The sequence below is a fragment of the Phyllobates terribilis genome, unplaced genomic scaffold, assembly GCF_046119375.1.
Source record: "Phyllobates terribilis strain yellow unplaced genomic scaffold, ASM4611937v1 Scaffold_2__4_contigs__length_985480577, whole genome shotgun sequence".
Classification (NCBI taxonomy): Eukaryota; Metazoa; Chordata; class Amphibia; order Anura; family Dendrobatidae; genus Phyllobates; species Phyllobates terribilis.
This window is the reverse complement of record NW_027362762.1, coordinates 357,101,380-357,173,468: the sequence shown is the minus strand read 5'-3', so window position 1 is coordinate 357,173,468 and position 72,089 is coordinate 357,101,380.

Below are 72,089 nucleotides of genomic sequence, written 5' to 3'. Positions count from 1 at the left end.
GTCATAATACATTAGTTTTGCCAAACACTAGCCACATGCTAATTCAAGATATAAAAGAAACCATTACCCATAAAAGGGGTTTTCCACTACTTTTAAAGTAATTGTCAATTGACAAAGGAGGGTTAATAAAAATAATTTTCTTTATGGCTAAGAAAGAAAAGTTTAAATTGGGCAGCCCAGTGGCTCAATGGTTAGCACTGCAGCCTTGCAGCACTGGGGTCCTGGGTTCAAATTCCACCAAGGACAACATATGCAAGGAGTTTGTATGTTCTCCCTATTTTTGCGTGGGTTTCCTCTCAGATTCCAAAGACATAACAGATGAGAAGGAGAGGTTAACTGTTTTAGTTAGGTGAGTGGCGACAGCCAGGGAAAAGAACTGAAGGAGATGTGAAGGAACTGGTGAAGGTAGTAGTGTGAGAAGATGCAAGGAGTCTGGTTACTTCTTTTTCTGTGACTGGTTCAAAGAGAGAAAGTGAGCTAGATGAAGTGCAGTAGAGAAGAGAATGCATGATATTAGGGAATTGGGAGAACATTTTCTGTCAGAGATGGTCAATTTTTTCTTTGAAATAATTGGCCAGATCATCAGCACTGAGGTTGATGGTTGTGGCCTGCACTCTTGGACTGAGGACAGAATGAAAAGTGAGTCATTAGGATTGTTGGATAGTGAGATGATGAGAGCGGTGAAGTAGGCTTCTTGGACAGGTGAGGGGCAGAATTGTATGTTTTAATCATAAACTTTTAATGGATGAAATCTTTGGTCAGATTGGATTTTCTTCACAGACATTCAGTGCACCAGAAGCACCGCTAGAGAAAATGTGTTTGCAGCATGTGCCACGGTTGCTGCCATCTGTGCCCAATGTGTAGGAGGTGCAGCTTCATTCAGGGCATTTTGCAGGGTTTCATTATAATGTTTCAGAGCAAAGTCAAGACATGAGAGGGAGGAGATAGGAGCCAATGATGACTGCAAATTCTTCATAGGTTTCTGGGTATTGTCACTTTTATTCCTATAAGTGTGATAAGTGGGGCTGTCCTGAGTAGGGTGACAGTTTTTGATTGAGAATGAAAGCAGGTTGTGGAAAGAAAGCGAGAAAAGTAAGTAAAATCATGCACTGAGCAGAGTCTGGAGAAGATCAGATCTAGCTAATTCCCATCTTCATGTGTACGAGAGTTAGTAAGTTATTAAAGGCAGAGAGAGGAGGTTAGAGACAAAACTGAGGAACTGATGGAAGGAGCCCAGAGGGTGATACACAAGCACCACTTACAGGGAGAAGGGGTGAAAAAGTCTGATGGTGTAGACCTCAAAAGATGGGTAGATAAGTGAGGGTCCTGGGTGGATGACCTGAAAAACAAATTTTGTTTAAGTGAGCACACCAACATCTCCACCTGGTCTGTTGTCAGGTCTGTGGGTGTGTGAAAATGTAGGAAAATGTAGGACACCATATTAGAGAGCAGCTGCCGCAGTGTTGTCTGACTTCTGGATCCAGGTTTCAGTAAGAACCAGAAGGTTAAGGGAGTTTGAAAAGAAAAAGTCATGGATGTAGGACAGTTTGCTACATGCTAGCTGTAAGTCCAGAGGGCACAGCTAAAGGAGACAGAAGTCATACAAAGAATATTAATGAAATATCTACTGCAACTAGGAGAAGGAAAATAGCGAATGAGCAAATGGTTAACCCCTTTGCGACCTTGGGATTTTCAGTTTTTGCATTTTCGTTTTTTGCTCCCCTTGTGCCCAGAGCTATAGCGTTTTTATTTTTTGGGCAATATGGCCATTTGAGGGCTTATTTTTTGCGGGACGAGTTGTACTTTTAAACGACATTACTAGATTTACCATATCGTGTACTGGAAAACAGGAAAAAAATTCCAAGTGCGGTGAAATTGCAAAAAAATGCAATGCCACAGTTGTTTTTTTTTTTCTGACCAGCCATTATTATTCTCCAGGTCATTGCGAGTTCATAGACACCAAACATGTATAGGTTCTTTTTTATTTAAGTGGTGGAAAAAAAATCCAAAGTTTGCTAAAAAAATTTTTTTAAAAATGGTGCCATTTTCCGAGACCCGTAGCGTCTCCATTTTTCGGGATCTGGGGCCGGGTGAGGGTTTATTTTTTGCGCCCCGGGCTGACGTTTTTATTGATACCATTTTGGGGTAGATACAATGTTTTGATCGCCCATTATTGCATTTTATTGCAATGTTGTGGTGACCAAAAAAACGTAATTCTGGCGTATATATTGGGCGATTCTGAACACGGTGATACCAAATATGTGTATGTGGGGTTCATTTTTTATTATTTTATTTTGAATGGGGCAAAAAGGGGGTGATTTAAACTTTTATATTGTTTTATTTTTTTTAATATTTTTAAAAACATTTTTTTTAACTTTTTGCTTGCTTCTATAGTCTCCATAGGAGACTAGAAGCAGCAACTGTCCGATCACCTCTACTACATAGAGCATCACCTCTATGTAGCAGAAATGCTCCTGCGCTATGAGCATCGACCACTAGGTGACGCTCATAGTAATCTTTACATGACAACCACTGGAGTCTGCTGCAGACCCAGGGTTGTCATGCCCACCCATGAGTGACCCGCGATCACGTGATGGGGTCACCGATGGGCAGGGCTAATGCCGCGCTTCCGGCGTGGCTATGTTAAATGCCGCTGTCAGAGATTGACAGCGGCATTTAACATGTTAACAGCCGCGGGTGGATCGTGAATCCACCCGCGGCTGTTGCGGGCACATGTCAGCTGTAACAATCAGCTGACATGTTCCCGGTTCAGTGCGGGCTCACCGCCGGAGCCCTCACTGAACCGGGGGTGATGGCCTGGGGCGTACTAATACGCCCTGGGCCAGTAAGAGGTTAAGTGATTTGTGAGAGCATCTCTTGTGTTACATGGTGGGAGTAAATGGATCTGTGCAGTTTAAGATTGTGGAAAAAGTGTGGGAGTACATAGAAGAGGAAAAAGGGGCAAATATGGATGGAGTGCACAGAGTGTGTGAAAGGGCGGTAGATTTGAGTGACTGTGGCAGCTAGCACATAAATGATAGAAATACAAAGGGTGAATACATTTTAAAGTACAATTGAACTGGGAACAAATTAGCTTGAATGTTTTGCATAGCTCACCTGTCTCATGCCCTGTCCAACTGCCCTGGCACTTTGAAACATATGGCACTTTGATAAAGTCTGCACAAGTGCCTTCCCCTTAGCTCTGTCTAAATATATAGTAAGGTTTGTGCTTAGATCCAGCACTAAGTGAACTCGTTAACAATCAACTAACTTAAGACGGCAGGAGGCAATAAGATGCACAGACAAACAAACAAATTTGCAGGCCCACATGGATCATAATCTCTTTGAACAAGTGAGATCGTGAGATGACCTTATTGCATCAGAGAACAAACTCAGTAAGATGAATGAAATATATAACATTAATAAAGGCTTGCAAAGATGGGAGTGAAGATGCAAGCTTTAAGCTGTTAAATACAGCAGATGAATGAAATATACTGTATACCTGTATGAAGAGAAGAGAGATGAGTGTTAAATTCATGCCATGTTTAACTGCCCGGACACTTTGAAAAATATGGCACTGCGATAAAATCTCCTCAAGTGTAGTGGGGCACATACATTTATTTATATACATTACTATATATATATACACATAAATATACACTGCTCAAAAAAATAAAGGAAACACTCAAATAACACATCCTAGATCTGAATGAATGAAATATTCTCATTGAATACTTTGTTCTGCACAAATTTGAATGTGCTGACAACAAAATCACACAAAAATCATCAATGGAAATCAAATTTATTAACCAATGGAGGCCTGGATTTGGAGTCACCCCCAAAATTAAAGTGGAAAAACACACTACAGGCTGATCCAACTTTGATGTAATGTCCTTAAAACAAGTCAAAATGAGGCTCAGTATTGTGTGTGGCCTCCACGTGCCCGTATGACCTCCCTACAATGCCTGGGCATTCTCCTGATGAGGTTGCCGATAGTCTCCTGTGGGATCTCCTCCCAGACCTGGAGTAAAGAATCTGCCAACTCCTGGACAGTCTGTGGTGCAACGAGACATGTGGAGCGAGACAGGATGTCCCAGATGTGCTCAATCGGATTCAGGTCTGGGGAACAGGCGGGCCAGTCCATAGCTTCAATGCCTTCATCTTGCAGAAACTGCTGACACACTCCAGCCACATGAAGTCTGGTATTGTCCTGCATTAGGGGGAACCCGGAGCCAACCGCACCAGCATATGGTCTCACAAGGGGTCTGAGGATCTCATCTCGGTACCTAATGGCAGTCAGGCTACCTCTGGCGAGCACATGGAGGGCTGTGCGGCCCTCCAAAGAAATGCCACCCCACACCATTACTGACCCACTGCCAAACCGGTCATGCTGAAGAATGTTGCAGGCGGCAGATCACTCTCCACGGCGTCTCTAGACTCTGTCACATCTGTCACATGTGATCAGTGTGAACCTTCTTTCATCTGTGAAGAGCACAGGGCGCCAGTGGCAACTTTACCAATCCTGGTGTTCTGTGGCAAATGCAAAGCGTCCTGCACGGTGTTGGGCTGTGAGCACAACCCCCATCTGTGGAAGTCGGGCCCTCATACCACCCTCATGGAGTCAGTTTCTAACCGTTTGTGCAGACACATGCACATTTGTGGCCTGCTGAAGGTCATTTTGCAGGGCTCTGGGAGTGCTCCTCCTGTTCCTCCTTGCACAAAGGCAGAGGTAGCGGTCCTGCTGCTGGGTTGTTGCCCTCCTACAGCCCCCTCCACGTCTCCTGGTGTACTGGCCTGTCTCCTGGTAGCGCCTCCAGCCTCTGGACACTACGCCGACAGACAGAGCAAACCTTCTTGCCACAGCTCGCATTGATGTGCCATCCTGGATGAGCAGCACTACTTGAGCAACTTCTGTGGGTTGTAGAGTCCGTCTCATGCTACCACGAGTGTGAAAGCACAACGAAAATTCAAAAGTCACCAAAACATCAGCCTGAAAGCATTGGTACTGAGATGTAGTCTGTGGTCCCCACCTGCAGAACCACTCCTTTATTGAGGGTGTCTTGATAATTGCCAATAATTTCCATCTATTTTCTATTCAATTTGCACAACAGCATGTGAAATTGATTGTCAATCAGTGTTGCTTCCTATGTTTGATTTCCAGTTTGATTTCACAGAAGTTTGATTTACTTGGAGTTATATTCTGTTGTTTAAGTGTTCCCTTTATTTTTTTTGAGCAGTGTATATACATACTGTATTCATGTTTCTCAGTCACTTCTATTTATATATATTTCTGAATGGCCATGTCTTGAGAGAAGCTCCATAGAAAGTGCTGAAAAGTATCTGGTGTGGGTATGGGTGATTAAAAGATCTCTTCACTCTTTTTTTACTGATTTAGGTGTGCTTCCTCACTTTTCTATCATTTTTTTTATATAGAATATAGGATACTGATCCGGTACTTTCACACATTAGAATGATGCTTTGACCGAGATCATTCAGCTGACACCCATGTCATGCAACTCTCCCTTGCTCAGCCAAGCGCTTCTGTCTTCTATATGAGAAAGTTGACACATTGGCTGGCAGCTTATCTCCGAGAGAACGATGTGATCAGCAGTTCGAAATTGAACAAGCGCATCTCTCCCATCCATCAGTCTGCCTTTACAGGAGTTTTGCACCCAATTAGGCTGTGCTGGTTTTTGTATTGGGCTGGCTTTCTCTATTTTCTCAGGTATGTTCACATTTCTGTGGATTTCACACCAAAATATGTGTTAATTCAGGATTCTAATGATTTCAATAAAAAAATATGCACTGTTTGGCTAAATGCATGCCTTCAATATTTACTGCACATTTTCATGAATGCACTATAACATATTGTGAAATAGGTACGATTTTCAAATTTTCCACACAGATATTGACATGCAGTATGATTTTTTTAATTTGAAACTTGTCACTTCTTTCCGACCAGCAAGAAAAAACTGTCAGGGAAATTATTGAGGTAGCTTCTGTGTGAGACAGCTTGTCAATTCTACAATTTAGCCACATTGAATGAGACTCCACATCAAACAGCAGATCTGCAGCATAAATTCAAGAGTTAACTAGAGATTTCTGCTATGGACTCACTGGCAAAGCTGCACAAGATTTTTCTAGCTCCCTTACCAATGTGTAGACATATATCTTTTAGGCCTCATTCAGTCGTCCATTTTTCACTTACTTGTCCTATCCATGTATTTCATGGATAGAACACATACCAATAACATCTACAGTAAGTGCCAGTTCACATGGGCAGGGTGTGTGTTCTGAAAAAAATGAGGCATGTCCATTTTTCATGCTGGTCGCAGATCAAAATTGCCCCTTCAAGTCTATGAATTTATGAAAAATCACTGACTGCACACACTGTATTGTCATCCATGTGCAATCCGTGTGTCGTCTGTTTTTAGTATTATAATTAGTAGAAGCTTTGCAGTGTATTCTTTTAGAGAATAAAAAGATGAAACACTGAAGGCCAAAAACTGAAACACCAACTGAGCTGAAAAATCCAAAACACTGATAAGTATCATATCCTTTTATATACCAAAAAAATCACTGATGTCTGAATGAGACCTAAATCCCCATTCAAACATCAGGATTTTCATACCTATCTCCGCTTTTTGCAGCCTAATGGTCCACAAAAAATGGAAATGTGACCATTTTGTTTAAGCATGTCCATAGTCTATAATTGGTACATATTCTATCTATGAAAGAATGCATATGAGAATACAAGCCATGTGAAAAGGACCCAAGGGTGGTTATAGGCTCTGACAACACACACTACTTTATAAGGGAGCCCCTCAATGCACCTTTATACTCATAAGGCCCTCCAATCAAAATGTGTAGGGGTCCAGTCTGGATGATAAGGCCAAATTCACAAGTCTGTCTTTTAAACTGACAGCCTGCAGATGCAACATGGATGCCATCCATGTGATCTGTTTAAATCACTGACCCATGATTCAAATGTGACTTTGATACGGCACAACTTGATTCCATAACTTTTTGCATACCACCTGTGACGCTAGTCACTACTCACATACAAGTCGTGAGACTGGGAAGTTAAGAGGTTGGGGGTAAGATACCAAGAGGGCTCGTCAAAAACAAAGGGGTATGGCAAAGGTGTAGCCAGGTCACAAACTGAGGTCAGAATTCCAGGAACGTAGCAGATTAAGACAAAAGGGCAAGGCAAACGGATGGTCAAAGGCAAGGTCCATGATTGGGCAATAAAGATAAAATACAGGAACAGAGAAAGTGCACATCACTTGAGCTAAGCTACAACTGGCACTAATTGTATGCAGAGAGCCAGCTAAATAGCCAGGTAATAACCCAAGTAGCAGACACACGGAGGAAGCCCTGGCAATGCACCATTACTAATTAGACGGATGAACTGTCATTCAACACACTGACAACTCAGTACACCCCAGCCTCCGATTGGACGGCTGAGCTGTCCATCACCATAATAACAGCACAGCACGCCCCTGTCCTAGATTAAATGGCTGAACTGTCACTACTTCCAGACACACCAATAGATGGAATCGTGACAGTACCCCCTCTTCTAGGGGGGGCACCGGACCCCCAGGTTACACTATGATGGAAGGCCCTGACCAGGCGATCAGTCTTCATGGAATGAGCTGGAACCCAAGAACTCTGTTCGGGTCCATATCCCTTCCAATAAACGAGATATTGTAAAATTCTGGAATTTCTGAGAATCCATGATCCTCTGCACCTCCTACTCTAAACCTCCATAGACAGAAACAGGAGGAGGAGGAGACGAGGCAGACAACAGCTACGGGACAAACTCTTACAGCAAGGATCTGTGGAACACATTTGGGAATCAAAGAGTCGGAGGAAGTCTTAATTTAAAGACCACCGGATTAATTGCCTCCAGAATCTCATACATATAGTTACATATAATCACATAGGTTGAAAACAGGCATAGGTCCATCAAGTACAACCTTTCTCCATCAATTATACATTTTTTTCACTAAATAATCTATAACCCACAATGTTATAAGTACTGAGGAAATCATCCAGCCCTTTTTTAAAAGCTGTTATAGTGTCTGCCATTACTACATCTTGTGGTAGAGCATTCCACAGTCTAACTGCTTTAACTGTAAGGAACCCTTTCCTATTTAGCTGCCAGAATCGCCTTTCTTCCACCCATTCTTCCCCTGGTCTATAGTATGGTATTTGGAAAAAATAAGTCATGTGCCAGTCCTTTATATAGACCACACATGTATTTATACATACAGTGTGAAATGCAGAAGTAGTGCTGTTGCAGAGTGTGACAAGCAGAAGTAGTGCTGTTGCAGAGTGTGACATACAGAAGTAGTGCTGTTGCTTTAAAAGCATTCAGCAACTATTAGAAGTAACACAAGCACAGGAGACAGGAAGTGTTGTGCTCCAGAAGCATCCAGCAACTAGAGGGGTTAACACAGTCACAGGAAAAGGGGAGTGTTTTAGCAGAGCCCCAGGGGGATTGTGGGGAAGTTGTTTACTGTCTGGCCGGAGCCAAAGAGAAAGGTGGCTTACGATCTGTATCTCACAGAAGGCAAGGGAACAGAATTAAAGTCAGGAGGGAAGCTATACAAAGGTCAGTTAGACTCCCTGAGGTAACAGTGTGGAGTATTATCAGCCAGGAAGATAAGGACTAGAAGGAAGCCTGTCATAGAGATTATCTCCCTCATCAGACCCTTTCCCCCCTCCATCTCCATGCAGGATAAAGAATGCTGTGTATTATTGAGTCCTTGTGAAGGAAAAGCCTGTGGTTGTGTATGCATTAAAACTGTGCTGTACTGTGCTACCAGATAATAGACTGTGTACTGCTGTGCTGCAAAGGAGACTGTACTGTTATTACTGGAGCCTGTTGCTCAAAGAGACATTTGCATTGCACTGGCTGTGCCTCATTAAATGTTACTGTTCTACCTTTTATGAAGACTCTTGTCAGATGTGTCTAGTCAGCAACTGAATCTATCGTGTGCCTGAGAGAAGCTGCAGCCTATGGTCGCCCTGAGTAACGGTTCCCTCAGGATTCCAACGAATTCATATAACCGGTCTTGTCCCTATCTGAACTTAGGCGGCGTGCATGTAACAACAGTTATTCCCGACAGTGTTGGCACCCTTAAAATTGTTCCAGAAAATAAGGTATTTCTCCCAGAAAATTATTGCAGTTACACATGTTTTATTATACACATGTTTATTCCGTTTGTGTGTATTGGAACAACACATAAAAATAGAGGAAAAAAAGGCAAATTGGACATAATTTCACACAAAACCCCAAAAATGGGCCGGACAAAATTGTTGATACCCTCAACTTAATATTTGGTTGCAAACCCTTTGGAGTAAATAACTGCAAACAATCGCTTTCTATAACCATCAACAATCTTCTTACACTTCCCAACTGGAATTTTGGACCATTCTTCTTTTGCAAACTGCTCCAGGTCTCTCATATTTGATGGGTGCCTTCTCCCAACTGCAATTTTAAGATCTCTCCACTGGTGTTCAATGGGATTTAGATCTGGACTCATTGCTGGTGCTAGCACCACGCCGGATCCCTGCTCTGACAGGCAGGGTCTCCGGCATGTCACCTCATTCACCTGCACTGGGGTCGGTGCTCTGCCTGCTTCCAGCAGGTCCTCCAGCCAAGTTCTGAGGGCACGCGTGCATGCATTCCCGCTCTCTTAAAGGGTCAGCGTGTGCACTTGCTATTACCTCCCCAGCCAATGGCTGCGGGACATTACGTATATATTGATTAGTGTTGAGCCACCCCCGTAGTGTTCGGGTTCGGTTCGGTTCGTCGAACACCGGGATGTTCGAGGAACTGTTCGTCGAACTGTTCGTCGAACACCTTAGAACACCGTCGAACACCGTTAAAACCAATGGCAGGCAAACAAAAACACATAGGAACACATAGAAAACACCTTCAAAGGTGTCCAAAAGCTCACAAACTGCTCAGAAGACGCTTTCTTTAAAAAAGCCGGCCGGCAATTCAGCAGCGGCATACACCGGTACCCGACAATTTAGACATGAAGGAATAGAGCATCACACATAGATTAGATAGATAGAAACATGTCAGTCACATATATATGAAGTACAGTGACAGTGTTGCTTACTGTACTTGTCATTTAGTGTAAAGGATTTATTAAAAAATATAATAGTGTTTTCGTGCACCGTCTCTTTAAAAAAGCCGGCCGCAATTCAGCAGCGGTACCCGACAATTTATAACAGACAGAATAGAGCTTCACACATAGATTAGATAGATAGAAACATGTCAGTCACATATATATGAAGTACTGTGACAGTGTTGCTTACTGTACTTGTCATTTACTGCAAAGGATTTATTAAAAAAAATAATAGTGTTTTCATGCACCGTCTCTTTAAAAAAGTCGGCTGGCAATTCAGCATCTGTACCCGACAATTTAGAATAGAAGGAATAGAGAATCACACATAGATTAGATAGATAGAAACATGTCAGCCACATATATACGAAGTACAGTGACAGTGTTGCTTACTGTAATTGTCATTTAGTGTAAAGGATTTATCAAAAAAAATAATAGTGTTTTCATGCACCGTCTCTTTAAAAAAGCCGACCGGCAATTCAGCATCTGTACCCGACAATTTATAACAGACAGAATAGAGCTTCACACATAGATTAGATAGATAGAAACATGTCAGTCACATATATAATAAGTACAGTGATAGTGTTGGTTACTGTACTTGTCATTTATAATTAAAATAAAGGATTTATTATTAAAAAAAATTGGCGTGGGGTTCCCCGTAATTTTAGTCTCTAGCGGAGGTTAAGCAGACAGCTGGGGCAGATGTTTGAGGCATGGGAAGGGGGTAATACCCACGGAGCTTCCCAGGCTACTAATATCAGCCCCCAGCTGAATACCTAGCCTTTACTAGCTATTAAAATGGAGGACCCCCCCAAAAAAAATGACGTGGGGTCCCCCCTAATTTAATAGCTAGCAAAGGCTAGGCAGACAGCTGGGGGCTGATATTAATAGCCCAGGAAGGGAGCCATGAATATTGGCCCCGTCCCAGGCTAGAAACACCAGCCGTCAGCCGCCCCAGAAATGGCGCATCCATAGGATGCGCCAATTCTGGCACTTAGCCTCGCTCTTCCACGCTGCCCTGGTGCGGTGGCAGGGGGTAATAGGGTTGGGGTTGATGTCAGCTTATAATGCCAGCTGACATCAAGCCCAGGTTAGTAATGGAGAGGCGTCTATAAGACACCCCCATTACTAACCCCATAGTCAAAGTTAAAAAAAAAACACAAACACCCAGAATAAAGTCCTTTAATTGAAATAAAGACACAATTCTTTATTGTTCTAAATTAAACCATACTTACCATCACGCCCATTCCAGCTGAAGCCAACGATCCCCTGCAATAAAAGAAAAATAATAAAGCAACATCATCCTTACCTTTCCATGGTTCCCAGGACAGCTTCAGCTCTGCTACATCGAGATGACAGGCTGGACCTGCAGAACGCTGCCATCCAGCCTGTCATCCCGCAGACACTGAGAAGCGCAGGCATGCTTGCGCTCCTCAGTGTCTGACTGTGACGGCATCCAGATGAGCCGACAATGAACTCGGCTCACCTCATGTACGTCACTGACAGCGTGGGAAAATTCTCCTGCACTCAGCGCTTCAGCGTGAGAATTTTCCCACGCTGTCAGTGACGTGCATGAGGTGAACCGAGTTCATTGGACATGACCTCGGCTCATCTGGATGCCGTCACAGCCAGACACTGAGTAGCGCAAGCATGCCTGCGCTTCTCAGTGTCTGCGGGATGACAGGCTGGATGGCAGCGTTCTGCTGCGGTCCAGCCTGTCATCTCGATGTAGCAGAGCTGAAGCTGTCGTGGGAGCCATGGAAAGGTAAGGATGATGTTGCTTTATTATTTTACTTTTATTGCAGGAGATCATTGGCTTCAGCTGGAATGGGCGTGGCGGTAAGTATGGTTTAATTTAGAACAATAAAGAATTGTGTGTTTATTTCAATTAAAGGACTTTTTTCTGGGTGTTTGTGTTTTTTTTAAATACTTTACTAGAAATTCATGGTGGTCATGTCTAATATTGGCGTGACCCCATGAATTTCGGGCTTAGGGCCAGCTGATAATGCCAAGCTGGCCTTAACCCCTTTATTACCCAGTGAGCCACCGCACCAGGGCCCTGGATGAGTTGGGTACAGCGCCAGAAGATGGCGCTTCTATGAACGCGCCATTTTCCGGGGCGGCTGCGGACTGCAATTTGCAGCGGGTGGGGCCCAGAAAGCTTGGGCCTCTCTGCGCTGCAGATTCCAGCCCCCAGCTGCCTAGTTGTACCTGGCTGGACACAAAAATAGGGCGAAGCTCCATGTATTTTTTTTTTTAATTCATGAAATTCATGGAATAATTAAGAAAAAAAGGGCTTCCCTATATTGTTGTGTCCGGCTAGGTACAAATAGGCAGCTGGTGGTTGGGAGCAGCCCGTTCCTGCCTGCTGTACTTGACTGGACACAAATATAGGGCGAAGCCCCACATCAATTTTTTTTTCATTATTTCATGAATTTCCTGAAATAATTAAAAAAAAATTGACGTGGGGCTTCGTCCTATATTTGTGTCCAGTCAGGTACAGCAGGCAGGAACGGGCTGCCCCCAACCACCAGCTGCCTATTTGTACCTGGCCAGACACAACAATATAGGGAAGCCCTTTTTTAAAAAAATTATTTCATGAAATAATTAAAAAAAAATTGACGTGGGGCTTCGCACTATATTTGTGTCCAGCCAGGTACAGCAGGCAGGGACGGGCTGCCCCCAACCACCAGCTGCCTATTTGTACCTGGTTGGACACAACAATATAGGGAAGCCCTTTTTTTCTTAATTATTCCATGAATTTCATGAAATAATTTTAAAAAAAAATGCGTGGGGCTTCGCCCTATTTTTGTGCCCAGCCAGGTACAACTAGGCAGCTGGGAGCTGGAATCCGCAGCGCAGGGAGGCCCAAGCTTTCTGGGCCCCACCCGCTGCAAATTGCAGTCCGCAGCCGCCCCAGAAAATGGCGCGTTCATAGAAGCGCCATCTTCTGGCGCTGTACCCAACTCATCCAGGGCCCTGGTGCGGTGGCTCACTGGGTAATAAAGGGGTTAAGGCCAGCTTGGCATTATCAGCTGGCCCTAAGCCCGAAATTCATGGGGTCACGCCAATATTAGACATGACCACCATGAATTTCTAGTAAAGTATTTAAAAAAACACAACACCCAGAATAAAGTCCTTTAATTGAAATAAACACACAATTCTTTATTGTTCTAAATTAAACCATACTTACCGTCACGCCCATTCCAGCTGAAGCCAATGTCTTCTGCAATAAAAGTAAAATAATTAAGCAACCTCATCCTTACCTTTCCATGGTTCCCACGACAGCTTCAGCTCTGCTACATCGAGATGACAGGCTGGACCGCAGCAGAAAGCTGCCATCCAGCCTGTCATCCCGCGGACACTGAGAAGCGCAGGCATGCTTGCGCTCTGCAGTGTCTGGCTGTGACGGCATAAAGATGAGACGAGTTCATGTCCAATGAACTCGGCGCACCTCATGCACGTCACTGACAGCGTGGGAGAATTCTCCTGCACTCAGCACTTCAGCGTGAGAATTCTCCCACGCTGTCAGTGACGTACATGAGGTCAGCTGAGTTCATTGGACATGAATGAGCTCACCTCATGCACGTCACTGACAGCGTGGGAGAATTCTCACGCTGAAGCGCTGAGTGCAGGAGAATTTTCCCACGCTGTCAGTGACGTGCATGAGGTGAGCTCATTCATGTCCAATGAACTCAGCTGACCTCATGTACGTCACTGACAGCGTGGGAGAATTCTCACGCTGAAGTGCTGAGTGCAGGAGAATTCTCCCACGCTGTCAGTGACGTGCATGAGGTGCGCCGAGTTCATTGGACATGAACTCGTCTCATCTTTATGCCGTCACAGCCAGACACTGCAGAGCGCAAGCATGCCTGCGCTTCTCAGTGTCTGCGGGATGACAGGCTGGATGGCAGCGTTCTGCTGCGGTCCAGCCTGTTATCTCGATGTAGCAGAGCTGAAGCTGTCGTGGGAACCATGGAAAGGTAAGGATGAGGTTGCTTTATTATTTTTCTTTTATTGCAGGAGATCGTTGGCTTCAGCTGGAATGGGCGTGATGGTAAGTATGGTTTAATTTAGAACAATAAAGGAATGTGTCTTTATTTGAATTAAAGGACTTTATTCTGGGTGTTTGTGTTTTCTTTTAACTTTGACTATGGGGTTAGTAATGGGGGTGTCTTATAGACGCCTCTCCATTACTAACCTGGGCTTGATGTCAGCTGGCATTATAAGCTGACATCAACCCCAACCCTATTACCCCACTGCCACCGCTACAGGGCAGTGGGAAGAGCGAGGCTAAGTGCCAGAATTGGCGCATCCTAAGGATGCGCCATTTCTGGGGCGGCTGACGGCTGGTGTTTCTAGCCTGGGAGGGGGCCAATATTCATGGAACCCTTCCTGGGCTATTAATATCAGCCCCCAGCTGTCTGCCTAGCCTTTGCTAGCTATTAAAATAGGGGGGACCCCACGTCATTTTTTTGGGGGGTCCCCCATTTTAATAGCTAGTAAAGGCTAGGTATTCCGCTGGGGGCTGATATTAGTAGCCTGGGAAGCTCCGTGGGTATTACCCCCTTCCCAGGCTTCAAACAACTGCCCCAGCCGTCTGGTTAACCTCCGCTAGAGCCTAAAATTATGGGGATCCCCACGCCAATTTTTTTTTAAATAAATCCTTTATTTTAACACTAAATGACAAGTACTGTAATCAACACTGTCACTGTACTTCATATATATGTGACTGACATGTTTCTATCTATCTAATCTATGTGTGATTCTCTATTCCTTCTATTCTAAATTGTCGGGTACAGATGCTGAATTGCCGGCCGGCTTTTTTAAAGAGACAGTGCATGAAAACACTATTATTTTTTTTAATAAATCCTTTATACTAAATGACAAGTACAGTAAGCAACACTGTCACTGTACTTCATATATATGTGACTGACATGTTTCTATCTACCTAATCTATGTGTGATTCTCTATTCCTTCTATTCTAAATTGTTGGGTACAGATGCTGAATTGCCGGCTGGCTTTTTTAAAGAGAAGGTGCATGAAAACACTATTATTTTTTTTAATAAATCCTTTACACTAAATGACAAGTACAGTAATCAACACTGTCACTGTACTTCATATATATGTGACTGACATGTTTCTATCTATCTAATCTATGTGTGAAGCTCTATTCTGTCTGTTATAAATTGTCAGGTACCGCTGCTGAATTGCCGGCCGGCTTTTTTAAAGAGACGGTGCATGAAAACACTATTATTTTTTTTGATAAATCCTTTACACTAAATGACAAGTACAGTAAGCAACACTGTCACTGTGCTTCTTATATGTGTGACTGACATGTTTCTATCTATCTAATCTATGTGTGAAGCTCTATTCTTTCGGTTCTAAATTGTCGGGTACCGGTGTATGCCGCTGATGAATTGCCGGCTTTTCATGTTTCACTGTTGGCACTGTTCCCATCGATTTGGGCAATCACTGTAATGCCACAACCACCATGGCTGTGGCATTACAGTGAGTGGCAGACAATCCCTGCATGATTGGTGCTCTAAATAGCACCAGACATGCAGGACACGCTTTTGGTGCACGAACAGTTATCGAACATAGCCTCGAACAGCCGAATTTTTTGCAAATCGTTCGGGTTCGTCGAACAACTCGAACACCGCCCAAAACAGCTCGAATTTGAGATTGGCGAACAGTTCTAGTCGAACACCGCTCATCTCTAATATTGATTCCTCTCCACTGGGGAGGTGGCTGGCAACCTTCCTGTTCTGCAGTCTAAGTTGTGTAAGGTTGCGTACCTGTCCTTGCAGCACTCGAGTCCAGAGCCTGCCTGCCTGCTGCATTCTGGTGCAGATACTGCATGCTGCACTCTGGTGCAGATCCTGCCTGCTGCACTCTGGTGCAGATCCTGCCTGCTGCACTTTGGTGCAGATTCTGCCTGCGGCACTCACATACAAACTCCGCCTGCTGCACCATCCAGTCTGTCCTACTGGGTCCAGCTGCTGCGTGTCCGTTGCTCTGTCCTGGACTGGCACCTGGGTTTCATCGAGAGCCAAGTCTAACCTCACCATCAGAGGCTCTAGTGAACAGTCCGGTGCTTCCTTAGTCACGCCCTTGCAGGCTTTCCATGGTCCGTGGCACAGTGGTTCCACAAACCACGTCTGTGACAGTTGTCCACTTCAGAACTACCCAGTGCTTTGTTTCCATCCATTTCTTGTCGCTTCTTGAAGTATATTTTTGGTCATTGTCCTGCTGGAAGACCCATGACCTAGGACGCACACTGAGCTTTCTGACATTGGGCCCCAAAATCCTTTTGGTAATCTTCAGATTTCAGGATGCCTTTCACACAGTCATGGCCCCCAGTGCCAGAGGCAGCAAAACAACCCCACAACTAGTTTGAACCTCCACCATATTTTACTGTAGGTACTGTGTTCTTTTCTTTGTAGCCCTCATTCCATTTTCGGTAAACAGTAGAATGATGTGCTTTGCCAAAAAGCTCTATGTTGGTGGCATCTGTCCACAAGACGCTTTCCCAGAAGGATTTTGGATTACTCAATTACATTTTGTAAGCTGAAGGGTAGCCTTTTTATATCTGTGTAAGCAGTGAGATACTCCTGGGTCTCCTGCCATAGCGTTTCATCTCATTCAAATGTCGACAAATAGTTCGCACTGACACTTATGCACTCTGAACCTGCAAACTAGCTTGAACTTCTATTGGAACTTGATTGGGGCTGCTTATCCACCATCTGGGCTATCTTGCATTGCAACCTTTCATCAATATTTCTCTGCCGTACACATCCAGGAAGATTAGCTACTGTGCCATAGGTTGTAAACTTCTTGATTATGTTATGCACCATAGATAAGAGAACTGTCATGCAAGGTGAGGGAAGGAGCAAGTGTACAACAACGGAAAGAGGGGGAAGGGAGCCGAACAACTAGGGAAAGGGGGAGTGGAGACCCCTAAGCAGATCTAATATCACCCTGACTACCCTATCGTCCCTATATAGGTTTCGCTCCTATCGCCAAGCAGGAAACCTAATCCCTGATTGTTCCTAGAGCTAGGCCCAGGGTGAACACTAGTCAGACCCCACTGTAACTAAAGACAACAAGGTAAACAAACAAAGAGGATACACTTAGCTTGAGAAGACACCAGAGGGATAATGCCAACTGTCCTCCAATGGAAGTCCAAGAAGAAACTAGCCGACTACTAGTACTCCAGGAATGGACAGAGGAACATAGAAATTTCACCGGCGACTATCTGGAGACACTGAGAGTTTTTAACTATCAAGCAAGGGTGTGTCAATTAGCAGCAGAAGGTGGAGGTCGCTGCTGGGTCCTAAAAGAAAAAGGATATCACTACACTAGAGAGATGAGAGGATCAAGAAGGCGTCTGCAATGCCAAGCGCTGTGACCTTCTACAGCCGGATCCAGAGCGACTGTCTGTCACACTTGATACACCCGTGACAGGAACATTAAGATCTCTGAAATTGGACTTGTAACCTTGAGATTGTTGATATTGTTCAACAATATTGGTTCTCAAGTCCTCAGACAGTTCTCTTCTCCTCTTTGTGTTCTCCATGCTTAGTGTGGCACACACAGACACACAATACAAAGTTTAAGTCAACGTTTCCCCTTTATATGTGGTTTCAGGAGTGCCCAAACCTGTTGCTTGTTACAGGATAGTTTGAATGAGCATCACATGCTTGAAACAAAATTGTTTACCCACAATTTTGGAAAGGTACCAACAATTTTGTCCAGCCCATTTTTGGGGTTTTGTGTGAAATGATGTCCAATTTGCCTTTTTTTTCTTCTGTTTTTTTGTGTTGTTCCAATATACACAAAGGAAATAAACATGTGTATATCAAAACATATGTAATTGCAATAATTTTCTGGGAGAAATACTTCATTTTTTGGAACAACTTCAAGGCTGTCAACACTTTTGGCCATGACTGTATCAGAAGTAGAAAGCTAAACATATTTCCATTTCATTTGAAAAACTTAACTCATTTAGAAATTGATGGCAGCAACACAGCTCAAAAAATTTGAGACAGGGTTAACAAAAGGCTGGAAAAGTAAGTGGTACTGATGAAAAACAGCTGGCAGTTCAATTCTCAAGCAAGACACCTGACTGTATATAAAAAGAGAGTGTTAAAGAGGCAGAGTTTCTTAGAAGCAAAGATTTTCAGAGGTTCACAATCTGTGAATAACTGCATCTAAATATTATGGAGCAAGTTCAGAAAAATGTTCACAAATGTAAAATTGAAAAGACTTTGAATATCCAACCATCTATAGTAAGATCCAAAAATTCTGTAGAAGTCCATGTGCACAAGGGACAAGGTAGATGATAAAAATTGGATACTCTTGATCCATGGCCCCTTAGATGACATTGCATTAAAAATAGGCATGATTTGATCATGCACATCACTGCATGGGCTCAGGAATACTTACAGAAATCATTGTCTCTGAATACTGTTTGCTGTGCAGTCCACAATTGCAAATTAACCCCTTTATTCTCGAGGGTGGTTTGCACGTTAATGACCGGGCCAATTTTTACAATTCTGACCACTGTCACTTTGAGGTAACTACTCTGGAACGCTTCAATGGATCCCCCTGATTCTGAGATTGTTTTTTCGTGATATATTGTACTTCATGATTGTGGTAAAATTTCTTCGATATCACTTGCGTTTATTTGTGAAAAAAAATGGAAATTTGGCGAAAATTTTGAAAATTTTGAAAATCAGAGAGATATGTCACACAAAATAATTAATAAATAACATTTCCCACATGTCTACTTTACATCAGCACAATTTTGGAACCAAATTTTTTTTTTATTAGGGAGCTATAAGGGTTAAAAGATGACCAGCGATTTCTCATTTTTCCAACAAAATTTACAAAACCATTTTTTTAGGGATCACATCACATTTGAAGTCACTTTGAGGGGTCAGACAGAAAATACCCAAAAGTGACACCATTCTAAAAACTGCACCCCTCAAGGTGCTCAAAACCACATTCAAGAACTTTATTAACCCTTCAGGTGCTTCACAGGTATTTTTTGAATGTGGAAGAAAAAAATTAACATTTAACTTTTTTCACAAAAATGTTACTTTAGACCCAATTTTTTTTATTTTCGCAGGGGTAACAGGAAAAAATGGACTCCAAAGTTTGTTGTGCAATTTACCCTGAGCACGCAGATACCCCATACGTGGGAAAAAAAACACTGCTTGGGCACACGGCAGGGTTCGGAAGCGAAGGAGCGCCATTTGACTTTTTGATTGTAAAATTTGCTTGAATAATTAGAGGACGCCATGTTGCGTTTGGAGAGTCCCTGATGTGCCTAAACAGTGGAAACTCCCACAAGTGACACCATTTTGGAAACTAGACCCTTCAGGGAACTTATCTAGATGTGTGGTGAGAACCTTGAACTCCCAGGTGCTTCACAGAAGTTTAGAACATTGAGCCGTAAAAATAAAATTTTCACATTTTTCCCACAAAAATGTTTTTCAGCCCCCAATTTTGCATTTTCATAATGGTAACAGGAGAAATTGCACCATGCAATTTGTTGTGCAATTTCTCCTGAGTAAGCAGATACCCCATATGTGGGGAAAACCATTGTTTGGGCACACGGCAGGGTTCGGAAGGGAAGGAGCACCATTTGACTTTTTGAATGTAAAATTTGCTTGAATAATTAGCGGATGCCATGTTGCCTTTGGAGAGCCCCTGATGTGCCTAAATAGTGGAAACCCCCCACAAGTGACCCCATTTTGGAAACTACACACCTCAAGTATTTTGTTAAGGGGTATAGTGAACATTTTGAACCCAGAGGCACGACACAGAATTTGATAAATTAGGTCATCATATTGAATAAGTTGTCATTAGTCTTGAGCGCAAGTGCTCGCTACTTGAGTTTGTATCAGGTACATGGGTATGCACCATGTATCGCACGTGCACGAGTGACATGCTCGAGTCCCCGCTTGCATGTTTCATGGTTATTAGACACCCAAAAAAATACATGCGGGATCGCTCGTGCATGGCAGGCAATCCCCGTGAGGTTTTTTGGCCATGAAGCATATGGGGCGGAGACTCGAGCATGTCACTTGAGCACTCGCGATGCTCAGTGCATACCCGAGCACCCGATGCAAACTCAAGTAGCAAGCACTTGCGCTCAACACTAGACGCCATATCGTCATCTTTTTGTTTTTAGTTTTGAAAAAAATCCCTAGTCCAACCCTAACCGTAGCCCAACCCTAACCCTAACCCCAACCCCAACTCCAACCCTAACCCTAGCCCAACCCTAACCCTAGCCCAAACCTAACCCCAACCCCAACCCTAACCCCAACCCCAACCCTAACCCCAACCCTAACCCTAGCCCAACCCTAACCTTAGCCCAACCCTAGCCCAACCCTAACCCTGACCCTAACCCTAGCCCAACCCTAGCCCAACCCTAACACAACCCTAACCCTAGCAGAACCCTAACCCTAGAGTTTATTTTTTATGCCGTTCCTCGTGCAGTATAAGTGATTAGACGACTTTATTCTTCGGGTCGGTGCGTTTACAGCGATGCCAGAATCATATCGGGTTTTTATGATTGACAGCTATCACACACTAAAAGATGCATTTTTTTGCAAAATCTAGTTTTTGCATCGCCATATTTTGAGAGCTATAATTTTTTCATATTTTGGCCGACAGAGTCATGTGATGGCTTGTTTTTTGCGGGATGACTTGACGTTTTTATTGGTGCCATTTTCAGGCACTTGACATTTTTTGATTGCTTTCTATTCCGATTTTTGGGATGCAGAATAAACAAAAACCAGCAATTCCAGAATTGTTTTTATGTTTTTTTTTTATGCTGTTCCGCATGTGGTAAAATTGATAAGGCAGCTTCATTCTTCGGGTCAGTATGTTTACAGTGGTACCACATTTATATCATTTTTCTATGTTTTGGCGCTTTTACACAATAAAACCTATTTTCTAGAAAAAAATATTTTTTTGCATCAATTTATTCTCTATAACTTTTTTTATTTTTCGGCTGATGGAACTGTATGGTGGCTTATTTTTTGCGGGACAAGATGACGTTTTCAGTGGTACCATTTTTATTTATATTCGTCTTTTTGATCGCGTGTTATTCCATTTTTTGCTTGGCGGTATGATGATAAAGCATTGTTTTTTGCTTTGTTTTTTTTTTTTTTTTACCGTGTTCACTAAAGGGGTTAACTAGTGGGACAGTTTTATAGGTTAGGTCGTTACGGATGTGGCGATACCAAATATGTGCACTTTTATTTATTTTTTTTTTTTCATAATAATATTTATTGATGGGTACATTATATTTTTATTTTTGGTGGATTCTTTTTTTTTAATATTTTTACAATTTTTTTTTTTTTTCATTTTTTAACACTTTTTGGACTTATATTCTGTGTCCCACTCTGGGACTTTCACTTTTTTTATTCTGATCGCTTGTATAGCACAGGCTGTCAGTAGTGATGAGCGAGCACTAAAATGCTCAGGTACTCATTGCTCGGGTCGAACAAATTGGAATACTCAGGTGCTCGACCCAAGCAACGAGCCCAATGTAAGTCTATGGGAAACTCAAGCATTTTTCAGGCGGCTCCCCCTGGCGGTCTGCAGAGGGCATAAAAATTGCCCAAATCGATGGGAACAGTGCTCAAATGACATGGCAACAGCATGGGGAAGGCATTTCTGACTCCCAGATCACTGCTGTCAGCAACGTGGTTAGAGTATTACTCCACTTTTACGGACTCACAATAAAACACACAAAAACTAAACCAAAATGGATTTTCCTGGGAAATATGTTGAGGAACATCCTTTCCAGGGTAATGACTTGTATATAAGGCAAAATAAATAACCAAAAACAAAAATACTCTTCCACAACTTGGGCTATGTTCACACATAGCGTTTTTGATGCATTTTTGCACTTTTGAATTGCTTTCAACCAAGACAAATGCATTCACCAGGAAATGTCATTTTAACATTTTATAACCTTATCTGGCCATGTGGTGTGTGACACATCATCAGACACATGCATACAGTGCTGAAAAGACATGGGAACAGCATGGGGAAGACCTCTGGAAGCATCTCTGACTCCTAGGTCACTGCCTAAAAGTGTGCCCATCATAAGTGATCCTTGGCGCATGCGAAGATGCCTCCCGCCATAGTAACATAGTAACATAGTTTGTAAAGCCGAATAAAGACTTGCGTCCATCAAGTTCGACCTGTTAGTTCTGTAATTGCTAAAGTTGATCCAGAGGAGGGCAAAAACCCCAAATGATTTGGCCAATCTTCACCTGAGGAAAAATTCCCTCCCGACTCTGAAACCAGCAGTCAGAATAAATCCCTGTATCAACCTACTATTTTATTTTATTTTTAAGTATACGCTGAAATCTGCCTGGTATCTAGAAATGCATCCAGTCCCCGCTTGAACTGGTGTAGTGAATCCGACATTACCGTCTCCTCACTCAGTGAATTCCATATTCTCACTGCTCTTACCGTAAAGAACCCCTTCCTATGCTGGTGCTGAAACCTTTTCTCTTCCAGTCTTAGTGAGTGCCCTCTTGTTACCGTAATATCCCTCCTTTTGAACAAATCTCGGGCAAGATCTCTATACTGTCCCCTAACATATTTGTACACATTTATTATGTCCCCCCTCAACCTTCTCTTTTCCAAGCTGAATAGTCCTAGTTTTGCCAACCTCTTGCAGTCCCTCCATTCCCTTTATTAATTTTGTTGCCCTCCTTTGTACCTTTTCAAGCTCATTTATATCCTTTCTATATATTGGGGCCCATAACTGAGCACAGTATTCCAAGTGTGGTCTGACCAGTGCTTTGTACAGTGGAAGAACAATGTTCTCATCCTTTGCAGCTATACCTCTTCTGATACATCCCATTACCCTGTTTGCCCTTACAGCAGCGGCCTGACTTTGGGCACTCCAATTTAGTTTGCTATCAATCAAGATGCCCAAGTCCTTCTCCATCTCTGAATTCCCCAATGATTTCCCATTCAGTGAGTACTGGTGACTTCCATTTTTCCTTCCCATATGTATGACCTTACATTTCTCCTCGTTAAACCTCATTTGCCATTTAATGCTCCACCTACCCAGCTTATCCAAATCCCTCTGTAGGTCTGCACTGTCCTCTTTTGTATTAATTGTTTTACATAACTTTGTGTCATCTGCAAATATTGATATTTTACTATTTATCCCGCTGACTATGTCGTCAATAAAGATATTAAATAACATTGGGCCTAGTACAGACCCCTGTGGTACCCCACTAGTGACGCTTACCCAATCTGAGTATATTCCATTTATAACCACCCTCTGCCTTCTATCCTTTAGCCAGTTAGCTACCCACTTGCAGACATTTTCCCCCAGCCCCATCATTCTCATTTTGTATACCAACCTATTATGTGGCACGCTATCGAACGCTTTTGAGAAGTCGAGATACACGACATCCACTGGTTCCCCCTGATCTACTCGAGAGCTAACCTCCTCGTAGAAGTCAATCAGGTTTGTTTGGCAGGAGCGATTCCTCATGAATCCATGTTGGTTCGGGATTAAAAGATTATTAGCATCAAGATGCTTTCAAAAATTTTGCCCACAACGGACGTCAGACTCACCGGCCGATAGTTTCCGGCGTCACTTTTCGCTCCCTTTTTGAATATTGGCACTACATTCGCCTGTCGCCAATCAAGTGGCACAGACCCAGTCTCAACAGAGTCCTTAAATATAAGATATAACGGTCTGTCTATCACATTACTTCGTTCCCTTAGTACCCGTGGGTGTATGCCATCAGGTCCTGGTGATTTGTTTATTTTAATGTTACTGAGGTGTTTCTGTACCCCAACTTGGGTTAGATTTGTCATACTTAGTGGAGGATTAAGTTTGTCACTTCTCATTTCTCCTGTTAGTTCGATTTCCTTTGTGAAAGTTGTCGAAAAAAAATTATTTAATAGATTAGCTTTATCCTCATCTTTCTCTATGATTTTGCCTTCCTCACTTTTTATCGGTCCAATATTATCCGATTTAATCCTTTTACTATTTATATACGTAAAGAACAGTTTGGGATTTGATCTACTTTCCCTAGCAATACGTCTCTCTGTTTCCTCCTTCGCTATTTTTATTTGTTTTTTACAGATTCTCGTTTTTTCCTTGTAACACATTAGTGCTTCCTTACTGTTTTCCTGTTTTAATCTCTTGAATGCCTCTTTTTTGCTATTTAACGCCCCTTTTACGTTCTTGTTCAACCATATTGGTTTCCTCTTATTTCTGGCCCTTTTACTCCCATACGGTATATACCTCTCGCACTGAGTATTCAGAATTCTTTTGAAGGTTTCCCATTTACTATTCGTATTCCTTTGATTAAGAACTTTGTCCCAGTCAATAAGTTGAAGGCTTTCTTTCAGCTGATCAAACTTCGCCCTCCTAAAGTTTAATGTTTTTGTTGTTCCCTTATTGATAACCCTACTGAAGGGCATTTTGAAGTCGATAATATTATGGTCGCTATTACCTAGGTGCCCCCTATCTGTACCTCAGTTATTCTATCAGGCCTATTAGTCAATATTAAGTCCAACACGGCCTTCCCTCTCGTTGGTTCCTGCACTAGTTGGGAGAGATAATTATCCTTAATATTTGTCAAGAACCTTTTACCTTTCTGAGATCTACAGGTTTCTGTTTCCCAGTCAATATCCGGGTAGTTGAAATCCCCCATTACAATCACTTCATTATGTTTTGCTACTTTGTCTATTTGTCCTAATACCAGATTCTCATTCTCCTCTGTTATATTTGGTGGCTTATAGCAGACCCCCAGTAATATTTTATTATTATTTTTAGTTCCCTCTATCTCTACCCACATGGACTCGACCCCCTCTTCTCCCTCTCCTATATCTTCCCTTAGTCTGGGTTTTAGACATGACTTTACATATAAGCAGACTCCTCCGCCTTTCCCCTGTTTCCGGTCCCTTCTAAATAAACTATAATCTAATAAATTTACCGCCCAGTCGTAGCTATCGTCTAGCCAAGTCTCTGTTATACCTACGATGTCATACCTCTCCTCCGATATAAGCGCCTGCAGCTCATCCGCCTTATTGGTCAGGCTTCTTGCGTTGGTCAGCATGCAAGATAAAACTTTGGGGTTATTTAGCATCCTATTCTTCTCTAACGATCTAACTGTACTATCCCCACCCCCCTCTCCACCCTCATTATATTCACTTCTCCCCTTCCCCCTTGCTTGCCTCACATCCCACCTATTTCCTTGGTCCCCCCCCCGTCTCTAGTTTAAAAACTCCTCCAACCTATTAGCCATCTTCTTCCCCAGCACTGCTGCACCCTCCCCATTGAGGTGCAGCCGCCCGTCCCTACGGTAGAGCTTGTAGCCGACCGCGAAGTCGGCCCAGTTCACCTGTCATTGCAGACTTGTCCCACTGCAGCGTTCAGTTGTCCCTACCCCATTCCTTGAAATGCAAGCGCAAGTATGCAGGCAGCCACCCACCCACCCACAGGCTGCAACACTATACTGCCAAATTTTTGACAGCTGCTTGCACTTGAAATGGGGCCTTTTAAGCTTGTGGAGGCGGAAGCTTTTCACAACCTCATGCCGGCGGTGGCCGGGTGTCCATACTCGGTCCCCAGCCGCCACTATATTTCCCGGTATCGCCTCCACCTTCCACAAGCACGGATCCCACATTACCCATGCCCTCCCCAGTGCACTTACTGGGAAGGACCGCCTAACCACAAACACGTGGACAGGTGAATGTGGCCAGGGACGGTACTGAGCCAGTCCACAACTTTTTCTGCTGAGAGTTGTATTTAGCTCGGTAAAAGGACTGGCATAGAGGGAAACCGTATGTACCCTGCGTGTCATATCTCCCAGAAAGTCCTGTAATTGAGCTTGTTGCAGAAGCAATGGCAGCCCGTCCAACATCAACTCGCACTTGTCGGTGGTGTTTTGACACACACACATCTTTCTTTGCGCATTTAATTTCTTGAATACAGAGTTGGACAATGGCCTGATCTGTAATGCGTTTTGAGAAATAACATGCATAAGCATGGCCAATCCACATTAGAAAAGCAGCCATAGAGTGTCCAGGAACCTTCCCCCACACTTTTCTTAGCCAGGGCTGCTTTTCGACAGGGTTGGACGGGCCCACCAGAGAACCGGAGAATTTAAAGACACATAGAGCAGGGCCACAGTAACAAGGTACGACATGTTCCCATTAGAAAGGAGAGGGTCTGCTATACAATTATAGGGTATGCAGTGAGTCCAACGGCAGACCAATTTTAGGAAAAAACCCACTAAGAATTTAAAAACACACAGAGCAGGGCCACAGTAACAAGTACGACATGTTCCCATTAGAAAGGAGAGGGTCTGCTATACAGTTATAGGGTATGCAGTGAGTCCAACAGCTGACCAATTTTAGTAAAAACACCACTAAGAATTTAAAGACACACAGAGCAGGGAGGGCCACAGTAACGACAAATTCCCATTAGAAAGGAGAGAGTCTCCCATAGTGTTGGCCTATGCAGTGAATGTAAGGACTGCCAAAAATTTGAAGGTACTTCAATGCCCCTTGGAAGAGACGTGGAGGAGGGCCTCATAAAAAAAAATTCCCATTAGAAAGGAGCGGGCCTCCTATACTTGTAATGCCCATGCACTAAGTGTATGGGCTGACAAACATTTACCCATGGGGTGTATACATGAATATACTGTATAAAAATTTTTTTACGGGCATCATAAACACCCTTTAAAAAAATTATGAGGGTGTTGCATCACAGACCACGGTCACCCTGGTGATATGGTGGTGGAGGATGAGGAGAAGGAGGAGGACAAGAGCAAATAGACAAGATCAGGAAGCGTATACCCATGTGTGGGTGTGAAAAGGTGCATGGGAATATACCTCCCAAGAAAAGATACTGGATTTGAGTTTATGTTACGCTGCTATCATTCGGTGGTGTTGAGAAGTCTGGCCCAATCCAGCCCTTGTTCATTTTTATAAGAGTCAGCCTGTCAGCATTTTCAGTTGACAGGCGGATGCGCTTATCAGTTATAATTCCACCAGCGGCAATTAAACCCGCTCTGATAAAACGCTGGTGGCAGGGCAGGCCAGGACCTCCAAGGCATAGAGAGCCAGTTCATTCCACGTATCCAGCTTGGATACCCAATAATTATAAGGCACAGAGGAATCACGGAGGACGTTGGTACGGTCGGCAAGGTACTCCCTCAGCATCTTCCCAAACTTTGCACTCCTTGTCAGAGTACCCCGCGCCTCAGGGCCTGTCTGATGGGAGGGTCTGAGAAAACTCTCCCAGAACTTTGACAGTGTTCCCCTGCCTCTGCTGGATTGAAGTTGTGTCTCTCTAGCCTGTACTCCTTGGTTGTCCAACAAAGTGTGACCTCTGCCGCCAGCGTTTTCAGATGGGAATTTTTTTAATAGTTCCGCAACAAGGGCCTTCTGGTACTGCCCCATTTTTATAGACCTGTCCGCCTCAGGAATAAGAGATATAAAGTTCTCCTTGTAGCGTGGGTCTAGAAGTGTCACCAACCAGTAATGACTATTACCCAAAATTTTGAGAACGCGAGGGTCATGGAAAAGGCAGCGTAACATAAACTCAGCCATGTGTGCCAGACTACTAACAGGCAAGACTTCCGTGTCCTCACCAAGAGGATGACTGACCATGCTCTCTTCCTCCTCCTCCTCCTCTCTGTCCTCTGGCCATCCACGCTGAACAGACGGTATGACAGCTGTGCAGGTAGTACTGTCTATAGTGCATGAAACAAGCTCCTGTCCTTCCTTCTCCTCTTCCTCATTGTCACCCAATCCATGTTGGGATGAGATGAGGCTTGGCTGTGTGTAATCACCCTGTATGGTTCCTTGCATCCTCTTTGATTGTGAGCAGAGAGCGTTTCAGAAGACAGAGAAGAGAAGCGGGATGGTGATGCTAATTATGGCCTCATCGCCGCTCACCATCTTGGTGGAGTCCTCAAAGTTTTGGAGGATGGTACATATGTCTGACATCCATGTCCGCTCCTGAGGTCTTATGTGTGGAGTCTGAACTGAATACAGATGGCCTTGTTGATGCTGGTACTCAACAACTGCCCTCTTCTGCTCACAAATCCTTCCCAACATCTGCAGTGTAGAGTTCCAATGCGTGGGGACATCACACACCAGTCTGTGAGCCGGAAGATGCAAACACTGCTGAGACACTGCAAGGGCGGCGGAAGCTGTAGCTGACTTTCTAAAATGGGCACACAGGCGGCGTACTTTAACAAGCAGATCCGGCAGCTCGGGGTAGGATTTGAGAAACCGCTGAACCACGAGGTTAACCACATGGGCTAGACATGGTACGTGTGTGAGCTCGCCTCACCTCAGAGCCGCCACCAGGTTCCGGCCATTGTCACACACGACCATGCCTGGCTGTAGGTTCAGCAGTGTGAGCCACAGATCTTTCAGAGCTGTCCACAACTCTTCAGCATTGTGCGTTTTTTCACCTAAGCATATTAGCTTCAGCACAGCCTGTTGACGCTTGGCTGAGGCAGTGCTGCAGTGCTTCCAGCTTGTGACTGATGTGGTCATTTCGGAGATGGAGGCTGAAGAGGAGGAGGAGACTGAGGAGGATGAGGTGCAGGAGCTGTAGACCGTGGGGGCAACCTTGATTGACCTAGGACCCGCAATCCTTGGCGTCGGGAGGACGTGTTCCGTCCCAAGGTCTGACTGGGTCCTGGCTTCCACTATGTTAACCCAGTGTGCCATCAGTGAGATGTACTGTCCCTGCCCACAAGCACTTGTCCACGTGTCCGTGGTTAGGTGGACTTTACCGGTAACTGCGTTGTTGAGAACACGGCTAATGTTTTGGGACACGTGCTTGTGTAATGCGGGGACGGCACACCGGGAGAAATAGTGGTGGCTGGGGACTGAGTACTGAGGGACGGCCGCCGCCATCAGGTTGTGGAATGCTTTCATCTCCACGAGCCTAAAAGGCAACATTTTGAGCGCAAGCAGTCGTGAAATGTGAGAATTTAGTAGTGTGGCCTGTGGGGCGTTGGCTGCATATTTGCACTTGCGTTCCAAGGACTGGGGCATGGAAAACTGAACGCTGCGCTGGGACAAGGACATGAACGTGTTTCCTGATGCTGCTACTTGAGAGTGTGCAACGACAGGTGCAGGGCAGGAGGCGTCTTCGCATGCACCATGGACAGGGGATTGGCTTGCATGCACAACAGCGGAAGAAGCAATGGTGCCACCCGCAGACACTGTTCTTGGACCCTGGGGTCTGGCCCACAAAGTCGGGTATGTTGCTGCCATATGCCTGATAATGCTGGTGGTGGTCAGGCTGGTCGTTTTGCCACCCCTGCTGATGCTGGCCTGGCTGGTGGTGCAAATGGCCTTTTTGGGGTTATTTCCAGAGTCTTTAAAAAACAACCAGACTCGGGAAGACCTAACAGTTGTACTGGCAACTTCCTTCGTGTTGGTGTTACGGGGAACGATTGCCTGCCTTCTGTCTGCGGCCACCACACTGCTTCTTCCTGCCTGTTGGGGTGCTCTGCCTCCCTCCCCCTGTGTGCTGCTGCCCTCGCTCTGCATGTCCTCCTGCTAGGTTGGGTCAGTTACTATATCATCCACCACCTCGTCTTCCACTTCCAGCACCCTGGTCCTCCTCCTGACTTTCTGGCAATTGTGTCTCATCATCATCCACCTCTTGTGACACTTTCCCACTGTCACCTTCGTGTGACCGTGGCTGCTCAAATATTTGGGCATCGCTACACGCGATCTCCTGTTGCCCCGCTTCAATTGGACCGGGCGAGAGGCCCGAATCTATAAATGGAAAAGTGAACAGCTCTTTAGAGTGTCCAAGTGTGGGATCAGTTGTCTCTGGGTACTCGGCATGGTGGGAGGATCAGGATAAGGAATATGCGGTCCAGACTCACGGCTACTGAGACTTGATCGTGTGGAAGACAGGGTGGTAGTGGTGGTGGTGGCTAAGTGACTGGAAGCATTATCCGCTATCCAACCAACAACTAGTGTTGAGCCACCCCCGTAGTGTTCGAGTTCGGTTCGGTTCGTCGAGCACTCGTATGTTCGCCGAACTGTTCATCGAAATGTTCGTCGAACACCTTCGAACACCGTTAAAACCAATGGCAGGCAAACAAAAACACATAGAAACACATAGAAAACACCTTCAAAGGTGTCCAAAACCTGACAAACTGCTCAGAAGACACAACTAACACATGGAAAAGTGACAAGTACATATAGTCATGCGAAAAGAAAAGAGGTGGAGGAATAAAAGGAGTGGGAGACACAGATATAGGCATGTCATGCCCTTCTAAAACCAAAGAAGTGCGAAGCCGACACGGCCAGTCCGTTCCTGCCCGTGCGCCCTCCGTGTCGCCGGGTTTGTGCCAGAGCTGCGGTGGACCCTGACGGCCAGCCCCCCTCTCCCAATACTGGTGCCTGTTCGCTGGTGGGTCGAGCGAGCCCCCCTGTGGTGGAGGCAGGTCTAAGCTTTTTAATTTAAATTGTCTCTCTAATTTGAATGAATGCACTTTAAATCCTTTTACAAGGATCTATTGGAGGGCAAGTCTCATGCCAGCAGCCGCGTAATTCCAGCTCCAGTAGAGTCCACTAAAGCTGCTGCAGTTAAAAAGCTTTTATAAGGATCGAGCTCGGCGGTCCACCGCAAGGCGTCCTACTGCCAGTCCCAGCCCCTATGCCTTGGGGTGCCTCCTGATGCTCTTCACTGAGTATCCCGGGGTCCCGAAGCATTTCCTTTGAAAAAATGAAGTGTCCAAACTACAGGTGGTGTAGCTTGCTTAACAGCTGGGATAATCCGCTGACTAGCAGACACTGCTACTAGGCACAAAGTATTTCCTGGGCTAGATGCAGTTAAAAATTTGTAATTAGATACTCTCGGTGGATGCTGAGAAAGCATTCCATAGAGTCTCCTGGCACGCCATATATTATTCTCTTAAAAAGCTTGGGGTAGGGGTCTAGGGGACCCTTTTATAGCCAAAATCATGGCCCTGTATCGCAATACGTCACCTAGGCTGAAGATAAATGGAACTGTAGCACCCCGAGGGCTCGGTTGCTACAGAGGTATTGCACCCCACCCAGAGGTGTGATATCTCACTCTCAGGTAAGGATGGAGTGTGGATCAGGACCCCGACACCTGCATGCATTACACCACATTGCGGTGGGGCAGGGCGACCAATATGCCCCTGAGATGGGCACGACAGTCCCTGTCCCTGGCTGGAGTGGGGGGAGGGAACACCGAGGAAGGGGAACCCTGTAGTGCAGGAGAAGGGAGGAAGCAGTTCCTGGGTGCATTGAGAAGGGAGTATAAATGGTGGGCACCATCTTAGTTCAGTGCAGAGAAGTCTGAGCAGAAGTGACAGGGAGCAGGGGCTCTGCATGAGCTCTGCTCCGGAGGCGGGCCTAGTAACAGAGGCCCAGGCCTGGAAGAGGGAGAAGGAAGGAAGAGGAGCGGAGAAGGCTCCAGGAACGAGGAACGAAGGGATCCCAGGGGTGCGGACGTGCAAGTCATCACCGCACGCCCGAATCCACCTGCATGGAGGGGTCAGGCCAAAGGGGGAGACCGGTCCCCGAAACTAGTGGAGGCGGAAAACGACCCTCAGCTAGAAACCGGAGGCTGTGACATTTTATGTGGCGCAGCCCCTCGCTACACCCGCTAGGAAGGCACCACATAGGGTCAGGGAAACTGGCGCCAAGTTTACCAAGAGGAGGCCCGAGGCAGCCGGACAGAAGCGTTGGTAAGAAAGGCCAGACAAAGGACACACAAAGGGGATCCTGTGAAGCGCTCCAAAGTTATCTGGGAGTTGTATGAGCCCCTCACCTTGTGAGCACAGTACGACGTGGGCAGCCGTTACCTGCAGAAGTGGTCTGGATAATAAGAACTGTGAGTAAAGGCCCTGGACTGCATCACTGACTCCGTGTCGTTACTGCTGCTGCCCTGCACCATCACCCCCATCCTCCGCATACACTGCCCTGAGGCTATACTGCTCTGCTGCACCCACAACACCAGCCTCAGCGGTCTGCCCTGCAGCGGCGGTTCACTCTGACCGCAATCCACGGGTGGCATAGTCGGACATTTAAACATCAAATCCACATAAATAGTTCCGCCACTGGTTTGACCGCCCTGAGCCACGGAACCGGGTCGCCGCCACGGAGACTACAACCACCAGCATCCACCAAAAAGGATCCGGCTCCGGGTGTCCCAAGGCCCAGGGGGCGCGTCAGAACATTTTCATCACCTTTCATAATCACCAATGGGACAAGGCAGGATGTCCTCTGTCCCCTCTCTTATACATCCTAGTGACGGAGCACCTGCTCTCATCAATTCGCCATAACCCCAATATTAGGTGGATTGAGGTGGAAGGCACCGAGTACAAGTGCTCTGCATTTGCTGATGATGTCCTAGTATATATCACTCAATCACATATATCCATCCCTGCTGTTATGGCTGAAATAGATCACTTTGTTACATGGTCACATTTTAAAATCAATGCAGCGAAGTCTTAGGCCCTCGATGTCTCCCTCCCCAAATCCATACAGGATTCCATCCAGTCCAACTTTCCCTTTGCCTGGCCCTCACAGGGTATCAAATACTCAGGAATTCCTATTCATAGAGACCTCTCCCATCTATGTTATCTTAATTTTGGGCCCTTTATTGAACAACTCCATACAGACCACGGTTGGCAAGTTAGAACTGTAAGATTCACTACGTGAACCACTGGTGTTTTGTGGAAAAGCACATGTACACTGTGTTCCAAATTATTATGCAAAAAGTGTTTAGGAGTGATAAGGGAAGAATTTGTTTGTTTGTCAGTTAAACTCATTGATGGTGATGTGTGTCAGGGCTCTTTATATCACTGTAAGCAATTGCAGACACCTGTGCTAATTAGTTTGGCAGGTGTGTCCAATGAAGGGCAAGACTACTTAAGAAGGCTGTCCCACATTATTAAGCAGCCTACATTTTCTGCCAAAATGGGAAAGAAAAAGGATGTGTCGGCCGCTGAGAAGCAACAAATTGTGGAGTGTTTAGGTCAAGGCATGACTACAATCAACATTGCAAAGACACTTCATCCTGATCATCGCACAATCAAGAAGTATGTAGCTGATTCACAGTACACACGTGTGCGTGCTGATAAGGGAAAATTGAGGACTCTTTCCTGCAGGCAATTACGTCAGGTTAAAAGAGCAGCGGCAAAAAAGCCTTGTCATAGCAGCAGACAAGTTTTTGAAGCTGCTGGTGCCTCCAACGTCCCCCGAACAACAAGATGCAGACTCCTTCAGAGGTTTGCAGATGTGCGTAAGCCATCCTGTCGACCTCCTCTATCCACTGCACACAAGCAGAAACGGCTCCAGTGGGCCAAACAATACATGAAGACTGACTTCAAAACTGTTTCGTTCACCGATGAGTGCCGCGCAACGCTCAATGGTCCAGATGGATGGAGTGGAGGATGGCTGGATGATGGACACCCCACGCAAACACGGCTACAGCGCCAACAAGGAGGAGGTGGAGTAATGTTATGGGCTGGAATCATGGGGAGAGAGATTGTCGGCCCCTTTAGGATCCCTGAAGGGGTAAAGATGAACTCCATAATGTATGTGGAGTTTCTCAAACAACACTTCCTGCCATGGTTCAAGAAGAATAACCGTGTATTCCACAGTAAGATCATTTTCATGCATGATAATGCACCGTCTCATGCTGCACATAACACATCTGCATCTCTGGCTGATATGGGCATAAAAGGGGACAAACTTATGGTGTGACCCCCATGCTTCCCTGACCTCAACCCCATTCAGAACCTCTGGAGCATCATCAAAAGGAGTGTCTATGATGGCGGGAGGCAGTTCACATCTAAGCAACAGCTCTGGGAGGGTATTCTGTCCTCATGAAAAACAATTGAAGCAGAAACCATCCAAAACCTGACAAATTCAATGGACGAGACAGTTCAGAAGCTCCTTTCGAACAAGGGGTCCTATGTGCAAATGTAACATCACCTAGAATAAAGTTTTGAGTTGAAAACTGTTTGATTTCGATGTCTAATAACCTGCTAATGCTTATAATTTCAAAAATGACCATTTTTTTGTTCTTTATTAAAATGAAAAGGTTGATCGAAGAGTGTGGGGGATCTAAGAGTGTGGCAACCCAGTAGTCATGATTACTTCGAATTCTGACTATCTGAGGGTCATGTTGCAGGTAGTGCAGCAAGAAGGCACTCATGTGTCTTGCGCATCTAGGAGACCCAAAATTATTTTCCAGGCAAGATGCAGCTAAAAATTATTATTAATTTGAAAGCTGGTGGAGCTTAGTATAGATGGCCTAATAGAATTAGTACTGCACACTGCTACAAAGCCCAAATTATTTTCCTGCCAAGATACAGATAAACATGATTAGTAATTTTAAATCTGGTGGAGCTTAGTATTGATGGCCTAATAGAATCAGTACTGCACACTGCTACAAAGCCCAAATTATTTTCCAGCCAAGATACAGATAAACATGATTAGTAATTTTAAATCTGGTGGAGCTTAGTATAGATGGTCTAATAGAATCAGTACTGCACACTGCTACAAAGCCCAAATTATTTTCCAGCCAAGATACAGATAAACATGATTAGTAATTTTAAATCTGGTGGAGCTTAGTATAGATGGCCTAATAGAATCATTACTGCACACTGCTACAAAGCCCAAATTATTTTCCAGCCAAGATACAGATAAACATGATTAGTAATTTTAAATCTGGTGGAGCTTAGTATAGATGGCCTAATAGAATCAGTACTGCACACTGCTACAAAGCCCAAATTATTTTCCAGCCAAGATACAGATAAACATGATTAGTAATTTTAAATCTGGTGGAGCTTAGTATAGATGGCCTAATAGAATCAGTACTGCACACTGCTACAAAGCCCAAATTATTTTCCAGTCAAGATACAGATAAACATGATTAGTAATTTTAAATCTGGTGGAGCTTAGTACAGATGGCCTAATAGAATTAGTACTGCACACTGCTACAAAGCCCAAATTATTTTCCAGCCAAGATACAGATAAACATGATTAGTAATTTTAAAGCTTAAAACGGTTGGTGAGGTGATTTTAACAAATCATCAAGCTTTTACTTTCCCCACGATAACACAGGGGTAGAAAAGTCGTTTCGGATCCATGATTTGTTCATCTTTATGAACGTGAGTCTGTCTACATTATCAGTGGAGAGCTGCGTGCGCTTATCTGTCAGCACACCACCAGCAGCGCTGAACACACGTTCAGACAGAACGCTGGCTGCAGGGTATGACAAGATCTCCAAGGCGTAAGTGGCGAGCTCCGGCCATTTATCCAGATTGGAAGCCCAAAAAGAGCAAGGGTCTAGTGACACAGTCATGGCCTCAATGTTTACTTGGAGATACTCCTGTACCATCGTCTCTAGGCGTTGACTATGTGTCAGACTTCTTGTCTCCTGTGGCCTTGCAAAGGATGGGCTAAAAAAGTGGTGAAATTATTCCGCAAAATTGATGTTACCAGCAGATACTGTGTTTCTGTTACGGTTTGAGTGCTGAACACTCGACGGTCCCACGGTTGGCAAGTTGGAACTGTGAGATTCACTACGTGCACCACTGGTGTTTTGTGGAAAAGCACATGTAACATTCTGCAACAGTCTCTGCTGATACTCTTGCATGCGAGCATCCCTTTCTATGGCAGGAATAATTTCTGCAAATTTACTTTTGTACCGGGGATCTAACAGTGTGGCAACCCAGTAGTCAGGATTATTTCTAATTCTCACAATTAGAGGGTCATGTTCCAGGTACTGCAGCAAGAAGGCACTCATGTGTCTTGGGCATCCAGGAGCACCAAGTCCCTGTTGTGTTGGTGGCGATGTAACAATCATGCTTTCTTCCTCTGTCCTCTCCCCCCAACCTCGCACAACAGAAATGTGATCAAATTCTCCCTCATCTGATGAGTCTTCGATCAGTTCGTCCTCCACTTCTTCCTGGGCTCCTGCACCTTCCTCACTAGTTTGGCTGCTACCATGCGCCCTGGTAAAACCATCTCCCCCACCCTCACATGCCTGCCGCCTTGGTGCTGCCGACCGTCTGGACCTTGCAGATGTTAGCCCTTCCGCATACAACTCCTCCTCCTCTACTTCCTCCACCTCCTCTTGTGCCACCACCTGACTCCGAATTCTGTTTAACATGTGCTCCAGCATGTAAATCACCGAAATAGTCATGCTGATAATGGCATCGTCAGCACTAAACATCTTCGTCGCCATTTCAAAACTGTGCAGATGGGTGCATAGGTCCTGATCTGAGACCACTCCTCCAGCGTGATTTGCCCCACCTCTGGATCTCGTTGGCCCAGGCTATACGTCAGAACGTATTGCACCAGGGCTTGTCGGTGCTGCCACAGTCGCTGCAACATGTGCAGAGTTGAATTCCACCGTGTAGGCACATCGCATTTTAGCCGGAGAAGTGGCAGGCCCAACGACTTCTGTAGAGATGTAATTCGCTGAGCTGCGGGATGCGAACGGCGGAAGTGAGCACACAGCGACCGTGCCCTCTGCAGAAGGCCATCTAGTACGGGATAGTGGGCTAAAAATTGCTGGACAACCAGGTTCAACACGTGAGCCATACAAGGCACGTGTGTGACATTGCCCCAGCGAAGGGCCGCACCCAGGTTTGCAGCATTGTCGCACACGGCCTTCCCTGGTTTCAGGTCCAGTGGAGACAACCATTCATGAAACTGGTTCTCCAGAGCTGACCACAACTCCTCAGCTGTGTGACTCACATTTCCCAGACATTTCAAAGTAAAAACTGCCTGATGACGTTGAGCCCTGCTGCCAGCATAGTAAGGAGGTGTGCAGGATCCCTTCTGCGCAGTTAGAAAGCTTGTGGCATGACCAGACAGGCTTTGGGTGCAGGTGGAGGACTGAGAGGAGGTTGAGGAGGCAGAAGCATTGGAGGAACTTTGAGATAAAGAGGATTGACGCACAACTCGTGGGGACGGCAAGACTTGGACAGCAGCCCCTTGTCCTGCTGTCACCATAGTTACCCAGTGCCCAGTCAGCGATATGTAACGCCCCTGTCCATGCCTACTCGTCCAAGTGTCTGTGGTGAAATGCACCCTGTCACACACAGAGTTTCTCAAAGAAGCGGTGATGTTGTGTGCGACATGCTGGTGGAGCGCAGGCACACCTTTCTTTGAGAAGTAGTGCCGACTGGGCATCTGGTACTGGGGCACTGCGACGGACATAAGGTCTTGAAAATCCTCTGTTGTCCACCAGGCGGAAAGGAAGCATTTCTGTAGCCAAGAGCTTGCAGATGGTGAAATTCAACCTCTTAGCTTTCTCATGGCTAGGAGGGAATGGTCTTTTACTTGTCCACATCTGAGGGACCGAAGGCTGGCTGTTGTGCTTAGACGGGGTTGAGAAGGGTGTCCCCGGCAAACTGCCGGTCTGTGAGGCAGATTCAGGCGGACATGTTAGGTTGCCTTGATCCAAAGGTGGTGCTATCAATGTTGGACAGCGCTCAACACCAGCTGGTGTTGACCTGCCAATCACGCTGGCTGTTGCGGGTAAAGAGGTGGTAGGTCTGCGTCCCAAAACAGGTGTGACTGCTGTCCCCCCAGTCACAGAGGATGAAGAGGCCGCAGATGCATAAGATGTGGCAGACGGTGGTTGGCCCAGCCGGCTAGGCCGCATTGCAGCACAGTGAGCTTCCCACTGCAACTTATGCTTCATGTCCATGTGCCGGTTCATGCATGAAGTACTCAAACTATGTATTTTTTGGCCTCTACTTAGCTTTTGCTGACAAATGTTACAGATAACACGAGTTGGGTCATCTTTATCGATCTGAAAAAATGCCCAGGCTATGCAAGGCTTAGCACCCATGCGACCTGAAGAGCCACCATGACTTGTGGTCAGAGGCAGAGTTGTGTTTGAGGATGCAGTTGTTGACGTGCTTCCAGTACTACGTCTCTGTCCAGGAAGGCGCAACCTGACCTCATCGTCACTAGCATTCTCCTCCACCACCTATGCTGACCTCATCTCTTGGCTGACTGTGGGTTGACAGTAAGTAGGATCTCCAACCTCATCATCATCACCACAGGGTTATCACACCCGTCGTCCTCAGAGCCAACCTGTTCCTGCCCTGACAAAAAACTAAAGTTGTCGCTCCAATCAGGTATTTGAGTCTCATCATCGTCTTACTCATTGTCTCCACCAACAGGAGTTACAGTTTGGGAACGAGGGTCTACATTATGGTCAGAACCTTCTGCGTCTGGTCCTGGATCCGACTCATAAAGATTCTGGGCATCAGTGCAGATCATTTCCTCGTCTGGATTCACAGAAGCTCTGGAGCCGACCTCTGATTCCCAGGCTATAGTATGAGTAAACAGCTCTGCAAACTCAACCATCTGTTCTACCCCATACTCAGACGGGCAGCTGGAGACTTGGGAGCTGTAAGGAAGCAAGTGCGATTGGGGTGACACCTCTGAGGACTGGAGTATTTGTGATGTTGAGGTTGAGGTGGAGGAGAGCCCACTTAAAGGAGCACTTGATATCCGTTGAAGCACCTGCTGTTTTTGTGCCTCATCTGGAATTTGTAGCGATTGGCATGGCCATAAGAAAGGGATCTTATCACATTGTCCGCTAAAAGAAGTAGACATTTTAGTTTGGCTGGAAGATGGTCTTTCTTCTGCAGATGTTCCTGTTGCTTTAACACCTACCCCACGGACACAACCTTTTGTCCCCTTCCCAACACGCCTATTCCCCTTTCCACCAGCAGCAGGCCTTTTTCCACTCATTTTGGTGGTTAACTAATTCACAACTCTGGAGTTGTTTGCACAAAAAAACAATGGATGGGAACCGAGCAGAGCTGAGTGGCCAAACTGTGGTATTAGGCCAAAAGAATTGGCTGGGTTAGATGCAGATAAAAATTAAATTGAATTTGCAACCTGATGGAGGTCAGTATAGATGGACTAATAGAACAAGCCCCACACACTGCTAGAAGCTGAAATATTTTTTCAGAGCTAGATGCATAAAAAAAATATATTGAATTTGCAACCTGATGGAGGTCAGTATAGATGGACTAATAGAACAAGTCCCACACACTGCTACAAGCTGAAATATTTTTTCAGAGCTAGATGCAGAAAAAAATTATATTGAATTTGCAACCTGATGGAGGTTAGTATAGATGGACTAATAGACCAAGTCCCACACACTGCTGGAAGCCTAAATAATTTTTCAGAGCTAGATGCAGATAAAAATTATTTTTAATTTGCAACCTGGTGGAGGTTAGTATAGATGGACTAATAGACCAAGTCCCACACACTGCTAGAAGTCTAAATATTTTTTCAGAGCTAGATGCAGAAAAAAATTATATTGAATTTGCAACCTGATGGAGGTTAGTATAGATGGACTAATAGAACAAGTCCCACACACTGCTAGAAGCCTAAATATTTTTTCAGAGCTAGATGCAGAAAAAAATTATATTGAATTTGCAACCTGATGGAGGTCAGTATAGATGGACTAATAGAACAAGTCCCACAGACTGCTACAAGCTGAAATATTTTTTCAGAGCTAGATGCAGAAAAAAATTATATTGAATTTGCAACCTGATGGAGGTAAGTATAGATGGACTAATAGAACAAGTCCCACACACTGCTACAAGCTGAAATATTTTTTCAGAGCTAGATGCAGAAAAATATTATATTGAATTTGCAACCTGATGGAGGTCAGTATAGATGGACTAATAGAACAAGTCCCACACACTGCTAAAAGCTGAAATATTTTTCCAGAGCTAGATGCAGAAAAAAATTATATTGAATTTGCAACCTGATGGAGGTTAGTATAGATGGACTAATAGACCAAGTCCCACACACTGCTAGAAGCCTAAATATTTTCTCAGAGCTAGATGCAGATAAAAAATAATTTTAATTTGCAACCTGGTGGAGGTTAGGATAGATGGACTAATAGACCACGTCCCACACACTGCTAGAAGCCTAAATATTTTTTCAGAGCTAGATGCAGAAAAAAATTATATTGAATTTGCAACCTGTTGGAGGTCAGTATATATGGACTAATAGAACAAGTCCCACACACTGCTACAAGCTGAAATATTTTTTCAGAGCTAGATGCAGAAAAAAATTATATTGAATTTGCAACCTGATGGAAGTCAGTATAGATGGACTAAAAGACCAAGTCCCACACACTGCTAGAAGCCTAAATATTTTTTCAGAGCTAGATGCAGATAAAAATTATTTTTAATTTGCAACCTGTTGAAGGTTAGTATAGATGGACTAATAGACCAAGTCCCACACACTGCTAGAAGCCTAAATATTTTTTCAGAGCTAGATGCAGAAAAAAATTATATTGAATTTGCAACCTGATGGAAGTCAGTATAGATGGACTAATAGACCAAGTCCCACACACTGCTAGAAGCCTAAATATTTTTTCAGAGCTAGATGCAGAAAAAAATTATTTTTAATTTGCAACCTGGTGAAGGTTAGTATAGATGGACTAATAGAACAAATCCCACACACTGCTAGAAGCTGAAATATTTTTTCAGAGCTAGATGCAGAAAAAAATTATATTGAATTTGCAACCTGATGGAGGTCAGTATAGATGGACTAATAGAACAAATCCCACACACTGCTACAAGCTGAAATATTTTTTCAGAGCTAGATGCAGAAAAATATTATATTGAATTTGCAACCTAATGTATATCAGTATAGATGGACTAATAGAACAAGTCCCACACACTGCTAGAAGCTGAAATATTTTTTCAGAGCTAGATGCAGAAAAAAATTATATTGAATTTGCAACCTGATGGAGGTTAGTATAGATGGACTAATAGACCAAGTCCCACACACTGCTAGAAGCCTAAATATTTTTTCAGAGCTAGATGCAGATAAAAATTATTTTTAATTTGCAACCTGGTGGAGGTTAGTATAGATGGCCTAATAGAACAAGTCTCACACACTGCTAGAAGCTGAAATATTTTTTCAGAGCTAGATGCAGAAAAATATTATATTGAATTTGCAACCTGATGGAGGTCAGTATAGATGGACTAATAGAACAAGTCCCACACACTGCTAGAAGCCTAAATATTTTTTCAGAGCTAGATGCAGAAAAGAATTATATTGAATTTGCAACCTGATGGAGGTCAGTATAGATGGACTAATAGAACAAGTCCCACACACTGCTACAAGCTGAAATATTTTTTCAGAGCTAGATGCAGAAAAAAATTATATTGAATTTGCAACCTGATGGAGGTTAGTATAGATGGACTAATAGAACAAGTCCCACACACTGCTAGAAGCCTAAATATTTTTTCCGAGCACGATGCTGAAAAATATTATATTGAATTTGCAACCTGGTGGAGGTTAGTATAGATGGACTAATAGAATGATGCTATGCCCAAAAGGTTTTACTTCACTAGGTGCAGTAAAAAAATTGTATTCTATACACAGGTGGTGTAGCTTGCAACACAGATAGGCTACTCCACTGACTAACACACTCTGCAATAGGCCAAAAAGGATTTGCTTTGCTAGATTTAGCCAAATGCTGTGAAAAAAACTTGCACAGCACTGGCACAGACCTGCCTGGCAAAAAGTGATAGGAACTGATGTAACCTAGCCCTGAAAAGGACTGCAATTACAATTAGTCTTTACTCCCAACCTATCTATTTAAGAGCACAGACCTGCCTGATAAAAGTGATAGGAACTGATGTAACCTAGCCCTGAAAATGACTGCAATTACAATTAGTCTTTACTCCCACAACCTATCTATTTAAGAGCACAGACCTGCCTGATAAAAGTCGTAGGAAATGATGTAACCTAGTCCTTAAAAGGACTGCAATCACAACTCTTCCCTACTCCCAAGCTATCTGTAGATTTGTGCGAAAATTGGCTTGAAATTAACAAAGTATAGCGCACACAGCAACAGCGGTGCCGTCTAACACGCAGCTGCAGCAGTGAGAAAATGGGGAAAATGGCTGGGTCTTATAGGGCAAGGACATGTGACATACACTGCCAATGACACATGCCCTTGCTTGTGTGAAAAAAAGCAGTTCGCTCCGTGTGTGCGCTGCTGATAGGCTGACAGACTGCACCTCCCCACTGTAAATGTGGGAAAGAGAAAAAAAAATGGAGATCTTCATTATTCCTTCAGAGATCCATCCCCTGCCCCTCCCCCCGCCCCGCTGTACACTCAAACTGCGTATTAACATTAATTTTCAGCATTACTGAGAAAAAATCCAGTTATGATTTTCGTGCACAAACAGTTATCGAACATAACCTCGAACAGCCGAATTTTTTTCAAATCGTTCGTGTTCGCCGAACGGCTCGAACACCGCCCAAAACAGCTCGAATTTGAGATTGGCGAACAGTTCGAGTCGAACACCGCTCATCTCTAACAACAACCTTTTGACACTGCTCTGGGTTCAATAGTGGTGTGCTGCGGTCCCCTAGAAATTGGGACAGGAAAGTCAGGCGAGAAGATGTGGGTATTTGCTGTGGCACAATTTCGGCTTGCCCACGGCCTAGTCCTCGGCCTCTGCATGCACCATTACCATCACGTCCAGTTCCCCGTCCTTTGCCACGTGCCTTTCCCATTGCAAATGGAGGACAGTATTTTCCACGCTCACTACAAATGACTGAGTTTGGAGCGAACTTATATGTGATCCGTGTGATAGAGAAAACAGAGTTTTAAATACCTGGCCTGTAGGTAAGTAGTTTGAATAGCAAACTGCGGTGAATTGCTTCAATGACACACTAAAGGAAATTTTTAATGGAGGCCAGAAATGGCAGTATTTTCTGACAACGTATATGTGATCCGTTTGATGGAGAAAACAGAGTTTTAAATACCTGGCCTATAGGTAAGTAGTTTGAACAGCAAACTGCGGTGAATTGCTTCAATGACACACTAAAGGAAATTTTTAATGGAGGCCAGAAATGGCAGTATTTTCTGACAACGTATATGTGATCCGTTTGACGGAGAAAACAGTGTTTTAAATAGCTGGATTTCTAGCACTCTAATGTGGAAAGGACCTGGCTGTATTCTGCAGTGCCAACAAGCAAATGTCGCAGAAAAAATGGTGTTCTTTGGATTGATTTTTAAGCAAATAATGAGGCTTAAGATCCAAACAAAAGTATTCCTGGTCCCTGAGACCTGGGCCTTTGTATAGAAATATCTAACAGCAACAGAAGGCAGAATTGGAATGGAGCCTCTTGTGCTATATGCACTGCAGTCTGCTATATACACTGCCTGCCTACACACCCTGCCTGCCTGATATCTCTGCAGATGGATTAGTCCTCAGAAGGACTGTTTGTCAAGATGGATATGTGTAATATGCGTTTTTCTCCCTACACTACCTAATACACAAGCAAATCTGTCCCTGACGCAGCAGCACTTCTCCCAAAACAAGAAAATGGCACAGAAAAACGGTGTTCTCTGAATTGTTTTTTAAGCAAACAATGAGGATTAAGATCCAAACAAAAGTATTCCTGGCCCCTGAGACCTGGGCCTTTGTATAGAAATATCTAACAGCAGCAGAAGGCAGAATTGGAATGGAGCCTCTTGTGCTATATGCACTGCAGTCTGCTATGTACACCGCCTGCCTATACACCCTGCCTGCCTGATATCTCTGCAGATGGATTAGTCCTCAGAAGGACTGTTTGTTAAAATGGATATGTGTAATGTACGGTTTTTCTCCCTACACTACCTGATACACGATCAAATCTCTCCCTGACACAGCAGCAGCTCTCCCTACACTGTCTGATCCGGAGTGACTGTGACGAGCATGGCGGCGCCAGGTCTGATATAGACCTGATGACGCTGTGCGGCCAGCCAATCACTGTAATGCCCACAACCAACATGGCTATGGCATGACAGTGCATGGCAGGCAATCCCTGCATGTTCATTGGCTCTCTAAAGAGCGCCAAACATGCAGGGAGGGGACCCGAGTTCCCTCCCGAGCAACCTGGAAATACTCGGCGAGTGCCGAGCATCTCGAGCATTGAGATGCTCGGGCGAGCACCAAGCAGTAACGAGCATGCTCGCTCATCACAAGCTGTCAGTGCTGCAGATGCAGAAGATATTTTAGTCATGCACTGCGTATGACCAAAATATCTTCCTGCTGTCTGGTGATCCGGATGTTGTCATGACGACATCGGGTCATCATGGCAACATCCGGGAAGCCGCGGCAGACAGTGCTGGAGGAGGTGAGTATTGCGATCACCTCCCCTTGCCCCCGCAATGCTGTGATCGACTTCAATAGCAGCATTGAGGGGGTTAATGTGCCGGGAGTAGTGCGGGACCGCCCTGCACCGCTTGTGTGCTGGCGCGATCGCCATATGACCTAATAATACGTCATTGGTCCAATCAGCCCAGGTCACCATGGCGTACTATTAGGTCTTACATCAGAAAGGGGTTAAAGCTCTATCATGCCAAAAGAGACCATATATCAACACAATCTAGAAATTCTGCCGTCTTCACTGGGTCAAAGTTCATTTAAAAGGAGAAAGAGGGAGGTAGCATCCAGGGAGACTCCAAAACGTAATCCAAAACATATGTGAGTGAAATTCCTTATTTATTGGTTGCAATATATTTCTTAATCATGGCAGGTTAAGAACTATATTGTTCGAAACGCGTAGGTTTCAACTTTATCTGAATATGTCACTGAAGTCCGTGATTTGTTTTTGACCTATTTTAAGCCCTTCATGACCTGGCCATTTTCCGTTTTCGTCTTTTGCTCCCCTACTTCCCAAAGCCATAACTTTTTTATTTTTTGGTCAATATGGCCATGTAAGGGCTTATTTTTTGCGGGACAAGTACTTTTGAATGACACCATTGGTTTTACCATATCGTATACAGGAAAACAGGAAAAAAATTCCAAGTGCAGTGAAATTGCAAAAAAAGTGCAACTCCACAGTTGCTTTTTTTGTTTTTTTTATCATGTTCACTAAATGCTAAGGCTGTGTGCCCACGTAGCGTTTTTCAAGCCTTTATGCTGCGGAATTTCCGCAGCGGAAACGCTTGTAAAACGCTAGGTAATCCGCACCCCATGGTCCCCAAGGGGATTCCGCATGTTCTATGCACATGCTGCGGATTTTTCCGCAGCGTTTATGCTGCGTACAAAAATCCGCAGCATGTCATTTAATTTTGCGGAAGTGCAGCGGAACTCTTGACTTGCATTGAGACGCACAGAAACCGCGACTGTACATTTTTACAAGCGGCTTCTATGCGTCTCTATGTGCGGATGGTACCCAGTTCTGGAGGAGAGGAGACTCTCCTCCAGACCTGGGTACCATTGTACCTGTAAAAAAAGAATAAAATAACAAATAAAGTTTATACTCACCTGTCCGGAGGCTTCTCTCTGAATGCCAGCAGCGCTGAAGGACCTGCGGTGACGTCACAGTCATGTGACCGCAGGCCCTTCACCACTGTGTCTCGCGATATCCCGGCAGCCAGGAACCAGACAGGAACGAGCGCTGCAGCCACACCGGGGCCTCGGGGGTGAGTATAGCTTTATTTGTTTTAATTTTTATGGTTCACACTGTATAAATCCATGCTGTTTGCATGGATTTATACAGTGTGACCTAGTTGTCAAGCACTTTCCAAGTGATGCTATCGCCTGGAAAGTGCTTGTCAATCTGCATGCGGAAACGCATGTGAACCCGCATGTGGATCCGCATGTATTCTGCAGGAAAAACGCATGCACAATCTGCATGCGTTTTTTTCTGCCAGGGAGATGCAGAAATGCTGCAGAAATTTTCTGCTTCATTTCTGCATCGTGGGCACATAGCCTAAAACTGACCTTCTCCAGTACAGTGTCCATTTTAGGACATGATCAGATATCAAAATCAAACATCAGAAAGATGTCAATTTGAGGCTAAATACCCTGTCTGAGAACTGATTCTGACGAGTGATTTTGATGAGTGACTTTTACAACTATAATAATAATAAAAAAGCAATTGTTCGCTGATGGGACTTGAACTCAAAATTCTGTGTACCAAAGACAGTGCACTAACCACTAAGCTATTAACTTAGCTGTAAAAACCTTGGAGTTCTATTTGGTTATATGATTTTCCGTGCAAACTTGTCTAAAACTCATTGGGACGTAGGCACAGAGTGCAAGCAAGCCAAATTCAAATGATGTTTGATTCTGATGTGTGAGTCTGATGTGTGACTTTCTTCAAACATCAGAATCAGAATCATAATGACTTTTAGTCACCCTGAGTATTTTAATGGTTGATCTCATAAGACAAGAAAAGCTGCTAGCTACTTTCATTTGACTGGATAGCGCAATGGTAAGGCATTAGTCTCTGAAGCTACAGTGTCAGAGTTCAAATCCTGATAGGAATAAGATTATTATTATTTTTTTAATTATGACTAGTGTTGAGCGATACCTTCCGATATCGGGAAATATCGGATCGGATTGGACCGGACCGATACCCAAAAAATATCGGATATCGCCGATTCCGATACCGGAAACCAATGCAAGTCAATGGGACACAAATATCGGAATGAAAATAAACCCTTTCTTTCCTTGTACGTTAATTCTACATGAAGGAAAACAACTAAGAATAATGTAGAATGTATTACATGAAAAGCCGGCAATTCAGCAGCGACATACACCGGTACCCGACAATTTAGAAGAGAAAGAATAGAGCATCACACATAGATTAGATAGATAGAAACATGTCAGTCACATATATAAGAAGTACAGTGATAGTGTTGGTTACTGTATTTGTCATATAGTGTTAAAATAAAGGATTTATTAAAAAAAAAATTGGCGTGGGGTTCCCCGTAATTTTAGTCTCTAGCGGAGGTTAAGCAGACGGCTGGGGCAGATGTTTGAAGCCTGGGAAGGGGGTAATACCCACGGAGCTTCCCAGGCTACTAATATCAGCCCCCAGCAGAATGCCTAGCCTTTATTAGCTATTAAAATGACGTGGGGTCACCACTATTTTAATAGCTAGCAAGGCTAGGCAGACAGCTGCGGGCTGATATTAATAGCCCAGGAAGGGTGCCATGAATATTGGCCCCCTCACAGGCTAGAAACACCAGCCGTCAGCCGCCCCAGAAATGGCGCATCCATGGGAGCCTGCGCTTCTCAGTGTCTGCGGCATGGCAAGCTGGATGGCAGCTTTCGGCTGCGATCCAGCCTGTCATGTGAATGTAGCAGAGCTGGAGCCGTTCTGGGAACCATGGAAAGGTAAGGATGAGGTTGCTTTATTATTTTACTTTTATTGCAGAAGACATTGGCTTCAGCTGGAATTGGCGTGATGGTAACTATGGTTTAATTTAGAACATTAAAAAATTGTGTGTTTATTTCAATTAAAGGACTTTATTCTGGGTGTTGTGTTTTTTTAAATACTTTACTAGAAATTCATGGCGGTCATGTCTAATATTGGCATGACCCCATGAATTTTGGGCTTAGGGCCAGCTGATAATACCAAGCTGGCCCTATCCCCTTTATTACCCAGTGAGCCACCGCACCAGGGCCCTGGATGAGTTGGGTACAGCACCAGAAGATGGCGCTTCTATGAACGCGCCATTTTCTGGGGTGGCTGCGGACTGCAATTTACAGCGGGGGGGGGGGGCCCAGAAAGCTTGGGCATCCCTGCGCTGCGGATTCCAGCCCCCAGCTGCCTAGTTGTACCTGGCTGGACACAAAAATAGGGCGAAGCCCCACGTTTTTTTTTTTTAATTATTTCATGAAATAATTTTTTAAAAAAGGGCTTCCCTATATTGTTGTGTCCGGCCAGGTACAAATAGGCAGCTGGTGGTTGGGGGCAGCCCGTTCCTGCCTGATGTACCTGGCTGGACACAAAAATAGGGCGAAGCCCCACGTATTTTTTTTTTAATTATTTCATGAAATTCATGAAATAATTTAAAAAAAATTGACGTGGGGCTTCGCCCTATTTTTGTGTCAGGGTGACTAAAAGTCATTGTGATTCTGATGTTTGAAGAAAGTCACACATCGGACTCACACATCAGAATCAAACATCATTTGAATTTGGCTTGCTTGCACTCTGTGCATACGTCCCAATGAGTTTTAGACAAGTTTGCACTGAAAATCATATAACCAAATAGAACTCCAAGGTTTTTACAGCTAAGTTAATATCCTAGTGGTTAGTGGACTGGCTTTGGGACACAGACTTTGGAGTTCAAGTCCCATCAGCAAATAGTTACATTTTTTTTTTTTATTATTATTACAGTTGTAAAAGTCACTCGTCAGAATCACTCGTCAAAGTCATTCGTCAGAATCACTCGTCAAAGTCATTCGTCAGAATCATTCATCAGAATCACTCATCAGAATAACTCATCAAAATTATTTGTCAGAATCATTCGTCAGAATCACTCATCAGAATCACTTGAAAAAATCATTTGTCAGAATCATTCGTCAGAATCACTTGTCAAAATCATTTGTCAGAATCATTCGTCAGAATTAGTGTTGAGCGAGCACTAAAATGCTCGGGTGCTCATAGGTCGGGCCGAGCTCACCATGATACTCGAGTGCTCGACCCAAGCAACGAGCCCAATGTTAGTCTATGGGAGCCCCGAGCATTTTTGCGGCGGCACCCCCGGCAGTCTGTAGAAAGCCTAAAAAGTGCCCAAAATGATAGTGACAGTGGTCAAAAGACATGGGGACAGCATGGGCATCGCCCCAGGATCATTTCTGATCCCCAGGTCACTGCTGTCATCAACGTGGTCAGAGGTATTAAGCCACTTTAACGGGCTCACAATAAAACGTTCAAAAACGAAACTGAAACGGTTTTCCTGTGAAATATGTTAAGGAACTTCCTTTCCAGGGTAAAGACTTGTGTATAAGGTAAAATAAATAACCAAAAACAAAAATACTCCTCCACACCTTGGGCTATGTTCACAAGTAGCATTTTTTATGCGTTTTTGCACTTTTGTATTGCTTTCAACAGTGACAAATGCATTCACCGGGAAATGTCATTTTAACATTTTACAATCTTATCTGGCCATGTGCTGTGTGACACATGCATACAGTGCTGAAAAGACATGGGAACAGCATGGGGAAGACCCCTGGAAGCATCTCTGACACCCAGGTCACTGCCTAAAAGTGTGCCCATCAGAAGTCATCCTTTCCGCATCAGAAGATGCAGACTTGCAACTATCCCCGTGCAAGTCCTTGTCACAGAGCAGTGTTCAATTGAACCTCCCCCATTCCTTGCAATGCAAGCGCAAGTATTCAGCCTGCCAGCCACCCACCCCCAGGCAAGCTTGCTTACACTTGAAATGGGCCTTTTAGTTTGGAGGAGGCCGAAGCTGGCCACTACCTCATGGCTGCTTTGGCAGTGAGGTATCCATGCTCAGTCCCCAGCCGCCTGGCGGCCGCGTGTCCACGCTCAGTCCCCAGCCGCCAGGGGGCGGCCGGGTGTCCATACTCAGTCCCCAGCCGCCCTGCGGCCGGGTGTCAACACGCGTTCCCCAGCCGCCTGGGGGTGGCCGGGTGGCCATAAACGGTCCCCAGCCGCCCCTCTTTCTCCTTGAAACTTCCCCCACACTTTTCTTAGCCTGGCCTGCTTTAGGGTAGCATTGGACGAGCCCACCAGAGAACCAGACTCCTCCGGTGGGCCCTGGCTTCTCCATCAGGGGAGTTGAGAGTGCCAAGGTGAGGAGCATGATGATGATGATAGAAGTTAGCATCTGCTTTGTTTTCTTGGAATGCAAGCATAAGTGTGCAACCTGCCACCCACCCACCCCCAGGCTGCAATACCATACTGATAGCTTGCACTTGAAATGGGGCCTTTTAGTTTGGAGGAGGCCGAAGCTGGCCACTACCTCATGGCTGCTTTGGCAGCAAGGTATCCATACTCAGTCCCAAGCCGCCCGGCGGCCGGGTGTCCACGCTCGGTCCCCAGCCGCCAGGGGGCGGCCGGGTATCCATACTCAGTCCCCAGCTGCCCCGCGGCCGGGTGTCCACACATGGTCCCCAGCCGCCTGGGGGCGGCCGGGTGTCCATAAACGGTCCCCAGCCGCCCCTCTTTCTCCTTGAAACTTCCCCCACACTTTTCTTAGCCTGGCCTGCTTTAGGGCAGCATTGGACGAGCCCACCAGAGAACCAGACTCCTCCGGTGGGCCCTGGCTTCTCCATCAGGGGAGTTAAGAGTGCCAAGATAAGTAGCATGATGATGATGATAGAAGTTAGCGTCTGCTTTGTTTTCTTGGAATGCAAGCGCATGTATGTAGTAGCGGCTAGGCATGAGGTGGTCAGCGTTTTGGCGCATATCCTACCTCCTCCGAGGATTGCTGGATGTTTTCCTGCTACTATCCCAGTTCTATGACTCCCGTTAAAACAAAGCTTCAGGTGATGAATGATGGATGAGGTGGTGGCAAAGGAGAAAGAGCAGGAGGAACAGGGACCATTCACATCAATATCAGGCCAGTCAACCACACATGTCTTGTAGGATATGTTTCTGTACCAAAAGGAGCGGTTCGGCTACACAGTTAAAGGGCATGCAGTGAGTGCAATGCCTAACAAAAATTTCGAGGCACTCCAATGCCCCTTGGAAGTGACATGGAGGTCAGAGGGCCTTAACCCGTTTTTTCCATTTATATCAACTGGGTCTCCTGTGCACTGTTGGCCTAAGCAGTGAATGGAAGGCTCTCCAAAAATTATGAGGAACTGCAAAGCCCCTTGAAACAGACGTGGATTACAGCATACTAAAAACCTTCTACCCATTATTGGGGAGTGGGTGTCCCTTAGTGTTCACCTATGATTTGAAAAGCAAAAGCTGACTAAAATTAGGAGGAAATGCAATGCCCGTTGGAAGAATGGTGGAGGTCGCAGTGGAATAAAAAGACAATATCAATGCCTCTTGGAAAAGTGGTGGAGGTCGCAATAGCTTAACAAGACGGTTTTAATGCCCCTTGGAAAAATGGTGGAGGTCACAGTAGCTTAATAAGATGGTTTTAATGCCCTTGGGGAAAGTGGTGGAGGTCACAGTAGCTTAACAAGATGGTTTTAATGCCCCTTGGAAGAGACGTGGAGGTCGCAGTAGCTTAACAAGACGGTTTTAATGCCCCTTGGAAGAGACGTGGAGGTCGCAGTGGAATAAAAAGACAATATCAATGCCCCTGGGAAAAGTGGTGGAGGTCGCAGTAGCTTAACAAGATGGTTTTAATGCCCCTTGGAAGAATGGTGTAGGTCGCAGTGGAATAAAAAGACAATATCAATGCCCCTGGGAAAAGAGGTGGAGGTCGCAGAAGCTTAATAAGACGGTTTTAATGCCACTAGGAAGAGACGTAGAGGTCGCAGTAGCTTAACAAGATGGTTTTAATGTCCCTTGGAAGAGACTTGGAGGTTGCAGTAGCTTAACAAGACGGTTTTAATGTCCCTTGGAAGAGACTTGGAGGTTGCAGTAGCTTAACAAGACGGTTTTAATGCCCCTTGGAAGAGACGTGGAGGTTGCAGTAGCTTAACAAGACAGTTTTAATGCCCCTTGGAAGAATGGTGGAGGTTGCAGTAGCTTAACAAGATGGTTTTAATGCCCCTGGGGAAAGTGGTGGAGGTCGCAGTAGCTTAACAAGACGGTTTTAATGTCCCTTCGAAGAGACGTGGACGTTGCAGTAGCTTAACAAGACGGTTTTAATGCCCCTTCGAAGAATGGTGTAGGTCGCAGTGGAAAAAAAAGACAATATCAATGCCCCTGGGAAAAGAGGAGGAGGTCGCAGTATCATAACAAGACGGTTTTAATGACCCTTGGAAGAGCCATGCAGTACAGCATCTTAAAAACATTATTCCCATTATTGGGGAGTTGGTCTCCCATAGTCTTTGCCTATGCCTTCCAAGCAAAAGCTGCCAAAAATTAGGACGGAGGAACTTGCAATGCTGGCAACACGGACCAAGGTCACCCTGGTGGTATAGTGGTGGTGGAGGCTGAGGATAAGGAGAAGAGCAAAATACAGCCGAAATGAGGAAGCGTATACCCATGTGTGGGTGTGAAGCGGTGCATGGGAATACACCTCCCGAAATAACACAGTGGATTTGACTTTATGTTACTCTGCTGTCATTTGGTGGTGATGAGAAGTCTGGCCCAATCCAGCCCTTGTTCATTTTGATAAGGGTCAGCTTGTCAGCATTGTCAGTTGACAGGCGAGTGCGCTTATCTGTTATAATTTCCCCAGCGGCACTAAAAACACGCCCCGATAACACGCTAGTGGCAGGGCAGGCCAGGACCTCCAAGGCGTACAGAGCGAGTTCATTCCAAGTGTCCAGCTTGGATACCCAAAAATTAAATGGAACAGAGGAATCACGGAGGACGCTGGTACGGTCGGCAAGGTACTCCCTCACCATCTTTTGAAACTTTCCACTCCTTGTGGGAGTACCCCGCGCCTCAGGGCCTGTAAGCTGGGCGGGTCTTAGAAAACTGTCCCAGAACGTTGACAGTGTTCCCCTGCCTCTGCTGGATTGGAGTTTCATCTTTCTCGCCTGTACGCCTTGGTTGGGCAACGAACTGTGACCTCTGCAGCTAGCGTGTTCAGATGGGAATTTTTTTAACAATTCTGCAGCAAGGGCCTTCTGGTACTGCCCCATTTTTGTAGACCTCTCCACCTCAGGAATAAGAGAGTGAAAGTTCTCCTTGTAGCGGGGGTCTAAAACTGTCACCAACCAGTAATGACTGTCACCCAACATTTTGACAACGCGAGGGTCACGGTTAAGGCAGCGTAACATAAAGTCAGCCATGCGTGCCAGACTGGTAAGGGGCAAGACTTCCATCTCCTCACCAAGATGACGACTGAGCATGCTCTCCTCCTCCTCCTGAGGTCTTATGTGTGGAGTCTGACCTGAATATCCACGGCCTTGTTGCAGCTGGTACTTCACAACGGCTTTCTTCTGCTCACAAATCCTTTGCAACATGTGGAGGGTAGAGTTCCAACGTGTGGGGACATCACACACCAGTCGGTGTGCCGGAAGCTGCAAACGCTGCTGCAACACAGCAAGGGCGGCGGAAGCTGTAGCCGACTTGCGAAAATGAGCTGACAGGCCGCGTACTTTGACGAGCAGATCTGGCAACTCGGGGTACGATTTAAGAAACCGCTGAACGACGAGGTTAAGCACATGAGCCAGGCATGGTACGTGTGTGATCTCGCCTCGCCTCAGAGCCGCCACCAGGTTACGGCCATTGTCACACACGACCATGCCTGGATGTAGGTTCAGCGGTCTCAGCCACAGATCTGCCTGCTCTTTCACAGCTGTCCACAACTCACAAGCAGTGTGAGGTTTATCACCTAAGCTTATGAGCCTGTTGCCGCTTGGCTGAGGCAGTACTGCAGTGCTTCCAGCTTGTAACTGATGTGGTGATATCTGAGATGGAGGCTGAACATGAGGAGGAGGAGGAGGATGATGCGCAGGAGCTGTACACTGTGGGGACAACTCTGACTGGCATAGGGCCCGCAATCCTCAGTGTGGGGAGGATGTGTTCCGTCCAAAGGTCCGACTGGGTCCCGGCTTCCAGTTTGTTTACCCAGTGTGCCGTCAGGGAGATGTACCGTCCCTGGCCACAAGCACTTGTCAGGTGGACTCTCCCAGTAACTGCGTTGTTGAGAGTATGGCAGATGTTTTGGGACACGTGCTAGTGTAGTGCGGGGATGGCACACTGGGCAAAATAGTGTCGGCTGGGGACCGAGTACCGAGGGACGGCCACCGCCATAAGGTTGCGGACGGATTCCGTCTCCACCAGCCTAAAATGCAACATTTCCAACGCAAGCAGTTGTGAAATGTGCGAATTTAGGACTGTGGCGTGTGGGCCGTTGGCTGCGAATTTGCGCTTTTGTTCAAAGCTCTGGGATATGGACAATTGAACGCTACGGTGGGCCGTGGACGTGGACGTTGATGCTGTTTCTTGAGAAACTGGCATAACAAGTGAAGACTGAGAGGAGGGGGCATCTTTGCATGCAGTATGAACAAAGGATTGCCTTGCATGCACAACAGGGGGTTCTATCACACGCACAACAGCGGAAGAAGCAGTGGTGACACCCGCTGACACTGGTCGTGGACCCTGGGGTTCGCCTCACAAAGTCGGGTGCTTTGCTGCCATGTGCCTGATCATGCTGGTGGTGGTCAGGCTGGTAGTTTTGTCACCCCTGCTGATGCTGGCATGGCAGGTGGTACAAATGGCCTTTTTGGGGTTACCAGCAGAGTCTTTAAAAAAATTCCAGACTCTGGGAGACCCACCGGTTGTCCTGGCATCGTCCCTCGTGTTGGTGTTACGGGGAACTGTTGCCCGCCTTCTATGTGCGGCCACCACACTGCTTCTTCCTGCCTGTTCGGGTACTCTGCCTCCCTCACCCTGTGTGCTGTTGGCCTCGCTCTGCGTGTCCTCCTGTCATGTTGGGTCAGTTACTAAATCATCTACCACCTCCTCCTCTTCCATTTGCGCACCACGATCCTCCTCCTCACTTCGTGGCAATTGTGTCTCGTCATCGTCCACCTCTTGTGACAAATTGCCATCGTCGACTTCCTGTGGCCGTGGCTGTTCAAATATTTGGGCATCGCTACATGGGATCTCCTCTTCCACCACTTCAAGCGGAGCAGGCGAGGGGCACAAATATGGAAATGGACCAGTGAACAGCTCTTCAGAGTGTCCAAGTGTGGGATCAGTTGCTGTCTGACGACACTCGGCATGGTGGGAGGAAGGAGCATCAGGGTGAGGAGGAGTATGCGGTCGAGACTCACGGCTACTAAAACTTGACCGTGTGGAAGACAGACCGGAGGTGGTGGTGCCCAGGTAACTGGAAGTATTATCTGCTATCCAATTAATAACCTGTTCACACTGATCAGTTCGCAATACTGGTGTTGTAGTGTGCTTCCCTAGTAATTCGGTCAAGAAGTGGGAGCGAGAAGATGTGGCTGTTGGTTGTGGCACATTTTCACCTTGGCCACGGCCCCGTCCTCTACACGCACCCTCACCAGAACGTCCAGTTCCATGTCCCTTGCCACGTGCCTTGCCCATTGTAAATTAAGTAAAATAGCTTACACTCGCTCTATCAAAGGAAAAAGGGTAATAAAAAGGAGATTAGAACCGTGGAAGAGGAAAACCACAGTTCTATTTTTCTGGCCTACACCAGACTCTTTTAAACAGATATATTGGTGTCTGACCAGTCAGTGAGACACTATTACAGTTTTTTTACGGCAAAAAATGCCAAAAACAGGATAATACAGAGATTTGACCTGTGGAACTGCAAAACCACAGTTCTATTTTTCTGGCCTACACCAGACTCTTTTAAACAGATATATTGGTGTCTGAACAGTCAGGGAGACACTATTACAGTTTTTTTTACGGCAAAAAATGCCAAAAACAGGATAATACAGAGATTTGACCCGTGGAACTGCAAAACCACAGTTCTATTTTTCTGGCCTACACCAGACTCTTTTAAACAGATATATTGGTGTCTGAACAGTCACAGACACACTCGTTTTCTTTTTGGGGGGGTGGGGATACCAAAAGGTTAATAAGACGCGGATTTGGACAGTCTGACTGAGGAAAAAAAAAAGATACAGGATTTAGATGAAAAAAAATAATTTTTCCTGGCCCCTGAGACCGGGGTGATAAGTCTAGCAATTTGACCAACAGGAGCACACAGGACTGTAATGCAGCGTTTGCTGGTATAACCACTGCGTCTCCTATACAGCCTGCCTGCCTGATATCTGGGATGGATATTAGTCCTGAGAAGGACTGTTTGTTTGATTTGGCAGGCTTTAGGGACCCTACACTACCTATTTTGCACTATATATCTCTCCCTAACTCAGCAGCACTGACCCTACACTGGCTGATCCGGAGCGACTGTGTCCACGATGGCGGCGCCCGGTTTTAAATACTCGAGGTGACACTGTGCGGCCAGCCAATCACTGTAATGCCCACAAACAACATGGCTGCAGCATTACAGTGACTGGCTGGCAATCCCTGCATGTTCATTGGCTCTGTAAAGAGCGCCAAACGTGCAGGGCGGAGACCCGAGCTCCTATCCGAGTAACCCGGAAATGCTCGGTGCTCGCCGAACATCCTGAGTAGCGTGATGCTCGGGCGAGTACCGAGCAGTGTCGAGCATGCTCACTCAACACTAGTCAGAATCACTCATCAGAATCACTAGTCAAAATCATTTGTCAGAATCATTCGTCAGAATCATTCGTCAGAATCACTCATCAAAATCATTCATCAGAATCATTCATCAGAATCACTCGTCAAAATCAATCGTAAGAATCATTCATCAAAATCACTCGTCAAAATCACTCGTCAGAATCACTCGTCAGAATCATTCGTCAGAATCACTCGTCAGAATCACTCGTCAGAATCACTCGTCAGAATCACTCATCAGAATCACTTGTCAAAATCACTCATCAGAATCACTCGTCAGAATCACTCATCAAAATCACTCGTCAAAATCACTTGTCAGAATAAGTTCTCAGACAGGGTATTTAGCCTCAAACTGACATCATTCTGATGTTTGATTTTGATATCTGATCATGTCCTAAAATGGACACTGTACTCCAGGTTATTATGAGTTCATAGATACCAAACATATATAGGTTCTTTTTTATTTAAGTGATGAAAAAAAAAAATACGATATTTTGATCGCCCGTTATTGCATTTTATTGCAATGTAGCAGCAACAAAAAACCCATAATTCTGGTGTTTTTCATTTTTTTTTGTTACGCCGTTTACCGATCAGATTAATTATTTTTTTATATTGATAGATTGGACGATTCTGAACGCAGCAATACCAAATATGTGTATATTTGATTATTTTTATTGTTTTATTTTGAATGGGGCGAAAGGGGGGTGATTTAAACTTTTATTTTTTTTAGTTTTTTAATATTTGTAAAAACATTTTTTTTTACTTTTTGCATGCTTAAATAGTCTCCATGGGAGACTTGAAGCTGCAATTATCTGATTGCCTGTGCTAAACACAGGCAATCATCAGATCTGCTGGGTGGCACTCATAGCAATCTGGCAATGACAACCGCCGTGGTCGCCTGCAGACCTCAGGTTGTCATGCCAACCCATCAGCGACCTGCGATCATGTGACGGGCTTACTGACGGGCGGGGCCAATGACGCGCTTCCAGGAAGCGCGAGTTAAATGCCACTGTCAGAGATTGACAGCGGCATTTAACTATTTAACAGCCGCGGGTGGATCGCGATTACACCCACGGCTGTTAGGGGCACATGTCAGCTGTTTAGATCAGATGTCATGTGACCAGAAAGGTGGGGGCTCAGCTCCAGAGGCCTCAACAAAGGGAGGGAACCAATGTGTATCATATTACTACTACACACGTTCTAAAGGGGTTAACCAATAAATAAGGAATTTTATTTACACATGTGCTGGATTGCATTTTGGAGTCTCCCAGGATCCTGGATGTTTCCTCTCTCTTTCTAGTTTCACCTGAGAGCAGGTAGGTTCCTTGCATTGTGCATGAATGGGAGGCCTAAAGATTTATACTAGTGAGCTATATCCTTTTTTGTTGTTGTTGTTTAATTTAAAATAGACTGAAGCAAAATAGAAAATTGTTCTGTGGTCAGATGAATAAAATTTTTGAAATTCTTTTTTGCAAGCTTTGGACTCAAGAGAAAGGGGAGGATACAGCTTGTTAGCAGTATATTGTTCAAAATCTTGCATATCTGGTGGTATGGGGCGGCATTAGTGCCTATGGCATGGGCAGCTTGTCCATCTTGAAAGGTACATTCAATACTGAGTATTATATAAAGGTTTTATAACAACATATGCTATGTCTATTTCTGAGAATGACTTACATATATCAGCAAGACAATGCTAAACCATGTACTGCATCCATCACAACAGCATTGCTTGAAAGAAGTAGAGTTCAAGTGATGAACTGGCTGCCTGCAGTCCTGATCTGCGACCAATAGAAAACATTTGGGGCAATTTGAGATGAAAAATGCGGCAAAGATGACCTAAGACTATTGAGCTACTAGAATACTACATCAGATAAGAATGGGACAACATCCTTCTTCTGTAGAGAGATGGACAAGAGAGACTAAGTACCTGTAAGTGAACACCACCTCTGCTAGAACAAACTGAAAGTGAAAGTAAAACAAAGACTAGCACCAGAGTTAGACATCGCCTGAGAGGCTCTGGACACGTCACAGAAGCGCCCTGGGCCTTGCACATATTGGTCAGAGTCAGGTCCTGTGCCCCACACTGAGTAAGTTCCTGGGATCCGACGCCGCCTGTTAAGAGCCGAGGTCTGGACCCCCTTACCCCAAGCATGAGAGACTACCGTCGATGGTCAAGCCAAGAAGAGCTGAGAGAGGACTGCGACAGGAGAGACGCGCCAGCAACCGCAGAGGCAGGGGCGGAACTACCGCCCATGCAGCCGGTTCATTGAACGGGGGCCCCGAGGGAGAGGGGGCCCCTCCAGCCTCCAGCAGGGCCACCATCAGGGCATGTCTGCTCTGACTCCAGTGTGGGGCCCGGCCGGTAGGAGCCCCCTCGGAGCCCCCCTCTTGTGCGTCTCTCTCCTCATGGGGCCGGGACATCTTAGCGCTGCGCTGCTGCGGCAGCGCCTTCATGATTCCCCTGACTTCCGGTCATGTGACGGCGCCGTCACATGGCCGGAAGTCAGGAGAACCTGGTGTCAGCGATTTGGACGAGCGCCAGGATTCTGCAGGGATCGCATGGGGGTAAGTATAACAAGTCTTGTTTTTTTCAAAATACAATTTACTAGGAGTGGGGGGAATGGGAGGTCTGTGTGTGTGATAAGAGATGCATGGGGGGGGGGGATGATAAAAGATGCACATGGGGTGGGGGGGATGAGAGAGGTGCACATGTGGGGGGAGGGGGATGAGAGAGGTGCACGTGGGGGGGAGGGGGATGAGAGAGGTGCACGTGGGGGGGGATGATAAAAGATGCACATGTGGGGGGGGATAAGAGATGCACATGGGGGGGAGATAAGAGATGCACATGGGGGGGAGATAAGAGATGCACATGGGGGGGAGATAAGAGATGCACATGGGGGGGAGATAAGAGATGCACATGGGGGGGAGATAAGAGATGCACATGTGGGGGAGGGAGATGAGAGAGGGGCACATGTGGGGGAGGGGGATGAGAGAGGGGCACATGTGGGGGAGGGGGATGAGAGATGTGCACATGGGGGGGTGGTGAGAGCTGCTCATGGGGGAATTGGGAGAAAATGAGCTGCACATGGGGGAATTGGGAGTAGGGGGATAATGAGCTGCACATAATGAATGTGGGGTGGGGGAGAGTAAATGATAAATGACGATGGGGTGGGGAGAGCACGGACATGATATAATGAATTGGGGCAGGGGGTGCATGTAAATAATGAATGCGGGGAGCAGGAAGTATAGAGTAGAGGTTCTAATTAAATTATATATTAAGTGCCTATTTACAGTTAATGGGGGCACCGTGGTGGATTACAATTTATATTTGGAATGGTAGGTTGCATAATAACTAACCATATATTGATGGTGGATGCACGTCTGTATTCAGCTGCGTAATGTAGAAGTTGGGGAATGTGCTCTAGATAACTGTGTTATTTTATGCAGAGACGAGTTCTGGCTGGAAGACGTGATGGCGGTCTGTGCTGGATGAAGGAGAAAAGCGTAGCTGAAGGACTTCACCTAGAGACGTCACCAGTGAGTCAGTGCATTACATGTACACTTACACTATATACTATGTACCGGGCTCCTGTGTATAATGTCACTGGTGATCACTGTATTACCTGTACACTATATACAGAGCTCCTGTGTATAATGTCACTGGTGATCACTGTATTACCTGTACACTGACACTATATACAGAACTCCTGTGTATAATGTCACTGGTGATCACTGTATTACCTGTACACTGACAATATATACAGAGCTCCTGTGTATAATGTCACTGGTGATCCCTGTATTACCTGTACACTATATACAGAGCTCCTGTGTATAATGTCACTGGTGATCCCTGTATTACCTGTACACTATATACAGAGCTCCTGTGTATAATGTCACTGGTGATCACTGTATTACCTGTACACTGACAATATATACAGAGCTCCTGTGTATAATGTCACTGGTGATCCCTGTATTACCTGTACACTATATACAGAGCTCCTGTGTATAATGTCACTGGTGATCCCTGTATTACCTGTACACTATATACAGAGCTCCTGTGTATAATGTCACTGGTGATCACTGTATTACCTGTACACTGACACTATATACAGAGCTCCTGTGTATAATGTCACTGGTGATCACTAGATTACCTGGACACTTACATTATACATACCATGTATAGAGCTCCCGTGTATAATAACACTTATGGTAATATTAGTAATGTGGTGGTAATATTAGTAATGTGGTGGTAATATGTGGTCTGGTCATGGTGTGGCAGTTTTTCTCCCTTCTGTGTGGTATTATTCGGTCACTATGTTGTGGTAATATGTGGTCTGGTGATGGTGTGGCGGTATTCCCTGTATGTGGTATTATTGGTCATTTAAAAAAAAAATGTATATGACACATCCCCTTAAAGAAAACTAAATAAAAATATATCTAAAAAGAGTATTGGATATTTTAAGAAAATTTTAATAGGTTAGAGTAGGGCCCTGCCAGAAGAGTACCTTATCGTGGTGGCGGCTTTAAAAATCTTTTGGCCAAAACAAAAGCTGTTGGCTATGTATGTGGCACCGTCACATGGCCGAACGTCAGGAGAGCCTGGTGGCAGCGACGTGGACGAGCGCCAGGATTCTGCAGGGATCGCATGGGGGTAAGTATAACAAGTTTTATTTTTCTTAAATACAATTAATTAACTAGGAGTGGGGGGGATGAGAGATGCACATGGGGGGGATGAGAGATGCACATGGGGGGGATGAGAGATGCACATGGGGGGGATGAGAGATGCACATGGGGGGGATGAGAGATGCACATGGGGGGATGAGAGATGCACATGGGGGGGATGAGAGATGCACATGGGGGGGATGAGAGATGCACATGGGGGGGATGAGAGATGCACATGGGGGGGATGAGAGATGCACATGGGGGGGTGAGAGATGTACATGGGGGGGATGAGAGATGTACATGGGGGGGATGAGAGATGTACATGGGGGGGATGAGAGATGCACATGGGGGGGGATGAGAGATGCACATGGGGGGATGAGAGATGCACATGGGGGGGATGAGAGATGCACATGGGGGGGATGAGAGATGCACATGGGGGGGATGAGAGATGCACATGGGGGGGATGAGAGATGCACATGGGGGGATGAGAGATGCACATGGGGGGGATGAGAGATGCACATGGGGGGGTGAGAGATGCACATGGGGGGGTGAGAGATGCACATGGGGGGGTGAGAGATGCACATGGGGGGGTGAGAGATGCACGGGGGGGATGAGAGATGCACGGGGGGGGGATGAGAGATGCATCGGGGGGGTGAGCTGCACATGGGGGGATGAGAGCTGCACATGGGGGGGTTATGTTTACATAACTTTGTTGCCTTATGAAGCGCAGGGGGGGGGCCCCCAAAAATTTCTTGCACAGGGGCCCACTACAGTCTGTGTCCGCCCCTGCGCGGAGGGATCGCGCAAGTGAACAGAGCGCCAGGATTCTGCAGGGATCGCATGGGGGTAAGTATAACAAGTTTTATTTTTCTTAAATACAATTAATTAACTAGGAGTGGGGGGGATGAGAGATGCACATGGGGGGGATGAGAGATGCACATGGGGGGGATGAGAGATGCACATGGGGGGGATGAGAGATGCACATGGGGGGGATGAGAGATGCACATGGGGGGGATGAGAGATGCACATGGGGGGGATGAGAGATGCACATGGGGGGGATGAGAGATGCACATGGGGGGGTGAGAGATGTACATGGGGGGGATGAGAGATGTACATGGGGGGGATGAGAGATGTACATGGGGGGGATGAGAGATGCACATGGGGGGGGATGAGAGATGCACATGGGGGGATGAGAGATGCACATGGGGGGGATGAGAGATGCACATGGGGGGGATGAGAGATGCACATGGGGGGGATGAGAGATGCACATGGGGGGGGTGAGAGATGTACATGGGGGGGATGAGAGATGTACATGGGGGGGATGAGAGATGTACATGGGGGGGATGAGAGATGCACATGGGGGGGGATGAGAGATGCACATGGGGGGATGAGAGATGCACATGGGGGGGATGAGAGATGCACATGGGGGGGATGAGAGATGCACATGGGGGGATGAGAGATGCACATGGGGGGGATGAGAGATGCACATGGGGGGGATGAGAGATGCACATGGGGGGGTGAGAGATGCACATGGGGGGGTGAGAGATGCACATGGGGGGGTGAGAGATGCACATGGGGGGGTGAGAGATGCACGGGGGGGATGAGAGATGCACGGGGGGGGATGAGAGATGCATCGGGGGGGTGAGCTGCACATGGGGGGGATGAGACAATGCAAATACAAATATAGAGGGATAATACCATGTGTTAAATAATTCTGGCCATTCACGAGTTAAATGCATCCAGACAGCTAATGTTACATATCACAATTAACCACAAAGAGACACAAAGAAACAAGGGGGACGAAGGACGTATGTCCGAAACGGGCGTCGGGGTTGGCCGCGGGGTGCTACTCATTCACACTGCCCAGTGTACAGGTATTTTTTACCACCTATTATTTACCACTTGTTTCTTTGTGTCTCTTTGTGGTTAATTGTGATATGTAACATTAGCTGTCCGGATGCATTTAACTCGTGAATGGCCAGAATTATTTAACACATGGTATTATCCCTCTATATTTGTATTTGCATTGTCTGGTCACTCAGTTGTCATCTACACCGGACTGCTAGGTGATTTTCACCATATGTGATATTTATCCATTATTATTGTTTTTGAGGCATGTACCTGTTTTCTTATTCTAGTACTGTTCACTGTGCAGCATAATATGTATTCATTGTGATACTATATGCTACTGTGTTTTGTCACTTCAGTGCGGCTTCCCTCCCGCATGTAGTGCCACTTTTTGTACCATAACACCAATAAAGGCTACTTATTTAATTCCTTTGTTTCATTGGACCTATCATTCGGTGGTTCTCCAGTTTTGTATGTGATTTACCGAATGGTCTGCCATTCTTCGGTCCATATAGTAAGCACTCGGTCCTGTGCAACTCGACATTTGGGCAGGTTCTACTATGGTCTGTGACCTGTGCTACTATTTTCAGTTTTCCTTGATGCTACACAATGGTAGACATGGCTCTGTCACAATTTTTAGACATTTGTTTCTGTCATCAATTTTTTTAACGAGTTAATTTTTTCAAAAGAAAATGAAAAATGTCTAACTTTCATCTTCTAATAGGTGTTCTATGTTCTGTTGTGGATAAAATATGGTTATAAGAGATTTCCAAATCATCTCATTTTTGTTTTATTTGCATTTTATACAGCGTTTCAACTTTTTGGGAATTGGGGTAGTAGATAATTTCTTACTAGCAAATAAGTGACCCCTTGATTGTATGACAAGTTTTTGCTTTACACATATGAAAGCCAATACGTATAGCGAGAGGCAGGGGAAACACCAACAATGCGACGGACAGAGAGGTAGTCCCAAAAATGACTAATGCACTTTGCAGGAGCTTGTTCCATAGAAATGAATGAGACCCATGGATTGATCAGTCATACTTAGTTGCTTCCCTAAAAACTTACTGTATAAAAACATTAGTGTAGATGTGCTGTTGCTAAAGTTTCCATTTAATGTACACTAGGAGAATTATTATACTGAAGCTACAGTATGTACAGTATCTCAGTATACGCAGAGTTCATGATCATGACTCAAAAAAAGAACAAATGAAGAATTGCACAATGTCATTGTGTTCTTTGTGATATAAATGATAACTGATGAAAGCATTTAAAGAGCACCAGGGAAGCTGGATAGAATGGTTAATTATGACTCCATATTGCATGTTTTTGTACTTTTTATTATTAGAGTTAAGATAACACTTTCCAGTAAAAGATCAGCCCTTTTCACTAGATTTTGTCTTAAAATGCATCTTAAAACCATATGTTTGAATAACTCTTAAGTTATATGTCTTATTGCTATTTTTTCTCAGTATTTTGCTAGTCTATAAAATACAGAAAATGCTAAATATTAGGTTGACTTTCCCATCAGAAGCCTGCATGAAGCCTTTGATCTTTTTAAGAAGGGAACCTACTATAAAAGACCAAAGCAAAATCGCTGAGGACTTTCTCATTCAGAAAGTGATAAAAAGATAGTCACATGTCACTTAAGCAACAGATCTATATGAGTAATGGAAAGGAAATAATGTTTGGGAAAAGTATCCTGTGTACAGCTAACACAAAACTTTTAGGAAGGACTATTACAATTAAAGTGCATTGATTTACAGATGTATCCACTTACTTCTTTTCTCCCTCCATATAGCTTATATGCATTTTAACTTCTGTTGAATAAGGTATGCTTCCCAATATAAGAGATCTAATAGACATTCTGAACATAAGCAGGGTTTTTTGGCTTCACAAATCCAATACCATTGGGAAAACCGGGAAATTTTTAAATAGAATTTGTGAGTGGGATTAACCTTCCTAACCTGTTTATATGGGCAAGCAGGTTATAGAAAGTTGAATAAAATGATACTTTAACCCCTTTACGACCTTGGACATATAGGTACGTTCAAAGTAGTCTCCCTACCTTTGATGCTGGCTCCGGCGCTGAGCCCGCATCTTTCCCAACATATGACAGCTGATTTGATCACCTTTCATGTGCCTCTAACAGCCGTGAGTGGAATCGCGATCCACACGTGACTGTTAACATGTTAAATGCCGATGTCAATCTCTGACAGTGGCATTTAACTCATTCAAACCGGGTGAGCTTCATAAGACATGCTTCCCTTTCATGTGATTGCAGGGCACCGATGGGTTGTCGTGACATATGGGGGTCTGCAGAAGACCCCTGTTCCTGATAGTGAGAACCTCCTATGAATGCCGATCCGGCATGTTTAGAAAATCAGCATTTTGAAGCGTATCACAAGCAATCAGATGTTTGAAAAAATATTTTAAAAAATCACCCCCTTTTGACCCATTCAACATAAAATAATAAAATAAAATATGCATATTTGGTATCGCTGCATTCATAAATGTCTGCTCTATCAAAATATAAAGTAAATTAATCCGATCGGTATACAGAAAATAATCAAAATGTCAGAATTATGCTTTTTTAGTCGCCACAACATTGCAATAAAATGCAGTAACAGGTGATCAAAATACCGTATGTACCCTAAAATGTTATCAATAAAAACATCAGCTCAGTGTGCAAAACAAAATGCCCTGACCCAGCCCCAGACCTTGAAAAATGGCGACATTTTTTTTTCTTACAAACTTTGGATTTTTTTTTCACCACTTAAATAAAAAAGAACCTATACATGTTTGGTATCTGCATCATCGTAATGACCTGGAGAATCATAATGGCAGGTAAGTTTTATCATATAGTGAACATGGTAAATAAAAACCCAAAAAACAATTGAGGAATTGCACTTTTTTTGCAATTTCACTACACTTGGAATTTTTTTCCCGTTTTCCAGTACACTACATGGTAAGATCAATGGTATCATTCAAAAGTAAAACTTGCCCCGCAAAAACAAGTCCTCATACGGCTGTATTAATGGAAATATAAAAAAGTTATGACTCTGGGAAGAAGGGGAGCAAAAAACATAAACGCAAAAATTGAAAATCGCAAGGTAGTGAAAGGGTTAATATATATAATATGAGGTATTATTCAAGAGAAATCCAAGTTTCTCTTAATATGTAACTGAGTTGTTAAGATACAGGTGCTTCTCACAAAATTAGAATATCATCAAAAAGTTAATTTACTTCAGTTTTTCAATACAAAAAGTGAAACTCATATATTATATAGAGTCATTACAAACAGAATGATCTATTTCAAGTGTTTATTTCTGTTAATGTTGATGATTATGGCTTGCAGCCAATGAAAACGCAAAAGTCATTATCTCAGTAAATTAGAATAAACAACAAACACCTGCAAAGGCTTCCTACATGTTGAAAAAGGTCCCTTAGTCTGTTTCAGTAGGCTCCACAATCATGGGGGAAGACTGCTGACTTGACAGATGTCCAGAAGGCAGTCGTTGACACACTTCACAAGGAGGGTAAGCCACAAAAAGTCATTGCTAAAGTAGCTGGCTGTTCACAGAGTGCTGTATCCAAGCATATTAATGGAAAGTTGGGTGGAAGGAAAAATTGTGGTAGAAAAAGATGCACAAGCAACCGGGTTAACCGCAACCTTGAAAGGATTGTTAAGAAAAGGCGATTCAAAAATTTGGGGGAGATTCACAAGGAGTGGGCTGCGGCTGGAGTCATTGCTTCAAGAACCACCACACACAGACGTATCCAGGACATGGGCTACAAGTGTCGCATTCCTTGTGTCAAGCCACTCTTGACCAATAGACAATGCCAGAAGCGTCTTACCTGCGCCAAGGAGAAAAAGACCTGGACTGTTGCTCAGTGGTCCAAGGTGTTGTTTTCAGATGAAATTTTGCCTTTCATTTCAAAATCAAGGTCCCAGAGTCTGGATGAAGACTGGAGAGGCACACATTCCAACCAAGCTGCTTGAGGTCTAGTGTGAAGTTTCCACAATCAGTGATGGTTTGGGGAGCCATGTCATCTGCCGGTGTAGGTCCACTGTGTGCTACCGAAGTCAGCGCAGCCGTCTACCAAGAAATTTTAGAGCACTTCATGCTTCCCTCTGCCGACAAGCTTTTTGGAGATTGAAATTTCATTCTCCAGCAGGACTTGGCACCTGTCCACTCTGCCAAAAGTACCAATACCTGGTTTAAAAACAACAGTATCACTGTGCTTGATTGGCCAGCAAACTCGCCTGACCTTAACCCTATAGTGAATCTATGGGGTATTGTCAAGAGGAAGATGAGAGACATCAGACCCAACAATGCAGACGAGCTGCAGGCTGCTATCAAAGCAACCTGGGTTTCCATAACACTTCAGCAGTGCCACAGGCTGATCGTCTCCATGCCACGCCACATTGATGCAGTAATTGATGCAAAAGGAGCCCTGACCAAGTATTGAGTGCATTTACTGAACATACAATTCAATAGGCCATCATTTCAGATTTTAAAATAATTTTTCAAGCTGTTGTTATAAAGTATTCTAATTTACTGAGATAATGACTTTTGTGTTTTCATTGGCTGTAAGCCATAATCATCAGCATTAACAGAAATAAACACTTGAAATAGATCACTCTGTTTGTAATGACTCTATATAATATATGAGTTTCACTTTTTGTATTGAAGAACTGAAATAAATTAACTTTTTCTTGATGTTCTAATTTTGTGAGAAGCACCTGTATATGGGCTGGACACAGATCTCCCTGAAAATCTGCCCCCAGAGCTTTAAATGAAAGGCGGTGTTACCAGTGTGATATGTAATGACTGACACTTTGTTCTCATAGTCACACGCAGCTCTACAGTGAGATCAGAACTAACACTGTACAGCAGAAATGAACTTTGTCTCATTACAAATACATTTACAGCTGTAATTTTCCTCTCACAGTGCTTTAGGTTCCATCTCACACACAGGGAATGTTGAGAGGGAAAGGGCAGTATAATAGAGCTGACAGCATTGTAATAAGAAAAATGTGATGCTGATCACTACTCACAAACAAGCCGTGAGGCAGGGTAGTCAAAAGGTCCAGGGTCAGATACCGAGAGGGCGCGTCATAAGCAAATGGGTAAGGCAAAGATGTAGCCAGGTCACAGTCTGAGGTCAGAATTCCAGGAAGGTTGCAAATAAAAACAAAGGGGCAAGGATGGTCAAAGGCAAAGTCCAAGGTCGGGCAACAAAGATGCTGTGCATCATCCAAGTGCATTATATAAGTGTACTGCAATGAATTAGACCAGAATTTAATATGATGTATACGGAATGCATCTGGTCATCTACCACCACCGCTCTCTAATCAGCATTTCTATTTATCTATTCTTCCCGCAGGTAAGTTTGCTAATGCTACCCAGCTTTCCCAACCTGTGATATTCTTTGTCTCTACTGCCTGTATCCACTTGCTATGTTTGCTACTGCTACCAAGCTTTCCAAACCTGTGATATTACTTGTGTCTACTGCTTGTATCCACTTGGTATGTTTTGCAATTGACCACTCCACTACCCCTCTCACCACATTTCTTTATGACCTGCTTGTTTACTTTGCCTGTAATATATCCTGCATCTGGCTCAGCTTTGATTATCTGATGCTCAAGATGAGTCCAGGCCTCTCCCCTCTGTTAAACACCTGAATTCATTTCTAAGCATATATTGTGACTTAGAAGTCTGCATAGACGTTAGTCTGCTGTGCATCATCCAAGTTCCACATGTAAGTGTATTGCAATGAATTAGACCAGAATTGAACCAGAAGGAAACTCAAGGTAACATGATAAATAATCACAATAAACAAAGTTTCTGTTTGTTTCCACGATCACCCCCATAGTCCTTCACTTCCTACTAACCCCTTAATCCCTACAACTAGTAATAAACTGATCATATTTCCCTCCATCTTCCCCATCCATCTCATCTCCTCCTCAGAACTGTTCTTCAACGTAAAATCCTGTGTCTCCAAACACAGACAGCTACCTCCTACTCCCACCTACTAACACATTCTCTGCTCCTCCTCACTACTGATGATATCTTTCCAAATCCTGGTCCTCCTCACCACATCTACACAGTCACTTCTACGTCCCATCCACGATGTATCACAAATTTCCACAACCATCCTAACCTCATACCCATTCACCCATTCCCCGCTTCCCCAGTCCCTCTAACAGGAGCTCTATGGAACGCTCGCTCTGTCTGCAACAAACTTTCAGACATCCATGATCTTTTCATTACTAACAAACTTTCCTTCCTTGGCATCACCGAAACCTGGCTCACCCCCTCTGACACAGCCTCTCCAGTTACACTTTCTTATGGTGAATTCCATTGTTCTCTCACACCCACCCCAGCAGCAAGCATGGTGGAGGAGATGGTTTTCTCCTGTCAGATAACTGCTCCTTCACCCAAATTCCACTGCAACCCTCCGTTACTCTCCCTTTTTTTGAGGTGCACTCTGTGCGTATCTTCTCCCCCTCCAACCTCCAACTGGTTGTCATTTACTGCCCCCCAGGGCCAGCCACCACATGTTTTGACCACTTCACCACCTGGCTACTTCATGCTCTTTTCGCTGACATCCCCACTATCATCATGGGTGACTTCAACATTCCCATTGACATTTCCCACTCAGCTGTCTCCAAGTTGATAACCCTCACTTCCTCCTTCAGCCTTGCTCAATGGTCTTCTGCAGCCACTCACAAAGCCACACACTGGAGCTCACATTTACCCACCTCTGCGCCCTATCTAACCTCTCAAACCCACCTCTACCCCTGTATGACCACAACCTACTCACATTCTCATCTCTCTTCTCTACAGGTGCACAGTCCCCACTCCACAAACTTGCACACCTTCACAGATATCTCAAACACCTTGATTTACACTCACTTTTGAAGTCCCTTCTCCCTCTTGCAGACATAGGTTCCTTACACAATGCAGAGGCTGCTGCCGCTTTATATAACACCACAACAGCTACAGCTCTCAAGTCGGTCATACCCCTCACACATAACAAATCTCGTACAATTAACAGACAACCCTGGCACACCAGTCTGACTCAAGAACTGAGGCAAGCTTCCAGGGTTGCTGAGCGGAGATGGAAAAGGTCCCACTCAAAGGAGCACTTCATTACATTCAAACAGTCTCTCATCACTTTCAAGTCGACATTCACTGCCGAAAAACAAACCTACTTCTCATCTCTCATATCCTCCCTGTCAGACAACCCTAAACAGCTATTCAACACTTTCAATTCTCTCCTCCATCTACCAGCACCTAGCACCTCCATCCTCTCATCTCAGATAAAGAATTTGCCTCATTCAAGCAGAAGACTTATGACATCAGAGAAAGCTTTGGCCTACAGTCCCCACAGCCCCTCCTCATAATTACTCAATCCTCCTCCTCCAAAACCAGCTTCTCCACCATTACAGAAGATCAACTTTCCTTTCTCCTCTCCAGATCACATCTCACCACCTGTGCACTTGACTCAATCCTGTCTCACCTCAATCCAAACCTCACCACAGTCTTCATCCTAACCCTAACCATCTTTTTAACCAATTACTAACAACTGGTATCTTCCCCTCATGCTTCAAACATGCCTTGATCACACCCATCCTCAAAAAGCCCTCCCTTGACCCATCTTCTGTGTCTAGCCATCGCCCATATTACAACTCTCCTATGCCTCAAAACTACTGGAACAACACGTCTCTATTGAACAGTCCTCCCACCTCTGCTCCTGCTCCCTCTTTGATTGCTTACAATCTGGCTTCCGACTGCATGATTCCATGGAAACTGTCCTGACTAAAGTCACCAATGACCTACTAACCACCAAATCCAAGTGACACTACTCTGTCCTCGTCCTCCTGGACCAGTCCTCTGCCTTCGACACAGTGGACAATTCCCGTTTACTACAGATTCTCTCATCTCTTGGCCCTATTTTGGATATCTTCATACCTAACAGACTGGACATTCAGCATCTCCCACTCACAATACCTTCTCATCTCGCCCCCTATCAGTCGGTGCCCACCAAGGTTCAGTTCTAGGACCCCTGCTCTTCTCCATCTACACCTTTGGCCTGGGACAGCTCATAGAGTCCCACAGCTTTCAGTGTCATCTCTATGATGATGACACACAGCTCTACCTCTCTGGACCCAATATCACCTCCTTACTAACCAGAATCCCACAATATCTGTCCGTTATTTTATCCTTATTCTCTGCTAGATTTCTAAAACTTAACATGGACAAAACAGAATGGGTCATCTTTCCCCAACTCCCTCATCCCCCCCCCAACAGACCTATCCATCAAAGTTAATGGCTGCTCACTCTCCCCAGTCCTGTAAGCTTGCTGCCTCAGGGAAACCCTTGACTCTGATCTCTCCTTCAAACCACATATCCAAGCTCTTTCCACTTCCTGCCCAGTCCAACTCAAAAAAAATTTTCAGATCCATATATTCCTTAATCAAGAATATGCAAAAACACTAGTGCATGCCCTCATCATCTCCCGCCTTGACTACTGCAACCTCCTGCTCTGTGGCCTCCCTTCTAACACTCTCGCACCCTTCCAATCTATCCTAACCTCTGCTGCCCGACTTATCCACCTATCCCCCCCGTTATTCTCCTGCCTTTCCTCTCTTTCAATTCGTTTACTGGCTGCCCATTGCCCAGAGACTCCAGTTCAAAACCCTAACCATGGCATGCAAAGCCATCCACAACCTGTCTACTCCATACATCTGTGACCTAGTCTCCTACCTGCATGCAACCTCTGACCCTCACAAGATCTCCTTCTCTACTCCCCTCTTATCTCCTCTTACCACAATTGCATGCAAGATTTTTCCCGTGCATCCCCTCTACTCTGGATCTCTCTACCCCAACATATCAGACGCTTGCCTAATGTTGAAATCTCCAAAAGGAACCTGAGGACCTACCTCTTTCGACAACCGTACAACCTGCAGTAACCCTTGTCCTAACATACTGCTGCACGATCACCTCTAGCCTCGCCTACTATAGCCTCACCCATCCCTTGTAGACTGTGAGCCCTTACAGACAGGGACCTCTCTCCTCCTGTACCAGTCAGAGACTTGTTTTGTTCAAGATTATTGAGATTGTTTTTTATTACTGTATGTACACCCCTTTTCACATGTAAAGCGCCATGGAATAAATGGCACTATAATAATAAATAGTAATAATAATAAATACAGGCACACAGCACAGAGCAAGCACACACCACTTGAGCTAAGCTACAACTGGCAGTAGTTGGAGGCAGAGAGCCGGCTATATAGCCTGG